General features: G+C 37.2%; 1 protein-coding gene across 2 annotated transcripts; it reads right to left on the bottom strand.

Annotated features, from left to right (window-relative positions):
* Positions 1 to 759: 759 nt before the first annotated feature.
* On the bottom strand, positions 760 to 55880 carry UBR2 (ubiquitin protein ligase E3 component n-recognin 2). Of its 2 annotated transcripts, none has more exons than XM_030944516.1 (47): positions 55702 to 55880; positions 50301 to 50560; positions 47855 to 47933; positions 46383 to 46496; positions 43450 to 43577; positions 43063 to 43201; positions 41249 to 41311; positions 39870 to 39990; positions 37255 to 37362; positions 35626 to 35714; positions 34861 to 34959; positions 32316 to 32479; positions 32125 to 32224; positions 31460 to 31588; positions 30521 to 30704; positions 29420 to 29481; positions 28533 to 28643; positions 26204 to 26269; positions 24784 to 24906; positions 24369 to 24432; positions 23953 to 24077; positions 22622 to 22674; positions 22258 to 22360; positions 21675 to 21723; positions 21088 to 21242; positions 19062 to 19164; positions 18266 to 18375; positions 17969 to 18049; positions 17021 to 17202; positions 16153 to 16352; positions 15192 to 15285; positions 13463 to 13624; positions 13030 to 13127; positions 12721 to 12793; positions 11771 to 11919; positions 11626 to 11681; positions 11099 to 11195; positions 9083 to 9150; positions 8430 to 8565; positions 7703 to 7793; positions 6781 to 6911; positions 6006 to 6114; positions 5709 to 5765; positions 4141 to 4218; positions 3697 to 3867; positions 2922 to 3023; positions 760 to 2134 (listed from the first exon to the last, which is right to left on the bottom strand). In XM_030944516.1, the coding sequence occupies exons 1-47, from the start codon at positions 55777 to 55779 to the stop codon at positions 1993 to 1995; spliced, it is 5256 nt and encodes a 1751-aa protein (XP_030800376.1). In that variant the 5' UTR covers positions 55780 to 55880; the 3' UTR covers positions 760 to 1992. The 2 variants fall into 2 exon arrangements, with proteins under 2 accessions (XP_030800376.1, XP_030800374.1); XM_030944514.1 differs by lacking the exon at positions 34861 to 34959 and adding an exon at positions 34688 to 34786.
* Between the last annotated feature and the right edge of the window lie 1783 nt (positions 55881 to 57663).

Below are 57663 nucleotides of genomic sequence, written 5' to 3'. Positions count from 1 at the left end.
CAAACTGCAAAAAAAAATCACAAATTGTGTACTTTGCAAGTGTTTGTGGCTGCAGCATCCAACTCTGATCCCAGAGGAAAAACAAAAAATCCTCTTGTCAGTATTTTGGTTTGCACAGAGAAATCTGTCAGAATCATTGATTATCTTTTTAATATTATGATTACAGGAAAAGAGCTTTTCAATGCAGTTACACATTATTTAAAATTGTGGCACACAGCTTAAAAAGCAAAGAATAGTAACATCACCAAAAAAGTGGGATTTCTAAGTACCATGCACAGAAAATTGTTGGTATGTCAACTACCTTAAGAAGGGAAGGGCAAAGATAAAGCATCAAATGTCATTTTCCCCTGCAACTTCTCCATGTTTCTTCCTAAAAAGTGATGGCAATATTTTAATGACCCAATCTATGACAGGTAACAGAGACAAAAGCAGTCTGTACTGATGGTAAGAAAAGGAAACCCACATTGGCCAAGTTTCTTTATTTGATACTTCACATCTTCACTCAATACTATTACTGAATGTTTGAAAAACTGTCCTGTACACCATGAATATACAAAATTTATCTGAAGCATTAAATCTGTAAAAATAGGAACAATTCAGTCAGACCAAGTGTAACTGAAGACCTGGCAGACAGTGAAGGGAATTGTTTATCCGGGCTGAGACGCAGTCAGAAATTAAGACTTAACTAAAAGAACCACAGACTATTAAGGGAACAGAACTATGTAAATTAAGATTTTACTAATTTGTCAGAAGATAGGAGAGGGAAAGGTAATGGATTTTATTTTAAATCAGTAAGCATAATGTGATTTTTAGAGACACCTTGGAGGTCTAATTACATACAACTAGAAAACTCACTGCCTTCAGGCACCCTCATATCAAGTGCAAATCTGTGCAGTTATAGAATATATTTATAAAATATACTATATGCAAACATCTTTACAGAGCTTTAAATCAAGCCAAAAAGTAAATATACTTGATGGGACAACAGGAAAAATGATCAAAAATCAAAAATGTGGGCAGTGTGACTGTGGCTCTGCAAAGCCAGAGGAAACCACTCAGGTTATCTGCAACAAAAAGAAGACAGGATTTGCACCTTAAAAGTTGACTGTTAAGAAAAATGAAGAAAATTATCTTCTGTGCTTCTGAAAATTAACATAAAATTAGCTTTCATGACTTTTACATATTCTTGTTATCTTAAAATAACTTCTAAAGTACAATGTCAATCCTTGAATACCAATAACCAATCACGTAATTGAAAGTGAAAGGGTTTCCCAGCTAAATTCAAATTTAAAAAGACATAATTCTAAGAAGTGCAATGCTCTGGAAAAAGCTTTAAATTAAATTATTTTACTTGTAAAGCTAGTGTTAGGTTTTTTTAGTTAGAAAACAACTGGAAGCAAGAAAGCTGCAAGAGTACAAATGACAAAATCCTTTTTAGATACACCACATGAAAGAGTGAATTACCCACTGATGCAGACAGAAACATCCATTTGCTACATTATTTGCTTCCTTACTTCATTCCATTGCATGTACACACAGCATAAGTATTAAAATGCAGAATAATAAATAAACCGGCTCAGATTACTAGCAAGGGGCAAAACACAATCCAGAATTGTGCTCTATCTAGTTTCTGTTTCAGCAGTCTTTTTCTCTTCAGTTCATGTGAAAAATCATAGTCAGACTTCCAAAAAGAGTCGTTCTTTTTTTTATCAGAAACTTAAGTTCATTTGCCCAGGTTCATAACCCAAGACATTTCTGTGAAGGAAGCACAGTGCAAATTATAGGACTAATAAAATTTGCTTACATAGAAAGAAGTTTACTTGATTAATGTTAATTGGTATCTTTATGAAATACATTGTAAAACAAGGATTAAATAACAGGACTGAGTTTGTTGGGGGTTTTTTCCTTAGACTTTTTTCCTCATCCCTCCTTTGAAAAGCTTACTGAATTACAAAAATCTTTAATAAAGTTCCAGTCTTCAGCAGATAATCATTATAAATGCTGCCAATCAATGCCAACTAGAGTTTGATTTGCTTCTTGTGCATGTCCAATTTCCTCTGTAATACTGTGCTGTTGCCAGAGTTTTTGAATCTTTTTAAATCGTTCTTTGCACAGATGTAAGGGATTCCCACGTCTGAAAAGGAGATAACACTTATCAGGAATGATAAAACACTGCAACTAAGCACAAACACTCATGCGTGACATACTAAGTATTAAATAACCCCATAAAATACTACAACATTTAGATAACCCTTTAACATTATTCTGTTATCAGAGCAAATCAATAGGCATTTGGATGAGTAACCTGCAGCACTACCTTGTCTGGTGCCCCTTCCGTACAGCTCAACAGTTCCCTCCAGCCTCTGGGAACCTCAAATCCAACCCACAGAACTCCAAATGCAGGGTTTTAGCAACCTCTCTGGGTTGAACCAGTTCATATTCTCTGATTTTGGCCAGTTTCAGAAATAGCAAGCATTAACAATATCAAGCCCCTAAATTATCCTCATATAGGAAGCAGAGATAGGAGTTACGACAAAGAACTACCACATTGAATAAAAAAATATCATAGTATTTCCACTTGGTATTAAATTAACATAGGTTATAAAATCAAATGCACTAGATACAAATGAAATTTTCAGCCTTAGTTTCTGGTCAACTTCATAGATGCTAGAAAGATTTAACTTTAGGCAGTTTTCAGGACAACTGTTTTTAATTTGGGGAAGATCATCCATGAAATATTTTTGACCTAAACCCACATATTAACATTAAAACATCTGAAGATACTAGTTGCAGCAGCAATGTCAAAAAATAATGTTACCTATATAATTAAAATGAAAAGATAACATTAAAAGTTATTTTTCCTAATTATAGATAGTTCTATAATTCCTGTCTTTAAAAGACACAGTTTTTAAAATATTTACCTGAGTCCCTGGTCTGTCTCTCCATAGTCATCAAGATAAGGAGGAGGATAAAAACAGCCCTTTGTTTTCCCAGCTAAAAATAGCACCTGACATTCTCGTACTCTGGAGAGAAACAGAGACAAGATTTTTAGGTATTGATTTTTAGGTGAATAATGTCTCATACTTTCATAGACACTGCTTTTCCAGTTCTCACCTACTTTCATTCTGTATAATCTGCACGTACAGATTTTCAAAGGCACATTTTTTTTAAACTACATCTCTCATTCTCTTCCTGTTATAACTCCTCAGTAGCAGTTAAAACAATGTCATTTCATGTCTTAATATGTGCAAGCGGTATAAAATACTCAAGAGAACCACACGAAAATAAAACAATTTTACTCCTCATTAATCTTTGCCAAAGTGAAAACAGACATTATATAACCTTTCCCTGTATGCAGGAAGACAACTAAAATGAATTTTTATGTTTTCACCAGCAAGAGCAGCAACAAAATCAAAGTATTTACCTTCATCATTTTGTAATACTTGAGTAGAAATAAATGCACAGGCAAAACAAATTCCCTTGAAAATGAAATCTGAACTTTCTTTGAAATTTTATCTTCAAAGAAGCAACCTCTGAACCATACACCAAAGCACAGGAAGAGGAACACACTTCAGTTTTTAGGCATCCCTGTTGTTAACAAAACACTGCCTGCAATCACATATATAGAACTCTTCATTTAATGACTGTACACACCATCTAACCTAGTAATGAGAGGAGAGGTGTTCAGCTCCTTACCTAAGGAATATGCCCACTCCAGAACCACAGGTGTACGTATGTGCAGTACAGGCTCCAACATCTTCCCCTTCAAGTTCAGTCTGACAGCAGTAACTCTGAGAACACAGCATGGTCCCACACACAAGGCACAATGTTGGGGCTCTGCTTTTGTCACCACCTGATTTCGGACACCTTTCGTTAGGAAAAAAGACAGAAAAAGAAACCCACTGTATGTGTAAACTCTAGATAGTAAAAAGATTCAGAACTACTTTTGAACATTTATACAGTTAACAGCCAAAATTTCTATTTCACTGTTTCACTGAAATACAGGGCAGTTTGGCTGATAAATGCCATGTGCCCTTTATGATTCCATACACAACTTTCTGAGACCTTCAGGTTAAAGGTTTCCCAGTTGATGAAAGGAGCAGCAGACTTTGGGGTGCTCTGTAATTGCACACAACTTACGAGAAATTGGATGCTTGGTTAATGAGGCAGCTGTAGTCGTCCGGAAGGTCTATTAATTTGTTGGATTCTCTTGCATAGCTAGAATAAAGCAATCAAATCAGCGCTCATATTTAAATGAATAATACACAAGCAGCTTCAAACTCATTCATGTTTTCCTCACTCATCTAAACAGCATCTGTGAGTAATTAATTTTTTAAAGTTTCCCTCTTTTCTGCCATTCTTTGAGTAAAATGGTAGCACATAAAAAGACGAACACACAGCATCTCTCAAATAAACCTCCTCCCCTTTTTTTAGTCTTATTTTCTATGAACCTGAGAAAATGCAGAGCTGGAAAGTACATGTCATTTGTATACTTTTAGCAAACCTAATTATGAGGTCACAACAGATTTAAAGAAATATTTTTTCTCTCCTGTATCAGTTTGTTTGTATTTTCTTTTTGTCACTGATATTGTATGGAAAATAGTCTGACTTTCAAGTTGTATCCTGAAGAGAATGAAATATGCATGCTATGTAAAGGACCTGTTTAATATCAAATACTTATATATTTGAAATATAGTTAAAAGGAACAGATACTATACACAAAATTCTAATAATCTTCAATTCTAGAAATAATACAAATTAGACTGTGAAATGCAAATGGAATTTTGTAACAGAAGCAATGTACAAGAACATGCTGAGAGGAAAAAGAAATCATCACTGTCAGGTTAGACATAAGCTTGGGAAGAGCAGGTGAGAATCAGCAAAACGAACACATAGAAAAGATCCCAACAATCACATGTAGCAGGAAATCAAATTACACAACCAAAATACTCTTACTGTGTAAGAAATTCTGTTAAATGGTCTGGTTTTCACAGATTGAGTGTTTAATTTCTATTTTTATCACAGCCTTATTGTATGCACAATGTTAAAAGATCGCCTTTATGTATTTAGCACAGGAGATTAAAAAGCAGGGATATGTTTTTAATGACAGCACTGTGAACTTCACATTCATTTCTAATTATTAGGATAATTGTTAACCACTATTTTTCACCCAGCCTTCAGAAAGAACAACACCCTAAATGCTTTTCTACACCCACTAAGTATTAAATGCATTCTGAATTCAAAGTAATTGTGCAGCAAGAACAAATGTATGAAAAGCTGATTTTCTTTTCAGCAATTGACTCAGTGCTGGCTTTACTGAAGGAATTGGATTCTTTAAAAAGACAATTTAAAAAGCTCTTCAATGCATGGTATATTTAAAGAAAGGTTATACACATCTTTTAGCAACATCATATTTTTTGCACCAGAAGGTACAAACTAATAGGAAACATCAGATGAAATTTTATGACAGAACATCACTCTAAATAAAACCCCAATAATAAACTTTGCCTTTAAAATCTGCTCATTAAAGCAATATTTCCTTTTCTTACAATATTAAAAAAAATCACTTCTTCCCTAATATATTTATTATTCAACAAAGCAGAACAGATATTATGTTATTATAAACACCCATTAGAAAAAGTACTTGGAGAAAGCTGCAACATTAAAGTTTTTCTCCCTGTCTCTGCTTAAAATCTTTTTATGTTTACCTGATAGCATGTCTCTTGCCTTCCAGGTATCTTTTTACTTCATTGTTATTGCACCAACTACAAGGAAAAAAAAATTGGCTTTTAACTTCAATAGATGATAGAAATACAAATGAGCAAAAGATCCAAAGTACATCTATTAAAACACCACTACAACCAAAATGGTTTCTCTCAAAACACTTCCTTCATAAACACTGTTCTATGATTCACTCCCATAGGTATTCCTGGGAGAATACTTACACTACTGTCTTGTGCAGGATTCTTTATTATACTAAAACTAAGCACAAAACTACAACTTACCTTTCTATTAACGTGTTCAGAATCTCACTGTTTTCTTGAAAAAGGCAAGTGAGGTTGTTTGGCAAGGAAAGATAGCTACATAAGTGTTCAAACTGGTTTGCTCCATTTACTGAAAAACAAAAATGGTGTAATTCTCACAACTTCATTTTTAAAATGTTTTTTATGACCACCTTCAGATTTACATTCTATCCCTACATATGCCATATGTGGAGGACAGTAAAGAATGTTACCAACATCGATTATCTGGGGTGTAACAGTGAATTTATAATATAAACAGAGATATAATAGTATATACTGGATATAATAATCCATGGTTTGGATTGGAGGGCACCTTAAAGACAATCTCATTCCAACCCCCCTGCCATGGGCAGGGACACCTTTCACTAGACCAGGCTGCCTAAAGTCCCATCCTACCTGGCCTTAATATTAATTATTAGCAGATGCTGATTGAATGAAATCAATGCAAGCAAAAGCAAGTCTCATTTGAAAACAACAATCCATAGGAGCTTTGAAACAATCAAAATTTCATTATTAAGAAGAAGAGAATAAATCTCTATGTTAAGTAATCTAGAATAGCATTTACCTCTATATTAAAAATACATTTTAAAAACAAGTAATTTTTTTTTCCTTTTTCATTATGCTGACATGATGCTACACTGGTAACAAGCCCATATCCATTCAATCAGCTTCTTCAGACAAGAGAGTTCAAATATGATTTATTTTGACCATTAATGTTTATGTCTTGAAAACTGATTTAATACAAAGCAGACAATACCTTGAATTTCTGAGGGTGCTGGGACTCCATTTAAGTAATGAAAAAACAAAGCAGAACATCTCAGGAAAGGCATGATTCCAGCTTTTAGATTCCTCCACAGGTGCCAGCCTGAGGAAATTTCTTTCAAGGCACTTCAGAGAATGAAAGAAAAAAAAGTTTGCTTTTATTTAATCATTTCAGTTTGAGAGCTATATTTAGTAAGTCAGCAGTCACACTGCATACTAAATTACTGACTTCAGCTGAAACAATCACTATGCAAAGTGCTTGTTTCAAAGCAATCTCCAAGAAAAACAACAAACCAGAGATTCATAAAAATGTAACCGAGACAGTAATATAAGGAGAATTCTGCATAAACATTTCAGATCACAGAATGGTTTTGATTGGAAGGGACTTTACAGACCATCTCATTCCAATCCCCCTGCCATGGGCAGGGACACCTTTCATAGACCAGGCTGCTCAAAGCCCCATCCTACCCAGCCTTGAACACTGCCAGGGATAGGGCATAAACAACTTCTCTGGGCAACCTGTGCCAGTGCTTCACCACCCTCACAGGAAACAACTTCTTCCTAATACCTAAATAAAGTTCTTCCTAATACCTAAAACCTACTTCCTTTCCATTCAAAGCCATTCTCATCCTAACTGTACTCAGACACTGCCGATTACAGATTCTGCAAACTGACTAAAAAAAATATTTCCAAACACAATCTTCATGAGCAGCTATCTTCCTGATCACAGGTGAATTTACAGGAATAGTTACTTAAGTGAATCTAGCAGTGCTGGATTAGAAACAAGATGTAAGAGTTGCCAAGTTAAAAGTATCACCTTTGACAGCACTGGTGTATAGAATTCAGTCAGTAGTTAATGCTCAGTTCAGGAGGGAGAAAAATAACATAAAATTCTAGCAAAAAAATCATGATTTTACCTTCCTGTACACTGGCAAAGAAATTTATACAGTGTAAGCACAGCTACTTCCTCTTCACTGTTAGTGTTTTCTTGGTCCATGCCATTCTCTTCTGAAGAAGAAATAAATAATTAACAAATTGTTTCCTATATACATGTTTACACAACAAAAATGTATTTTTTCCAGTTCTGATAAAAATGACAAAACTAAGTGAAGTACTCCATTGAGATAGAATATGAGGTACTGGACAGCAGTTTTCTGCTGCACATCTGATGTGTAAGTTTGTGCTATTGTCAGCTCCAGTGAGGTGCTGGTTCAGCTGTTCAGCTGGTTGGGTTTCTTGACATACTTGCTTGGAGTTCTTTGCTTTTGGCAAACTACACCTTATCCAGCTCCTCTTGCCAGGAGATACATTGATTCCTTACTGTGCTAACTGCATATCATTCATCATCCAATGCCTAAGCCAAGGCTGCAATAAACACTTCCAGGTACTGCTACAGTAGCTGGAAAGCCAAGATTCATTACTAGCTATGCTCCAAGAAACTCCTGGAGTAGAGCAATAAAGACAACTGACTGAACTTTGAGTCAGAGTACAATTTATCAGTACTCTTTGTGGGCTCAAAGACAGCACCAACAATTCTATTTTGTAACCGTGAAGTGCACACATTTACCAGCAGCACCATAGCTTTTTTCCTAAGTAAAGACTGGAGGAATTGTTTCAATAGAAGTTGAGGCAAAGTAGCATTACCTGTTGATGAGGTAATTAAAATTTGTATTATGTGTGCCATAGTAACAAGATGAAACAGGTGAAGATCTCCAGTGCCAAGACTAACCCCTGAAAAATCCTGACAATGTATGGCAGGGAAAGAGAGCACCAAGCTTACCTGTGAAAGAAAACAAGAAAGTTGGTACATTCCTTCTCCTTTTGAATCTTCTCCTTTTCTCTGCCCATGCTGCAACTACACCCCTTGGAGGCAGCATACTACATAAGGCTAATTTTAAAGCTAATTACACAGACATTATTTAAGAGAACAACAATTATCTATCAGGAGAGTTTTGAGTCTGTTTGTTTTTTGGGTTTATTGTTTTGTTTGGGGGGGGGGTTGGTTTTCATGTATTTTGGGGTTTTTAACAGACAAAGAGTATGCATTCTGTCTCATCTTGCCCTTTTTAATTTATAGAAAATAATACTTTTACTCAATACCTTTAATTTAATACTTTTATTAAGAATACTTTCATTAAATTTAAAAAGTCTTCAAAGTGTATTAAGTAGTGAAAAAGTACTAAAAACCTGAACATTTTGAAAGGCTCCTAACCCAGACTAAAGAGAAAGTTTTCGATAGGTTTTATGTAGTGCTTACTGGATCAAAACGTTATTAATATATATTAAGAAATACTTACCAATAAATGAAACATGTCAATATCAAGTATGCAAGGAAGATTCCCATTTTTTTCATTAGGCACCAGTGCTAAGTATTTTGGAGAGAAAAAAATGTTAATTGAACATCTATACATGAAAACATTTTAGTCTACTTCAGTTAAAAAATGAGAGCCATCTCCTTCATTTACATGCTTAAAGAACTTAAAATACAAATATACCTGTTTCTCCAGAGTCAATTCAAGAACTGTTCAACATTATTGGAAAAGAGTCTTGCCTATTTTATTGTATTAAAACAAAACAATAGTGACTAAACAGGAACACTGATGGTTGTCTCTTGGACAGCTGCTCAAATAAAACTTCTGCAATTTGCTTAGCTTCACAAGACTGCCTGAATGTGCCTCACATAAATCATTTGCCTTACAGACTCAAAAATTCTTCGCTACAGTCTCTTGAATTCATCACTTTAATTGAGGTAGAGCTAGGTGTTGGTCTCTACCTCTCTATAGTATTTACAGTAACCACAAAGTGTTAACCAAAGCACTCCAGCTGACAATAGAAATTCACACACTTAATGAATTCCAAGCACCTTCATTTAAAAGTAAACAGAAATTCAGTGTTTTAAAAAATGCTACAAGATATTTTAAGTAACAATCAAGGAACAGTTGCTTACTTCTTTACTCCAAGCAGTAAAATCTGATTTGTAATAAAGCTGCAGCTCTGGGTATATTTTACAATACAGCTATAAGTATTAAGCTGCCAAGTTTAAAAACACTACTAGATTAAAAAATAGTCTCATCATGACAACTTAAAAATACTTCAGTTGAAGACTGCTGCCTTGCTGGCCAAAAAAATTGAGAGCTGAAGACATGTGACAGTTGGAAGCTATTTCTATTAGCAAACATTTCACCACGACTCAGATTTCAAATGCTTTTCTTTTTGTCAGCATATAGCCACAGAACTCAACCCAAACGTGTGAAAAATTCTGTATCAAAAACATGACCAGACCAAGGAACTTTCAAAACCGAACTTATTTTCAATAAGTCATCTTTATGTATTGTTTACAGAATACAGACAGATCAAAGCTCATAATTTTCATTATCCCAAGCCTGAAAAAATAAAATAGCAGAAACTTTTCCTTCCATAAAAACAAAAGCAGTACAGTTGCTTCTGTCAGTTGGAAGGAAGGAGAGCTTTGAAGAAATATTGACTCAAGTTTCCAAGAAAACCCAAAACACTCAGAACACCATATATTGCAAAGTTCCTGTCCAACAGCCAGAAGCATTTTCTTTTCTGCTTCACATAGAAAACAGCTCAACCATCACTGTTACAAACTGATGTCAATTAAGTTTTTCCCCATAAAGCTGCCAACTGTTTGCTGAAGTAGCTGGTTTTCATCTATTAGTAATTTCACTATATCAATGCATTTTAAAAGTTTCTCTGCTCTACTGACTGGAGATATTAAAAGTTATCCCATTTTATAATACCCTTTCAGAACTGTCCTCTCATAGGCAATTACTTCATTAGGCTGAACTTCAGACCTTTCATCTGTATCTACTAATGCTTCAAGCTTGGAACATTTTGGCTGTGCTCATTAAAATTCTCAATTAACATATGACATTACATAGTAAGTCCTGTCTTATCAGAGATCCTACTTTTCAAAGAGAGAGAAGTTTGCAGATGTATTACAGACTTCTGCAAATATCCTTTCCACACTACATTAATTTATTCATGTTTAAAGCTCAAATAGATTATTTTTGTGAAGGACCACATCTCCTTCTTGTTTGGTCTAGGTATCTTTCTCTAATGAAGAATCAACAGAACTCCTCCACAGCAAAATATCCATGCTTCTCTTGGAGCTGCAGTCCAAAAGAATGTCTTTTTTCTTGACACAACACATATAGGTGGAAATAGCAGCTCTTGGTTTATTACTTAATACCACTACATAAAATAATCTTCTTCTAATCAGTACAAACAGTCATTCTGAAAGTACTCATATATATCTTCACAAAAAAAACAGCATAAGGTGTCAAACTTACATGCTAATAGAGTACAAAAGTGACCCTGTACTGCTGAAAGAGATGAAACTGTCCAGTGAGCTGCTGCAAATCTCGTTAACGACGTAAGGCAGTCATCCTGTAAAAGCAAAGAAAAAGAGACACTGCCACAGTTAATGAAGTTCCTCAACATGAAAAAGTCTTCTGACTTAACAGCATTTTTCTCAGGCCTCTCAACTGCAGTGTATGGGGGCAGTTTGATTGTGTAAGTCTATGACAGATACTTATGTTTATGCAAATATGCAAGTTCCTTTTGGCATTCTTATTTTGACTGTTACCACGAGAAACTGCAGCCTCAATAAATTATGTATTTATAAGAAAAAAAGTAACAGTTTTGCTAGATGAGGTTTTAAATAGTTTAATGATCAGACACAGATCAATTAAACAATAGGGTCCAACAAATAAAACTATCCAATAACCATAACTTAAAATGTAGACATTCCTCACTAATGAAGCAGAAGTCCTCTTTTTTCCACCAATTCAGAAAGGAATTGCTACTCGTTCCTTACCTGTCGACAAGGTAAATGACCAAATAATGGCTTATCTTCATCAGCTAAAATTCGTTCTGGAAAATAAAACAACAAAATTTATTGTTGTGAGTTAAACCAAATTCTGAAAATCTCCTATAAAGGTGCCAAATGAACAGATGAGTACCTATAGTCTGTATTGTGTAAGCACAGCTGCCCCAGCACATGATAGGTACACGTGGGTCTTCCTCATTTGGATGAACCTTCAAGCCTACTTTGTAAGTTGCCGTACCAAAAGTTGTCAGCATCTCTTTTATGCTCTCAGAATAAGGGTTCCTGAAACAAAGAAAATAATATTACTAATTCATTCTTTCCTCCACTGGCAGCATAGTACCTCTAATGATAAGCATTCACCCCACAGATGAACAACTGGAGTTTTAAAATTTAAGCGACAGCTCCAATATCCTTCTTTGGTATTCTGCAACCTCATTTTTTTGTGACAGATCCCCAGATGTTCTTTGATTTTTTGTTTAGAACCAATCTCAATTTTAGTGTTAAGAATATACAGTCTTCAAAGACAATAAAGTCAAGGCTAAATTGCAAGAAATGTGTGTGACTGAAAGCTAAACTTGTCATCAGCTGGGACAAGAGTCTTGCATTTTGTGTGCAGCTGGCAGACCAAGGTATGCACCATGTAACAAGTTTTGTTGCCTTCTCTTGAAGTGAAGAGAATGTGCAACCAAATACAAATACACCTTTACAGATGAAATCACATATTAACATTCTCTCCATTTCATAGTCTTCCTTCATGTTGTACATGTTCTGCTGCCTATAATGATGAATTCTTCATCCAGCTACAAGGAGTACAAAAACTTAATCTTCATGCTGTAATTTATATAACTGCAGCATGTTTCTGCACAACAACTTAGCACATTCATGTCTAAAATTCTACTGAATTACTTAGGACTTCTGGGATGGACTGCAATGTCATCATAATAATATTAACTTTTCTAATTAAAAAGAAATTCATATATTTGCCCTCATTATTGAGACCTTCTAGCACAGAAGTTACTCTCTATTCTCATGTTATGATTTAATGATAAATTTTTAATGATTTGTTAATATATAAATACATACTTCAGTTTGAAATCAGGTCTAAATCCTTCAGGTAACTGTAGCTGATCCATTTTTTCTGAATGACCAGAATGGCCTGTACAGACAAAAAGTAATAAATCACTGATTACTCACCCGTATGTAATTTCTACATTACAGAAACGTGCAGAAGCAGAATCTGAAATTCCATCACCAGAAACTGAAATCCCAAGCTCTTATTGCCACTTACACCATCATTTCTCTACTCTGTTGTGGCAGAACCAAAGTGCTTAGTCTATTCCACGAATATTATAACATTTTCACATACAAATATACAGATTTCCTCAGACTTACTTGCACAGTCTTCATTCCGAAGTAAATGCAGGGCTTTTACTTGCTGAGATACTGTTTTGATCCACTGAGTTAGGTTTGGTTGGCTTGAAAAGTCTAACCTGTCAAAAAAAAAACCCCAAAAGACTGTTAAAACAATCTGTAAGACAGAATTAGTATTTCATAGGCATTCCAACATCATTCATCTGTTTCTCAATGGGCTTTTTCTCTGCTGCCCATGCATTTTTCTACATTCAGTTCTTTTTCTGCAGGTCCTATGCTTTCCTAATATACAATAACAAAGTAAAATCCAAAAACCAAAAGAAGAAGACAGGCAATATGCTTGAGTTTATCAGAACAGAAGACAACAAACATTCAGAAAGGGGCTCTGGGGTGTTGGCTGGTTTGGCATCTTGGTTTTTTACATTTATTGAGGACATTTATAAACCAAACTGACCTGTTAAACAAAACTCTTGGTGGAGGAAGGAGAGGAATAACAGTGTTGCTCAAGCATTCACAAAGTGGGCAAAGGAATTCACCATTTTCTACATCATAACTTGTGTGTACTCGTAATCTTTGTTGTCTTCGCTGCTCTTTTGCTTGGACTGCATCAAAATACCTTTAGAAAAGAGAAGACGCTAGTGGCAAATTATTATTACTTGAACACAGAAACTAAAAAATTCTCAGGAAGACACAGTTTTGCCTTTCCTGAAATACAGGTAAGATTATTATCAGAAGGAAAAATCTCTACCCTCTGACTGATAAAGCATTAGTGCTTTTGGCTACCAAAATCTACCAAAGTGCTGAAGTTCACTGAGCTGTTAAAATCATGGTTAAGTCTGAACTGTACATTTAGGAAAAAAGTGGATGAGGCAGAGAGAAGCTGAAGCATTTTAAAAAACCAAACCAAACCAATAAACAAAAAAACCCAAACAAAACACCACATGCAAACAAAGGCCCCCAAACAAACAAAAGCCACTAAGAAACAAAACAAAACAAAACAAACAAACCAAACAAAAACAAAAACAAACAAACAAACAAACAAAAACATAACCCAAAAAAACCAAAAGCCCCCTGCAAACCAAACCAAAAAACCCAACTCGTTTTTACATAATTTTTTTTAGGAAGATGCAATGAGCATTATCCATGGGTGTTTTCTATTACAGGTCACAACCAAAAAGGCAGCAGCCAAAAAAAATCTGTTGGCTAAAGCCTCTATGGAAAAGGAACTGCATTCACTGGTTTGCTAAATGTAACTGCTATTCCAGAAGCCTCTGATGTGGTTTAAAGCATACCCAGTGATGACCCCAAAATGATCTGAATAGAGGCACCTAAGGGCATTTCCAGGAGGTTATGGCGACCACAAAGGACTGTACATGAGCTACACAAGAAGATTAAAAACCTATCTTCAGTGAGCAGTGACATCAAAGACCACAAATGAAACCTATGTGTGGTAATAGCCACAGAATCTCTTGGAGCTCCTAACACTCTTCATACACAAGGCAGGATCTGAAATTAGGCACTTCAGAAGCCATGCCAAGGAGCAAAGCAGGGCCTAATCACAGTCAGAGGCATCAATGGTTCGAATTTGTCACATGGCATTAGCACCACACAGCACTAAGCATGTTTATATGCCTCCAAAAATCAAAGAATAAAAAATAATTGCAAAAGGCTATATTAAAATGCTAGGAAACAAAGGATAAAATTGAGCTTATGTTGAAGATGAACTTGAACTAGGTCATCAATGTTTCTACTTCAAATTAAATCCATTGGAGGAATTCAGAGTGCAAGGAATGCACTGTCATTTAAAACCTCAGCAGAGAGCAGAAGAAGCAGCAAAAACATGTCTAGCAGTGAACTGCAAAAAAAACCCCAAAAAAATCTGAGTTCCAGGTATATGTGCACCACAGAGAATTATGCATCAGGATAAACAAGGAAAGGCAATGAAAGCTGCCATGTATGGCTTTGGACTCTTTTTTATCAAGATGACAGTAAATGAAAATTATTTTGAGTATGTTTACAGTATTTGATTTCTACTCCTTTTTATCCAACAGAAAGCTGTTTTAATCACTTCCTGAAATTCCTTTTCAAGTTTACTACATGGTAGGAATTTTGCCATTAAAATTAGTGCCACTGGCAAACTGATAACATAACATGTTATTTGAACTAAAAATATAGCCTTTTACCTTTGCCAACAATGAGCATGCATAATATGTCCACAGCTACCCGTGTGTGTTCCACAGGACAGATCTGGGTGCATGAATAAGGGGTCATACTTTTCTGTATTTAAAAGAAAGAAAAAAATGAACCACTTTGAAATAAACATTTATCAAAAGACTTGATGGCAGATTAATGTTGCCACCTTTGCACTATTATTTAACTTTATCACCGAAGTGTAGTTCATGTGAATAAGCATAAAACACATTAGTAATCCATAACAGCCTAAACTGTTTAAATTATTTATAAGTATCACTTTACTTTGGTTTGGGTGTATGTACTCTACGTAAAGGCTTCAAACCAAGCTTTCAGAGCTGTTGGGCCCTGGTACAAGTCCCCAGGATCAACCTGCAGTGTTGGTGGTTCAGCACCATCAAACAATGAGTTCAAGGACATTGATCTTCAGAGTGAGAGGGCAAAACAATTCATTGCAAAGATTTCTATCTGTTTACACACACAGAACCCAGAGAAACCTTTGTAACAATGTCCTTGCTCACCTATCTGTTTCACAAAGTACCTAAAGCCAAGATTTTTTTATTATCACTAAGAGGCATTTCAGATGATATAACTGAGAGGAAGAAAATGTACATCTTCTGCTTTTAAAGCACCGCATTAACACCTCCTCTCTCAGATGTTACAGGCATGGCTTAAGAACAAACACTTCTGATTTTCAGGGTTTTTTCAACAGTTATAAATAATTTGTCACAAATGAATGGCAGAACACTGAGCTCATGCCTCACAGTGATTTACATTATTCAGCACACACATTTCTACCTCGCCAAAAATATGGGAGTTTTGCCACTGATTACAATGAAGCCGTTCACAAACAGTTAATGTAAGAAGACTGTCACTGTCTCAGATGAAAAAATGTTGTTGTCACAGTAACCCCAACACTCTTTAATATTTAAGATTACTACAAACAGTACTTACCAGGGTCTGGAGTACTTTTGTTTCTATTTTTAGACAACACAGTTGATCGTTGAATAAATGCTGCCAAGACCATAGCCCTGCTATCCACTTTAACTTCTTGCTCCTCCTGGCACAATATACACATAACAACCTGTCTGGGTTCAGCTACTCTGGTTTGCTCTGGACCCAAGGCTGTGAGTTTTGCATCCGAAATTACAGGGCTAGAATATTTAAAGAATATTAGTGAGCAAATTATTTGAAAAACATTATAATTCAGATCATGATTTATGTGTGCTTAGTGAGTTTCTTAAATTTATGATAAATGCTCCCTGACAAAAAACAGCTTTGGCATTTATATAACAATTCCTATGTGCCCGGAAGTAGCATGTATTTTCTAGAAAAAATTCAAAACCCTCCCAATAGCATAATCCACTCCAGTTTAACACAGAAACTGAATCTGGAGCCCTCCATCATCACCATTCCTTAAGTGTCTGATATGAATTTTGAAAACACTCTCCACTTCCCCACAAAATCATTAGCATTCTCTAATTTGTATTTCCAACTACCAAACAGATTTTCTTCCAGATCTTCAACAGACACATAATCAACTATTTCCAATTTACTATGCTTAATAGCATAGTCTCTTCAGCATTATTAATAATTTATTGGGTGATTTTGTACAAAAAGCTATTTGCCTGTTTATATTTATCCCACAATTCTGACAGAGAGGGGGAGGGAAGCGTTCCATTTACTGTTGTTTTTTTGTCTCAGAAACTAATGAATATTTTTCCATCAAGATCCAAAAAAAAAAAGAGCTTTTTGAAGCAATAACAATAGGACAATCTGATGTAAACATTAATGAGAAAACATTTAAACAAGATGCCTTTACCTATTTTCATGGGCTCCGGAGGTTGAAGTATCCAGCTCCTCCAGAGTTTGCTGAAAGAGTTCTTTGTTTTCATTAATGAAGTGCCGTTGCATCTCAGACATCTGGGCCATGATCTTCTCCCTGCGCAGTCTGGCAATCTCAGCTTTTCGCTTCCTCTCCGCTTTGTCTTTATCACGTGAACTCTGAAATTGTATTGTTCACTCAGTCATTTCTGAAGCCTTGTTACAACAGATTATTTATTTTAGCTACTGCCACATGTAACTTCTGCTGACCTCAAAACAAAGAAAATCTCATAAAAGACAAAAGAAAAGTCTACCAGAGTTATTTTGTGCCCTCTTTTCTTTAGCTTGTGTTCAATGCCAGGGAGAACTGCAGATCTAGAAGGGGAACCTCTTCCCCACAAACTTTAACTGCATTTTGTATTTCTCTTCCCTTTAAGCACTCCTAGGACAGAGGGTAAGAGAGTGACATGTCTCATCTCTGGCGCTGCTCTCCCTCCCCAGCAGCTGCATTCCTCAATGGAGCCCTACAGTGTTCCAAGGTCTGTGTGCAGTACCTAGAATGTCATGTCCACCTACACACATCAGCAGAGCTTCTCTGGAATGACCTGCATGGTAAAAATATATGGACAACCATTTCTTTTAGCAACTTTCCATGGAGTCTGAAATTATGGGAGCAGCAGAAACATTTAATGCTGTGACTGTACTGCACACAATTCTATGGAGTAGAATTGTAAAATATGTGGAGGATGACAATATAAGAAACACAGCTTTGGGACCTTACCAATAGGTTCTTCAAACAAATGAGTTTGATCTATAAAATGTGAGACAGATTTTCAGAAGCCACTGATGTTTCCCATGTTTGATTTAGAGCTACAATTAGAAATATAGTCCTTTGCTAGTCACCACCCAGACCTGTTCCAGATCAGCTCTTACGGATTGCTTTTACCTCCTCCATAATATTTCCTTCTGTCTCAACCACGGGACTTGAAGAAGAGCTTTCTCTTAGCTTTTTAATAGTATTAAAGGTCTGTAAAAAAAAAAAAACTTTAATTTGTTTGGGTCATGAGAATACAACTATATATACTATAATCCTGACTATACAATGTGCAGTATTGGAATCCATAAGAGCAAAACTAGGTACAACAAATACACATGGAAAATAAGGAAATCATCCCAATGTAATTAGGAAAGTTTCAAAAAGCTAATTTCCATGATTTTCAGAGGTAATATAAAATACATTTACCTTCAATATCCATCTGATCATGTCCTTGTGCACTTCCAGATGAGGTGCATTTTGCAGTGTTTCTAGCATAGCTAGTATGCTAGGGGAGTTATTGGGTGCTTCTCCTGGTTCTGAGAGAAAAATTACGACGAGAATTGATTATACCATTACTGGCAAATTAATCACTCACTAACATTAAAAGCAAGAAACCCCAGTGCTTGTTCATCAACCGAAGAATTCCTTCAACAAAGACACAATATGTAATTTTTAGTTCTTCCCCATTGCAAACCTTTTCATTAATAACTTCTAAATCCTGAAAAGTTTTTGCTCACTGACTGTATTTTCTTACAAAAGAAATGCACTGTATGTGCTTCCTGGCTGTTTTCATTTTGGGAACCTCCAATATTTTATTTCCCACTACTTTAAATGCAACTTTCATGTGTTAGCAAAACCAGAGGCATTAGTCAGATGATACAAAGGAGTGACAAGATTAAAAGACTATTTAAGAATGCAACTATGATTTTTGCAATTGCATCTGATCACGTGCAGCAATCTTTACTGAGATGTCAAAGACATTAAGAATCAGATCAAGAGGGAATTATTCAAATTCTGGATTTCTCCTCTAGAAAATGCCTTTAGTATTGCACCATCACAGAATCTACACAAGTAAAGCATTTATCTATAGTCAACTTGATAACATTTTGATGCATAGACAAATATATTCTTCTGGTAAATACAGTTTCAAAAGAATAAAATATGAGATCCTGGCATTTTCAGTTATTTCAAATTTGCTGTACATTTGAAAAGAAAGGCATACTTGATATTTTCTGAGTGAAGGTAAATGTTACAACATTCTCCTCACTGAGATTCTCCAGGTGTTGTTTTTCTTCTTGTAGTGCCATTCCAATCAAATGCAAAACCTATGTAAAAATTACAAATTTTAGTTCTTTTCTTACATAATTCATATAATCTTGTTACATAGTTTAAGTAATTCATTAAGGAACAGGAAAGTCATACAATACAATTATATATTATGAATATATTTGAAGTTATTTCTGTATACAGAATTCCAAAGCTACATTACACAGGAGCAACAGTGTTTGTTTGAAACCATATAAAATCCATATTAAATACTTACCTCTTTCTGTTTGCTGTCCTGACCAGTGAGTGAGAAGTCAGTACCTCTCATCTTTCTCCCTACCCCCTGCATGTTACTATTACAAGTCTCTGGACTGAACAAGCACAAAGCAGACTTTAAGTCCTTTTTATACACAAAGTTTAGTGACAAAAAATTAAAATTTGTAAGTTAAATTTGTTCTCTCTAGAAACACATTTTAAAATAATGTTAATTTTCAGGTCAGTGAAGAGCTGTAATCTCCTTGAACTTAAAAAATGTAATTACTCTATTTAGGACTATGATAGTCTGAATGGCATTTTGAAGCTGAGATACTTCATTCTTGGTGACAAACTCTGTCATGCTGCATCTGCCATTTCACAACCCTATACAAATTGGCAGGATGCTCCAGACCCAAAGGTTTACTGATGCCTGGAATCAACACTGACACCCATGTAAACGAAGGATAATCACCAGAAAATTTGTAACACAACTAGTATGCAACAGGCCATGTATCTACAGAAAAAGTGGCAAAACCTGTTAAGAGTCTTGAAGTTTTTTTTAGTTTGTTTTAATAAACAACAGTTAATTTCTCCTCAGTCAGTCACATCTATTTAACAAGATCTCACTAGGTATGGGCCACCTCTTGCAGTTATCTCATATGCACCTTTGCAAGCGATTCCAAGACAAAAGTGGTCAACTTGGGAAAGTTGCAGTACTACTGCATGGCACCATCACAGAGAAATGCCAAAAGTCTCTGAGCAAGTGACAGGTCCCTAATGAATTTCACAGTTTTGAGAATGGCTGAATTTTAGTTCAGTCAAAAAAAAAACCCTAACCAACTTATTTTACTCAAAGTAACTCCAAAACCTAACATTCTTACATCACCTAAATGTACCTACATTGTTGTGATTTATAATACTAATATATCTTTCCATTTTCACCTTGTTTTGTGTTATACATAACTGCTTATGTTAATTTAAACTTAGCTGTAAAAGGTAATATACACTCAGTAAGACTGGATGTCAAAAAATTAATACTCAGTTTCAAAACTGGGGTTTCATTGCAAAATGTTATTTAAAAATGCATCAATATTTTTAACAAGTTTGGATTTGGACCTTAAACCAACAACTCTGCCCAATATAAACAGCCCCTGGATGGCAGTTTACTACTCATCTCTGCACATCCCAGAAAATGGTGATCATGACACCAAAATCTGCAATAACTATCCAGGTTTCTAAAGAACATTATAAATTGCAAGGAACAAACAGCTCAGTAAAGTTTTCAAAAGCAGATACATTTTCAAGTCAGAAAATTTTTTTGTGCACTTTCATGGTTTTTTCCTAAAGTGATTTTGCCTAAATGGAAAATAAGCAAAGGAGCATCAAGAAAAAAATCAATGGCTGCTTAATACGCAACAACTCAGATTAATGGGTTCTCTACCACAAAAAACATTACTGCCCCTGATTCAAGCAGAATTCTTCCCACTCATGTGCATCCCATTAGAAATTTACCTGGGTCTTCCATTCACTTAAAAAATAAATTGCATCAAGAGGCAGAGGGGTTTCCCTAGTTTTGCATATCAGGAAATACCACTTATTTCTCATTCATAGCATTCTGTATATTTCAGACATCAAGTAAACAACTCAACTCTATAAAATCATGTCAAAACACTCTAATGACCATTCCTCCATTAGCATAAGCATTAGTTTAAATAAAAAACCCATACCCTTTGCAGCATGGACTCTGACCAGGCATAGCCATTGTGCTCCACTGCCCACTGCAGTATAGTTCCCATAATGCAGAGCATGACATCAGACTGCAGGATGTTCACCAGGCTGGCAAAAAGTGGGCAGAAAGGAGGAAGAGCTGGTGGTGGAAGCGCTGAAAGGGAAATTGTGTGTTTGACATTTCTCACGTGTTGAAATTTGCAACACCCAATTAAAATGTCTGATTTAACCGAGCAACCCATGGCACAGTGGTGGAACCAGATGACCTTTATGCTTTCTTTCAACCCAAACCCTTCCATGGTCCTAAGGCAGAACACAGCTCTTTGATAAACAGTGCTACCAATACAAGCTGCACCATTCAGCATGGCTTGTAACAGAACAGTCAAAGGAATAAGCTCTTCAGAAGGCTGGTTCCATGATAAATCAGATCCCTGACTATAGCCAGGGAGATATAAGGGAAATTCCTTCATTTCTAAACAACTTCTACTCTAGCCCTGAATAGGCTGTTAGTTGGTATAAATGTCAGGGCAATACACAGCTTGATATGTGATTCCCTCTTCTCCCATCTCCTCTCAAAAATAAATACCTGTATCTTCTCTGTTCTGTCTTCTCAGCTTTCTCTGTGCTTCCTCTGCCTGAAATAGAAGAACATTGCCAGCATTACTCAAAATCTGTACCAATACAAAACCAATAAAAAAAAGCATTCATGCTTTACTACATTGTTACTGTTTTTTCCTAGCCTTAAATAAACATGAAAGCCTTCATATCTTTGCAGTTTGTCTTATGTTCTACTTGTAAAGTAGGGCATGCAACTTCAAAATCATCTTTCCTCTAGAGCCAGCCTGGATTCTTTTCCTAGCATAAAACTGTAAGGCAAGTTCGAGCTAAAATGGCAATTTCCATAAAGGTAAGGGAAAATACAGATTGTTTTAAATACTTTCAGTAAAATAAGATGCAAGGGAACCCATAGACAAGCTCCTGAATGCCCACTGATTTCAACAGCTCTGTATAGGGCATAGGATCCAGTGGCACAGAAATCACTGGAAAATCTTGGGAAAATCCTCTAATATCCAGCTGGTAATACTTCTTCACAGAAGTAAGCTTTGGAAAAAGACAAACAAAAAAAAAAAGACAGAAAATAAGCCCCAGGAAGTTAAACTACTAGTTACCTTTGATTGCTCTGCCCTTGAAAAGTGATAGAAATACAGATTGAAGTTCTTGGCACATTCTGGTTTCAATTCATACAGCCCTCTGCCTGTTAATCCAGGTTTCCTACAAAAAAAAAAATGAAGCAAACAAAATGCTTTATGTCCACTGGTTCTTAACATCTGAGAATAAATCGTTAACTAGAACAGCTAACAAACACTGCCTAACAGGCACTGTAGAAATTAAGTAACAGTATTAAGAATTCTGCACATGATTAAAGCCATGGGAAATCACCATGACTCAGCCTTCTTTGTTTCATTCTCTCATTTTCACTAATTGAGACATTCCATTTCTAAAGCTGAATCATTAGAATAACGGGAAACGTACTTGAAACATGCCACTTCTTCGATCACACTTTCCATCCCTGTCTCTCTGTTCTCCTACATGGAGTGAAAAGGCAAGACAGAGTGTTACTGGAGTTCTTGGAATAAACACATTCAATTATACAATACCAGAGAAAGCATGCAAAATGAATGTAGTACAAAGTCATTTTACTGGCACGCAAGAGAACACTGAACCACATAACATGAAAATACATTCAGGAACACCATCTCTGCAAAAGGTTCTTTGAAAAAGTCATGCCATTCTAAGTGGTGCATTTGTACTGCTTTTCCCTGTCATAATGAACTCGGATGTAACAGTAGCGGAAAAAAACTCTTAAGTTAGCTTGCTCAGCACAATATACAGCCAGCATTTCTGATTTCTAGGCCTTTAAATTGAAATAAATACTGAATAGCTAAAAAGACTAGTTACTGAAAAATGCTGAAACAACCACAAAAGGCAGCATGAGACATCAGCTCAAATATGTAACAATACTTCACACACAATTTTCTTTCAATATTTCCATCCCCTTCCACCACTGCATATTTCATTGCAGTTACCAGGCCAGGGAAAAAGTATTTAGGACTGACAATATAATTTAGAACTCCAGCTTAAATCAAATTTTCTCTTTCATGCAACCCTAAATTATTCTTAAATAATTTTGAAATATTATTTTCCAAATTGTTTCAGTTTAAAGTATTTAGAAAAAATAAAAATATTTCATAATTTATTATTAAAATTATTACCAGCACAGTAAAACATTAACTTTGAAATTTTGACTGTCTTTAAAAATAATTCTTAAAAGATTGCTTCAAAAATACTAAAAGGAGAAAGGAAAGCAAGCTTTGCTGTCCTACAGGAGCACTTATAATAGAATTAAGATGAATTTTTATGTTCATGTAAATGAAGCATTTATGTTACACAAGTCATAATACAGTGTCTGATTCCATGTCTTTTCACTTATTGTTAGGCTTTAAAATATAACAGCTTATATTTCTGGATAGTTCTAACAACCCACTTCCATACATCTAATTCAGGGTGTACGAGCAGCCTGCAGAGGCTGCTGGCCAGATGGCCTGATTAGAAACAGTATTAAAAAGAGAAAGGAGCTGAAGAAGCCCTCAGATTCCTGCCTCTTTCATATGTTGTTCCTTCCTTGCGCCTCTTTCCTACCCTTGCCATGAGAACTATTAACCTGTACTCTTGCAACCTTGCTCTGAGCATAATCAGGCTGCTCCCATTCCACATTAAGTGACAGGAACTTGCATAAGGCAATTTTTCAGCAATCAGCCTTATAAAGTGGAAGCTGGTTCCCCCCACCACAGCCAGTGACTTACATCTTCAGGGAGTGCCTTCACCAATTCACTGTGAGCCATTGGCCTGATGCTCAGCTGATGGATGATCTCTCGCTTGATTTCATCTGTTGCATTTACCTGCCCTATTCCAGGGCTGAACCTTTCGCCTGCAGAAATAAAATACTCTCTTTTTTTTTGGTTTTTAAACATTTTTTTATCTTTTCCTCTAAATGAAAGGCTGGAAAATAGGGTGCCTTCTGTGAAATCTCGTGTCTACCCACCAGTGTTCAAAAATTCATTACTTTGATCTAAGCAAGTTCCAAGATTTTTCTACTAGGAAAGAAGTCAGAGCTACAGGACGTTCACAACAGAACTGAACCTGAGATAGCAATAAAAAATTGCCCAGACCATTAAGGAGCCTAAATTAAAAAAATTAATTAAGTATGTTTTGAACTTACCAACAATCATTATAATGAGGTATAGCATCTCTTCTATAAGAGTGTTATTTTGTTGAACAACATCCTGAAGTAAAACAATAAACAAAAACCGCATTTTTTCAATAATTATTCCATATGCTGAAAATACTTTTTCAGTGACTCAAAACATTGCCTGTTTTCACCCTTAGTACTCCCAAACTGAGCTATGCCGAAACATACTGAAACATAGATAAGTGCAAAAATAATGCAGCATTTTCTGACATTTACCAGTTTGACAGGTAAAAACATTATGCATACTTCAAACAGGCCAAATGAAATTGAAATAGGATAAGTTTTGCTTTTTTATCAAGAAATACCTCTGTCTCAGTACAACACCATCGGATACACTTTAAAAAACAAAACTGAAGCTTTTCTATTGCAGTAGAGCATAAAATACCTTGTTAGTATTTTCTGAGCTAAATCTTTTGCCATAGTCTGGAGTACTAAAGATCTGATAAAGTTCAAAGCGACTCAGCATTATCATCAGGAAGTGATTTGGATCCATCATAGACACACCTGTCTATTAAAGAAAAAAAGATTATAAAGAGAAAACAGATTGGGTGTTATCATACCATGTTTGTATATTTATATATGATGTTCACTGTATATTCTTTATAAAATTAATTCTCTCTTAATCCTATGAATGAAGACTTAACATTTAAGTTTACTGTGTTAGGACACTAAGAACAGAAGTTTAAGCCCATTTGACAAGCATAATACTATGCTTTATCAATAATTTCTGATGCCCTTTTAAGGGTATCATGCAAAATATTCAGGGTTCCTCCTTCTATCTTAAGCAGTCTAAACAAACTTCAGTGAAAGACTTTTGTTCGGTTGTTTTTATCTCTAAAATTTTGTTCCTGCTAGCTTGTCTTCTAGCAGGCATAATATATCTTAGTATATACCACTGAAGATTTTAACAACAAATTCCAATTCTCTAAAGAAAGGCTGAAGATCGCAGAGCAAAGCTTTCAAAACCTTCTTGGAAAGAAAAATACTCAAGTTTCAATGCAGAACAAACATTGACCTTCAGAAATTTCCATTTCTGAAAACTACCGGCTGAAGTTTTCTCTGTTTATTAAACAAGGTTTGCCAATTACAAATATTTTTTGTTAGTTTACTATTGCTAATGGGACCATATTTAAAACAGAATAAATTTCCGAGAAAGCTCAAGGATATCTACCCAAATTGGGCAGCTGAAAACGATCATTAAAAATCAGTGGCAGATCAAGCCTCAGGGAACTGTGTCTGAAAGCAGAAGTATCTTGGGGCATATTTATGCTGTTGGGTATTGCTAACTCCAGTTAAGATTTGAGGGACTTCCCAAGAAAATATTTTGCTGTCCAGGTGAACTATGCACCCTGAGCTGCAAATTTTAGATTGTATTGCTCTCAATGTAGAAACATTGCATCTGTCATAGAGCTAAACAGACTGCCACATTTGCAAATTATGTTCTGAAGGGGAAAATCAAAAAAATCAACACATACACTGACTGCATTTCTGATAACATGCAGACTCATGCAACTGCCAGTACAACACCACCCATTAGTTAAAACATTACATTCTTGAAGATATGGCTTATATACACTAAACAGAAAATTCTGCACTTTTCAAATTGTAGTTTAAAAATAAGTATTACAACAATAGTTATTTCCTTTCAAAATTATTCTATAATTATGTAGATAAAATAAGAAAATTGAAGTCCTTCCACAAAAAAATAGACATTTTTTCTTTTAAAAGGTTGTGATGAAGATAAACATAAACACAAAGACATCCTGAAAACACTTGAAAAAATGCAAATTGGTATACATGGTTACCTGAAGCATTACTATGTCCTTGTCAAACATCTCCCTCCTGCATTTCACATTATGATAGTAATAAATCTGAAAAAAATACCACACCACAATCATTAACACAGATAATATTTCATCTAAAATTATTTTACTTCTGTAAAAAAATAAACTTTGCTATACTGTGTTCATAAGCAAAAATGAATCTGTAATTTGAAAAAATTATACAATTTTATCTGTATGCAAAAAGCTTTTTTATAAAGCACAAGACAATCATAGTTGCTGACTGGGTTATAGTGATGCAATGTCTGAATTGCATAAACTTACAAGCAAAAATCTTTTTGACTTCTTTAGCTTATGTATTAATATATTTGTTTAGCAATTAACTGTTTGAAATTCCCAGGAGAAAGCCCTTGCAGTTGGAGAAATGTTTTTTCTTCGCTCCATGAATTCCTCTTTAATCATTTGAGATACCATCTTTCAGGAATTGCCAGTGTCAGCAAAATGTTAATATTGTGACAGAACTATACTTAACCCAAACCATCCCAGGAAAAACTCAATAGGACTGAGCCAGGCAGCAGCAACACCACAATCACTGCATGGCACTGAAAGGTGGGGAAGTTTGGTTCTACCACCAGAGAAGAAAAATAAATAGGACTGATAAGTTTCTGTATAGGCCTGGAAACAAACTTCAGCATGCTAAAGTCTCCTCTAGACACACGCCATTTCCACCAGAATTACATGAAGACAGCTAGGCATGTCTTCCCTTTCTTCTCTATCCTAATAATCCACACATATAGATGCCCATTCCTATTATCTGGGAAAGATCCAAAATAGCTGGCTGAACATGAGCTCTCCCCATAGGCAAAGTAAAGAGAAAGGACTTGCAGACTGTGGGAGTTATGTTATCTCAACTAAATGAAGCTCTTAACTTCAAGATCCTGACAACCAGGGGAAATTAACACAGAGACTTATATCACCACCAAAAGCTATGCTGAAATTCCAGATTTGATGTGTGTCTACAGCACTGCGGGCACTGCTATAATTGTACATAACTAGAGTTCTTTTTGCTGTAATGACAACAAGGACACCACCTTATGAAGATCCTTCAAGGGTCAAGAAGTGTCAGAATATAATATATTTGAGCAGCTTAATTCAGTCTCCTAGTAAACAGACATTGCAATTATCTAATAGAGATGAGGGCTGACAGGACTGAAGGAATTTTCTTGCAAATAAATCAAGTTAACACCTCGCAGAATTACACCCTATTCCTGTTGTAATCTAAGTCTTGCTGAGAAAATCACTTGAGACAATCACCCTGGTGGGTGGTACTGACACCACAGTACCCATTTTATAGCTGCTATGCTTGAAACACCTAATTTATACAAACATTGAGAACATAAGTTTAGAAATTAAAGTCTCCAGAAGTATTATAGCTAAAAGCCAAGAAACACTTCCTTCTAACTGCTTCTAATGCTTCTGTGGGGTCTTTGGATTTCAACTACATTATAAATATAAATAGCCATAATACCATAATGCTGCATATTTTTATATCTGAGACACTTTTATGTGGAGGTGATAAATGCATTACCACGGATGCACAGATCTAATTCTGCACTTCCAAATGCTGCTGCACAGTACACAGTAAAAAAGCCAGGAGTCATTAACTGCAGTAATTAAAACTATACACACTGAGCATGTGTGTGTATAGAAGTTCAGTGGCTACTGCAGCAGTCCTGAAATAAAGAAGCAACTTCTGACTAAAAAAAATCCAAGACTAATTTAAAAGCAAAAATACTCAAATGATGCCAGTGCTGATAAAAACACCTACCTCACTCACACTGCCTTCCATAAGACTGACATAAGTAAAATTCCAAATCAGTACAGAAACAGAAGGTTTTGGGGTCTGAAAGACCAAGAGCTCCCTCCCTCTGAAAGACCAAGACCACTTCGCACTGGTGAGGTTCCACCTCGAGTGCTGTCTCCAGTTGTGAGCCCTTCACTTCAAGAAATACAGTGAGGTTCTTCCAGGCAACCAGCGACAGGACAAGAGAACACAGCCTCAGGTTCTGCCGGAGGAGGTTCAGGTTGGACATTGGGAAGAATTTCTTCATGGAAAGGGTTGTTAACAATTGAAAAGGACTGTCCAAAGAGGTGGTGGAGTCACTGCCCCCCGAGGTGTTGAAGAAGTGACTGGACATGGCCCTTGTGGTCTAGTTCACAAGGTGGTGTTTGGCCAAGGGTTGGACTCAATAATCTCAGAGGTCTTGTTCAACCCAATTGATTCTGTGATTCTGTGAAATTATCCTGAGAGAGCTATCAGAAAAGAGTGATTCTACAGCTGCTGTGCACTTACCTGATTAACAAGAGAGAAGCCATTCCTTCTCCACATCCCTGCATGCACTTGGGCACATAGGACTAGGCATCGTAGAGGATGTTCTATTAACATGGGTGGGCTAAGTTCACTCTGCATTAAGAAAATGCAATATTTTGATGAATACAGAGAAAATAATAGAAAATGGGACTGAAATGAAGGAGGATGATATTTGAGATCATTGAAATATTTGGGCACTACAAAAGGAAAGCAAATCCAACAAACAAGTTAGATGAGCCTATTCACAATCTTTCAAATCATTGTTAATCACCCTTACATTCTGTCTTTGCTCCACACAGCTACTGCATGAGGGCTTTAGTTTATTCCTAAAGACAGTAGCTTTCATATTTTAAAACATCAACACCAGCAATCTAATAACACTGTAGTTTCATGTATTTCATTCAAAGTTTAAGTACTATTTCTTTCCAAAGACATTGAAATGTCTTCTCCCAGTTAGGTTTTATGCTCTTTCATTTCACCTTCTTTGACTACCCCTTAAAGGAATAGCATATCAATAAGAACAGGCAGCAGGCAAGAAACAGCTGGGGAAGAAAATTAGAACCCAGCCCAAGGAGAAGGAATCAGATCCGGCCTGGGGTTCCTAAAAACAGTTTCTATTACAAAAAGGAGGTTATGCAACCTGAGCCTTAGCTATTTTAAAGAGCAATACTGCCTGTCTATGCTCTAGTCATGAATATCTAGATATTAATCTTTTAAGAGGTAATTTTATGTACTAAAGATATTCTCTCTGAGCAGAATTTACAGTACAAAGACCCTTTATTTTATTTAATATCATCCTACATTTACATTACCAATTTCATGTTCTGCATGAATTATATTTAATTAATATACAGCATTTAATTACATACCAGTGGAAGCAGCTCTGGAAACTTATATGCCACTTCAGTTTTACTCAGCAAAACATGCAAGCCTACAAAAAGACATGAAAAAACCATACAGAATATTACATAGAACATTTTATGTAATTAAAACAGGACAAAAGCGGTCATCTGATTTACTCGCAGACCATTTTTCTGGACACAGAGACAAGTCTCCAAATTTATCACCTTGGAGTTACACAGTTATTTCCTGAAGAAACATATAACAAAGAAACATATACATTTTAAGAGAACTGAAGTTTTCCCTTTGTATCTGTATAAGCCTTGCAGTATAAGTGAGATTTTTGCCTTTTTTGACTCTGTCATGTCCCCACAGTGAGAGCCAGGAGTCCTTGGTCTGGCAGGACAAACAATCAACAGCAGATACCTCATCCTTTTTATCAGTCCTTGGGGGGTTTATAAAATACCTCAGGAACTAGAATAAGGCCCCTACAAAACACATGAAGACTTTCTGGTTTGCTTTCTTCTGAAGTTACAAGGACTTTACTCAAAGGTTCAAATATTCAAAGTCATTTGACACTGAGCTGCATGGCACTTTACCTAAGAATTACCTTTTTCACTTCATTATTTGTGAATTTATTTTTATCTCATTCTTTCTGATTCTGTAAACTAAAATTCACAAAACTTTTTTCAACTGCTGAAGAAGATAGGCACAATATGAAGAGAAAGACATAGCTCAATTTTCTGGTGACACATCTGTTTGATAAATCTGTTCTCTAGCAGAATGTTGATTAGTCTATTCAAGCTGACAGCTAAACATATTCCCAAGCAGTCAACCACAGCCCACATTTTGTCGCAGCTCTTTTGCGTCACTCAAGTGGCAAAAGCAGCAGGAGCTGCCTATAATACAAATCCAGAGGCATGAGACAATCTCCCCCAGACTGAATGATAACAAGTTTTCTGGTGATTGAGAACATCTGGCCTAGAAGTTACCAAACAGCTAGAAAATGGCCAAAATTCATCCTATTCAGGCCTTAAACAATGCTTGTGTGTGTCTTCATGTATACACAAACACCAATCACACCTACAGAACATTTTTCATTTCCTGAAATATTTTTCAACTGTTCATACCTGCAAGTAAACGAGAAACTGGGAGGTGAATGCTAACTTTTTCCTGAGAAACGCAGTATCTGATGGTCTCAACTGAATGTCCACACATACTGAGGACAATAGGCTGCTCTCCATCAGTAAACCCACTATGACACTGCATCAACACAGTCAGGCATTTCTTGTAAGCTTCAATCAATACTTTTTCCTAAAAGAAAGATTGCACTTTAACGAGATTATGAAAAAACCACAGCTCTGAAAAATAATACAGACAACATAATAAAGACCTTAAAGTGTTTGCAATTTTTACCTTTAACAACAGTCCTGCAAAATTAAGATAAGGAATCCAACAAAAGAGTCAAATTAACGAGGGCACAAACTGCAAAACTCGTACTGGTATGTCTGATTAGAAAAGTACACACTAGGATGTTGTTTGGGTTTGGGGTTTTTTTGTGACTGGCATTATGGTAACTCTCCGAGGAATGATCATGCTAGGCTATTAAAAACTGCACATTAACTACCAGTAACTGATTAAAGCTAGCCTGAATGTTCAGGTATTCCAGGATCACTTATTCCACAGCCATATTTTACCATGCTCAAGTTCCGAAATCATGAAACACTCAGGGAGCAGAAACATGATTTATAATCAAGCAGTATTTGGTAGATCCAGGGCCTACTCCTCCATTCCTTTCTCTTTGAAAATTGTAACCTGACAGATTTGTGATAATCACAATCTTCAGATCTGTGACAAAACTCCCTGCAGAATTTGCAAAACGCTTAACCATGTTCTTATGAACTGGTCAGTACAAACCACACTTGTGTTTAAATACAGTAAAGATTTGCATTTCCTCCTAGGAGATGCCCTTGGCTTATGGTGAAGTTGTGTTTAGGTCAATTTTCACATGTATTAATATTTGGGCTCTATTCCTGTTCACACAGAAAAACAATTCCGAAGGAACTTACATCTAACGCACACCAGTCCTGCATCATTGAAATAACAAGTGTTAATTTCATCTGCAGTGTAAATGCTGCTTCCCACTCTGGTTCCATTTCAATGTGCTGTCCTACTTGACGAGTTATTGGATCCATACCCTAGAACAAGAAGAGATTACACATTTCAACAATGTATCACTGAAATACAGTGACACAGCAAATACAGCACTAGCAGAGGCGTGAGACAGTGGCTAGCTATCCTTATAAACATATTGTTGCTGCAGCAGGTAAAAAGAACCTTGGGGGAATGAAAGGGAATGAAACCACAAGTGAAGAGGTCTATTTGTGTGTCAGGAACTATTTATTCCTCAATACAAGGAGCAACTCTGCTGACATTAAAGATGAACCAGATTTTGCTCACAGAATTAATTGTCTTATCTGCCTCTACAAGTGCAAAATATGCCCCAAATTACACTTCTCGTTTTGAAGTGCTCTTCCTTTCTACTGTCCTCTACAACAACATTTTAAGAAGAGACGCAAGATGTTATGTTTCAGAAAAATGGAATGGCTCCAAAAGTGATACAGCAATGAAGTTATAAAAGGAAGAGTAGATCAAATTTATTCTATTTTGACATCACAATAGCTAACTTCCTCCTTAAATTTTGCCAAATTTTCTAATTCACAGATTTACCTACCTGCATACATTTGAGTAATTCTAAGAAGGCATCAAAACCCTCGAGGAACTTGCGTCTCAAGTCATCTGACCACTCCGTCGGCTTACTTATCAGCACATACCTGGGGAGTTTAGAAACATGCAGGTGTTCATTTTTGATTTTTTTTTTTAACTCCTCAATTTCTCAAATTGGCACATAGTTAGTATACTTACTTGAGATCCAAAATAAGGCTCTGGACACGTCTGAATTTGAAAGCCTGCAGAGCAGTGTAACGTTCAAACTGAAACCTGCCTTGGATGTCACGGTGCCTTAAGTGGTCCATGAAAGTTTTGATGATAGTGGTCATAAGATTCTCTTCTGTTATTAGCATTCGAGCCTATGCCAAAGTACATTGAAATTTGCTGTAATTAACAGACACAGCTAACAAGATTTTCACACTGCACCATGAAGTTTATAAAATACATTATTTTTTAAAATCCAAAATAATTACATCAATAATTAGAACAGAACACAGAAAAGCACTCTTTTCACAGAATCACAGAAGACAAAAAAAAGGAATCTAGTAAAAAATTATCATAAGCCAGATTTCTTTTTTCAGATCCTTTCTGTACAGAAGTCTCTCTATGGTAAAGCCCCTGCTAACCTATATAATTATGGCACGTTATATAAGACATGTTATTATGTGTCTTATAATTAACTTGAACCTCCCCTTAAGTATGTGCTGTCTCCTCTCATAGTTTGAGCCCTTTAGAGGAGTGACAGCTCTTCTGTTTTCTGTTTACAAATTGTCAAGAGCTGTGGTGAGCAGAGCCTCTTTGGAGCCAATAAGGAACTGCACACACAATTTCCACATGGAAATTTCATGAAATAACCCCTAATCTTCCTCAAGGTCTACTGCATTTATCCATGTGTTGTATGAAACAAATCAGCAAAGTCTGACAAAGATTGTCTTCATCATCCAGCCTAACCTAAGCCAACTTCACAAGAGAGGAGGGGGCACTAAGTTACTGCCAGCTCCTACTCATGAACACTTCCACAATTCCCCCACTCTGTTGGTTAAATTGGATGAGCCTTGCAATCCTTGGATCTGGCTAGCAGACTCAACAATATTGGCCACTCTGATCTACCACAATGACATTGTGGCTCTTGACTAGAGCTTCCAGGTTCTGGAGCTGCTAATGATATTCAAGATAGCTTCTAAAATGCTACTGCAGTGGGAGAAAAGAATCTAATGATTAACATTTTCCTCCCAAAAAATCATCACTAACAGAGCTGTCCATCCACCCTCAAACCAAAAAACTGCAGTTCCTTGAGAGCTCAAACTCTTAAATTACTAAGATCAGTTTGAAAATGTTACTGGAGGATGGTGGGGTGGTTTAAACTCTTCAACTTACTCACTTAGTTAAGAGTGAGTGACTATAAATATATTAAAAAATAATACTTAGTTCGTGTGATAGAAGCTTATCACAATTACTTTCATGTGGTCAATCTATTCTATCACTCTGCACAACAGTCAAAATGCATTTGCTTTGCTTTTTTTGCATGTTTTTAAAATAGAACACGTACAAAAGGGACACTGTAATTACTCTGCCCTGGGAAATGTTTGAAATTACTTTTTCAAAAAGTAATATTGTTCCACCCCATCTGCCAAAGGCAAAAATACCATAACCATCTGAATCCATTAGTTGGTTAAGTCTAACTGCAAATCTGAATACTGGCAACATTCTTACTGAAAGCATCATAATTAAAAGAGGCAATACAATATTGTCCTGAATCATGGGAACAAAATCCTGAGCTCCTGCTGAATTCCCATGAATATCAAACATCCCTAAAAACTGAAGAAGTTTGCTCAGTATTGTGATTGCCATGCCACTATTGAATTTAAGAGCTCAATGAAACTTATTAAATTTGGGAGGATTCAGAAGCATTTATTTTTTTAAACAATTCTGGGTATGAAAATCAGACTTTTATTATTCCAGTACAGCTTCAAATTTTAATTTGTCAGCTGGTGAAGGACCAGCAAATTTAGTGAGCTGGGAGAAGTCACAGTGCTTGTAGCACTGAAACAAAAGTTAACTGGAAATCTAAAAGAAGGCACTGTCTTGAGACTCAAAGTACCAAAGGAAATAGGGAGTATCATGAGACAATTCTTGCCTGCACTTGTGTTGATTGGAAAATGAACATAAAGTGGATCATTTATAAAAATGCACCAGAATGGTGCTCTGTAACCATGACATGCAAACCATAATATAGACTTCTACAAACAGTAAATGTGGCTCAGTATGATGAGGAATTTAAATGTTATGTGTATGTATCTCTAACTAAATATGAAAGCACCTTTCTAAAAAAAAGTAAAAGAAAAATGTAAAAATTAAAACCAGAAACACCCAGCCCACTCTAGGAAGCCAGTCTGGAACTTCCCAATGTTGAATGCTTTAACTTCTAAACCCATAGCAATGTATGCAAACAGTCTGACTGCTCTGCATTTCCACAGTAATGTTAAAGAAATCTGCAGCCTTGATTTATGAACCTTGAGAGGCTTTTAACAAATAAAGATTTCCTTTTTTGGTCTTTTAGTACTTACAAGAGAAGGCACTGTGAATATCTGTATCGAGAGGTCAGCAATTGAGAACTCTCTGTCGTGGTCATCTTTCATAAAATCACTCTGCAATCGCTCATAGTTCTATTAAGAAGGAGGCAAAAAAAGGCAAGGAGTGCCAACTATCAGTTTTTAAAAGAAAGACAGGCACTACTCACCAGAGTAGGTACAGTGAAGAGTTGGACAGACAGAGCAGCCACCGATACTGCCCGTTCGTGATCATCCTCCATATAATCTCTCTGCAACTGCCGGTAATTCTAAACAACAAGGGGAAATTCACCTCTAATCCACACTGACCTGATTTTTTAACTTAAATGTCTGCTCTGGGAAACTTTAATGCCATGAAAAACGGAAGAGTAGCTCTAATAGATTATTATTACGGTATTTTGTACAAAGAATATGACAACTTAATCTGCTCACATGTGAGATCTACTCACTCTCATTTTCAAAATAAAGGCTACTATTTTATTTTCTACTCAAGAGTCTGCAGCAGAGTGAGCAGAATTTTGCAGTGCTGATTTAAAGCATTTCGAATACCAGTTACTGCAGAAATACTAATCAGCGTGACTGAATTTCAGCGCTATTTCTAAGCAGTGCTATAACAGCTTACACCTCAACAATGAGCAGTGATTAGCTCTTAAGAAGTGATAGCCTGCATAGCTGATGGTGAAGACAAAAACATCTGAACTGCTTTAGTTCTGGGGTGTCTGAAAGGCCATTTCCTTCCCAAGAGATGAGATGCCATTATAACTAATATATCTGAAGAGCAAAATAAGATTTCCAGCATTTAATTTCAAGTTTTCACTTCCATAAAAAGGAAAAAAAAAATGAGTAACAGTTCATTTAAATCACTGTATGCTAACTAGACTCTCTTCACCAGACATTTTTAGCATTTAATGGCTCTTTGTAAGAAAGATACTTACCCTCGCAAAGCGGATAGCAAAAAGTTTCTTGTATTTCAAATCCATAAGAAGACTGCTCATGAATAACTGGTGATACACATTTCTAGCTCCTGTCAACAAAAATGAATGAAATATTGCATGTCACTATTTTCTATCAACATATTATGGAAACATTTAGAAAAGTAAAGTTCTACAGAATGAGGTAAATGTGAGCTTCAGAGTAGAAGCTGCTTTGATTAAGTCTGTAAGGTGGTAGCAAAGGATAAAGAAGAATAACAAATCAAAATTCTTCAAGAGGCATTATTTATTACTCCTGTATAAGATAACGCCGTTGAATGTCATCAAATATAAGGGAAGTCAGCAAAACAAGAACAGACCTCTGCTCCTTCACAGGATCAACAGGGGATTTAGATGGGAAAAGAAGAGAAACACTATTATGAGAAGTCTTGGGAACTGCAACAAATTTTTCTAGTTGTGAACATCTCCATAAAATAATCAGCTAAGCTATCTCTGAATTTCTAGTCTGTCTGGACAACCTCCCAGAGATATTACCAATATAAATTGACAATACTCCCAGAGAGTATTATCAATATAAATTATATTCATCTCTACGTAGCTTGGAAACAAATGCACATATGCATAATTTCTTCTGTAGGTCACTTTTAAGTCAAAAGCCATGACACTATTTCCTTAATGCAGAGAACTATGAAATATGACAAAAAGCAGAGAAATACTGATGTTGAAATAGAAATGCAAAAGTTACTCCTCGCTTACATGAAAGACATTATCCCAACAAAACCTGTATTAAAAACGTTGAAATGCTCCACAAACACAGCATCTTTCAGATTATAAAATTTGCAGTGCCAGGAATACATTCTCAAGATCAAGGTATTAGATAAACAAAACCTGAAAATAATAATTTTCTCTATCCACTTTCCACCTTACTTCTTACTTATTTATTGGTACTCCAAGAAGTTCCCCCGGCAGTCATATTGCATCATTCCCTGCCTGTTCTTTGTGCTTCTTTTTCTTACACCTGGCCTTACACACCCTTTAAGGATATCAAATCAGACAGAGAATCAATGATAGAATAGAAATTAATTACCTCACCTTCCTCAAAATTACAACTTTTTTAGCTTATCCCACTGTATCAAACAGCCTCTCAAAGTTTCAAGAGCTCTAAAACAACAGAACAGTAACAGAACTGAATGTTCTCAGAACACTTAAGAATACCTCATGAACAGAAACACAAGTCAAAGCAGAAAGACTCTGCCTTATCCCTTAAAAATAGGCATTTTGGTAGATATTAAACGGATGCTGAGATCCTATAATGCAGACAAACCCCCAATTTCTCTATAATTTACTCTATTTCCATTAACTATCACTAGAATTTGCATTTATCAAGTCAGTTTTAATTTCAGACCACTTTGAAAAATTAGACCTAAAACAAGCCCCATGTCCAAATGGTCTCTGTATGTTCTTGTCTTAAATACACTTGGGAGTGTATCATGAAGGGAGAGATTGTAACAAATTAGGCAAAATTATCCATAATACACCACAGTAAAAATGATCAAACATTAGCAGATACAATAAAAGGAAAACTTAGGCACAGCATACTCTAGCATTTTCCAGAGCTCTGAGAAAACTCACCTTTCCACAGTTTAGAATCATACAGCATCAGCTTATCTACAAGAGAAGAATTTTCACCATCTGGCCCTTCTTGCAAACCAACCTGACACAATATCCGGCGAAGGCCATCTTAATGAAGAGAAATGGTACAAGTTAGTTACAGCTCAAACACAAACATGTTATTTTGACATCCTGAAATTTTCATACATCACAGAAGCCCTCACACTGCCCCCTTTTTCACGACAACTGAATAACAGCACTTACATTTTGCTGATACAAACACAAATATTTCACACCTTGCAAGTTTCACACTAGCCTTATGGAACATAGTGAAAATCACCAAACGCAATGATTTGGTTTAAAGTTATCAAACCAAAATGTGCTTCCTTAAAAATGGCTAACTAAAATAAGAAACAGCCTAATTTCCCAGGGTTTAGTTTTCCTGATTAGACTCCTATGAAAAGGAAAATATAATTAATATATTAAATGACTCGTATATTCATGCTATCATTTTAAGGCTTCTCTGCATCTTTTTTCCTAATGGAAAGAAGCAACAACTGTAATCATATGAACATGTAAGTCATATGGCTGCAGACAAGCCTGCATCTGAAACACAGCACAGGCCAGACATGCTCCTGTTAAGAATGTTCAACCTGGCATTGCACGGCAGGCAATGCATATTCACATAGAACTACGGGACTTACAGAGCCCTTACTTCCACACCCTGCTTGGCATCTCAGCTCCTCAGGCAGAGTGGGCAGTGGCTGAGTGCTGTGTACACTGCACCATGTGCTGCATGGTGCAGTAATATCCACTCTGAGAACCCTACAGCAGTTTGGGGTTATTCCTTTTTGCCTTGCAGAGTTCAATCCCAACTACTGTTATGAAGGACAACAAATTAATGGAAACTACTGCATTGTTCAGCAATTGTCAAATAGACACTTATTCCAGAAGAAGGGATATTTGCTAGGAAGGATGTAGTAGTGGTCAAACTTCTGACTAAGCAAGGTCAGAAACCTTCCATAGCAAGGTTTTTTTCTGCTGGTTTTTTTTAATGACAAGAATTTGTCATTGCTTTGACAGCAATCATCCAGCCCAACTCTGGCACAGCAGAAGATCCTTCTACCTGTCCCTCAGCCATTGTTCAGGGACATTTCAGCATAACCACTGAAAAGCAGGAACTCAATCCCCTCATGTCACAGATGAAGGGTAACAGACTGTTTAAAAGATTGACCAGAATTTAGATGTTTGGGTGTGTTTGTTAAAAAGCTAAGGGAAATCAACTCTTTCAGAAGTGCATTTCACAAAACCAGACTCAGAGTACAAGATTGCATCCCAAGACATGGAAGGTAGTTCAAGTAAATGAGCACATTGGTCACAGACAAAATGTATCTGTGCTGTTCACAAACAAACATGCCTTTTGCCCTTCTGAATCATAAAGAACTCAGCATTTAATGAGCTGAACTCTTCAGAACTTCACAAACACTACATACACAACTCAAAATTCAGTACTTTCTTCTGCAATGTGAGACAAATGACATATTCAAATTACCTTTTTGCAACTGTCATGTAGTGCTGAAAATTATTGACTGTGGCACCTGGCACAAATGATGCGGCACAACACTGGGCTTAAAATGAGAAAGACAGTGCCTGCCTACATGTTTCACTGAAAGGAAAATTTCCCACAGAAGGAAACTTTCTTCATCACTCCGATCCACTACCTACTGTTCAGAAGTTTTATTTACTTATCTTTAAAATTTAAACATAAACGACTTATGTTTCAAAAACAAAAACATGTTATAAGGACCCTGTGCATGAAATCTTGGTTTTCCAACTATCAGTCTAATAAAACATACAGTCTCTGAAGAAATGATGCAGCCATGCAGAACATATGTGCAACAGGAAAGCATGCTTTGCTAATACTTCTTGCTAGCATTTCCAGAGTAAAAAAACACAAATTGCAAGGGCGTCTGTATCTATATTTCTCCACATCAGCAGTTTGTCACTTTTCTTTTTATTTCCTCCCATATCCTACATCTTTACAATCTTATGATTTACCAGGAGCAAGGGGGAACGAAGTCAAAACAAAAACTGAGCATTCCCATAAAATCTGATACTGCACATCTTGATTCCTTTGAAGAAACCTCTTTTAAAAAATCTGATTAAGACTTTGTCAGCTTTTATACTTACCAAAACCCTCCACAATTCCTTGCATTTTCTCTGTTCTACTTAGCAAAAAATCTGAAGCAATCGCTTTCATCTACATTCATCAAATTACTTCTGAATAATTTTGTTTTATCTAATCAGACAGGTTATTTTCAGCTTACTGCATTCATTTAAAAAGAAGTAGGGACTGAAAAAATAGCTTTTTGGCATACTGCATTTGACAGTGAGTCTCAGCTTCTGTTCAACAGCAACTAAACAGAAAAGACTATGTAAGACTGGTAGCACTTTCACATGGAAGTTAGAATTCAGAACAGCACTTCAGTAAGAGAAAATAGAATGAAGTCTGACAAGTTATTAATAGCTTTGCCTTATACATTACATATCTCAAATAAGTAGACAAAAGTGCTTCAGAAAATCAGCTCCTCTCACAAATATTCTCTGTCTTATCTCAAGAGATAAATTTTGCCCACCTGAATATCCAATAACACTGCCAAGCCAAGTTAGGAGCTTCAGACCAAAGCTCTGATGGGCAACAATAGATGAATGCATAACTTGCACTTTCAATGGCTTTGTCTGACGACTGGTATTTCTCTTAAAAAGAAAAGGAGAAAGGAGGCAATGCATATTTAAGTGAGGACTGGTATATACTTCTATACAGAAATGCAGCATTCCTGTGATTAATTTTGATAATTTGTAATATTAATATATATTCTAATTACTAACACCTACACAGCAAACCCAAAAAAAGTGCATTTTGTTTATCCTATTAATATTTGAAGGACCTTATTATGCAATATCAGAATATTTAGGTCAAACCATTTTCCACTCTTGGCCTGTTATCAATTCTCACACTGATCTGCTGCATTTTACTGATAAGCAATCCCACGTTCAACCCAAGACAGCCATGTGTGTTTGTCCCTCTCAACATGACAGGCAAGTCACACTGCAGCCCATCATGGAAACTGACTGAGCACAGACTATTTTCAAACATACAAATTAAATACACAGAGTTAAAACAAAAAAGAAATTACCCTCATCTATGTGTTAGAAAGCATAATAGTCAGATGTTACACATAAAAGCCATTTGTTCTTTGCCTGCATGGCCAGCAAGTTAAAAATATTGCACAACATAATCTTTAAAAATATACTAATGCTTTCAAAATATCTTCAACAGTTAAAGAACAGCAACTCTAGTTGCAGCATTTGTTTTTCAAAGGTTGCAGTATCATACATAAACTATTTATTTCATGTGATTAAGTACTGCACTGCAGCAGTTAACACAAAATGAAAAGAAAACATTATTCTCACATTTTCACATGGAAGAATCTTGCAGTATATAGATATTAATATATATACATATATAAATGCTTAGATGCAAAATGAAAGTATTTGCAGTTTCACACTTGGATTCAATCAGTAATAATTTCCATAACTGTTGCTGTTAAAGACATAAGCAACTTCACACTACAGAAGAAAAACTGTAATCATTTAACTTCACTGATCTGAACTAGCGTGTAATTCTAAAAGATACATTAGAAGTTCCTGGCACCATCTGTTTTACGAAGGAAAAAAACTGTCTACAAATTTTTTAAAGAAAATTATTTTGGTGTCAGGTAGGCCATAGTAGGAAAAAAATCCCAACAAAAGATCATCAACAACAACAACAACAAAAACCCCATAAACCAATATTTTGATACCTCTACTGTATTGTAATATAATCTCCAACACTTTGAATCATTAAAATATAATGAGTCATTATGATAACAGTATCACAAACTGGGTAGCAAAGCCTCCTTCTGCTTAAGATGAGGCAGGTAAGGAGACAGCATCCCTTACCCCCACTACTTACCACTATTACTGATTTTGCCTGATCACAGTATTGGAAGTCTCCGTATCGAACAGACCTACGGCCCTGCAAATTCAGAAAGATCTAACATTACCATCAGCTCCTGAACAGGGAGTCCCAATTCTGTGTTCTACATTTGTATAAAAAACACAGTAAAAGCTTCAGATACATGCTAACTACTCTGCCTTTCATGCTATTTTCACTTGTAAGTACTGTATATAGTAAGATACTTGGATTTCCCAAATGCACTCTGTACTTTTAAAAAGAAGATACAATTGTATCATGTATTCATTTACCTGTTACCTTAAGTTCTCGGTGTATAACACTGTTCTTAAGATAAACAATGAAAATAACTACACTTCTTTTATTGAAATACAGCAAACATTAGTTAAGATTGATTAGTGCAATAGAACAATTAGTACAAAGGCATTATTCATTGGTTTTGCTATAACTTGAAGATATTTCAGATATTTCAGTACCTTTTAAAAAGCAGATATTAAAGTTAACTGGTCTTTTAAAAATACAATTGAAGCACTGGTTTTATTCCAAAAGAAGGTTTTCAGTCTTTCTCTACTGTCAATCAACACATCAAAATGGATAATTGATTGAATTTATAGTGTATTGCAGACTGGAAAACTCACTGGCATTTTAGATCTGATGCCAAATCACTGCTTCAGGCATAGCATTCTCATTTCTTCCACATACATGTTCATGTATATATGCATTCATGTATGCATTTAGAAGTAGAAGGCATCAACAGTAGGAAAATCTGAGTGTATCCCACAACACACAGCACATGCTCAGGTCAGCTCATATTCAGGGATCAGATGTGAATCCTTTGGTTACCAGTATCACAAAAGATAGATCAGCGCTAACACAAAACCAAAATCTAGTTCAGTGTTAAGTAATATGAAGTGGTTATATTTCCTGCTCCACTGACATCCCTGAAGTACTTTAACCACACTAAGTGACATTCCCATAGCCATTAGGGAAAAGATTTCCTCCCCACACCAAAATCCCAAAAATACGCACAAGCCAGTAAGCCCACTAAAAAAGACACTTCTTTCATGTCAACCTGTGCTTACAAATCTGTAAGCACAGGTTCATTGCAAAAATAACAAGTGATACCTAATGAAGTATCACTCTCCTTAAAAAAATGAACATCAGCCACACTACAAACACAGTTGACAGAGTACTTCTGAAACTAAAATGCTAGTTACAATTATATTCAGCATATAGTGATTCTGAAATCACTGTTCCTCCTAAAAACTGCGTTAAATGCTTTTACCTCTTCCTGCCACTGTAATCTGACAATTATGAAAAAGAAAATTAAATTAAATTTAAAAAAGAAACCACAAATCATGAACAGTTCCACAAGCACCAGAAAAAACCCAATCAGTTATGGGTTTTATCCCTCACACTTAACTGGTGTTATTCTGAGAAGCATTTCCTATGTTTGGAGCATATTTAGGGGTTCTTTCAATGTCAGCTCTATGGTTCAGTAAGGGAAGGGCCAAAGCTGCTGCTCATTTTTGACAGAGGAGTGAGAAACACCTTGGTATTTACACTTGAAAGACCTACTAGAATACATTTACATTGAAACATATTCAGTATCAGGTCTGGTTTGGACTGGCCAAATAGTATTTAGGCACTGAGACATTTAGTATTTAGTATTAAGGCATTTATAGTGCTATGACACACAGGACTCACAGAATCATGTTAACCACACGCTTTGGGAAAACAGACTAAAGTAAGTATAATCATAAAACAAACATTAGGCCAAGGTAATTAAAAGTTCTACCAATTAATTCACTTACATCTCTATCTACTGTTGTTGCAAAACCAATGGCTTCCTTCTGTGTGCAGTTGACAGCCTTCTGAAGAGTATAAATAACTTGTTCATAGGTATGGACTTCATCATTAAACAGCATGCAGTAGTAAGTGTCACTCTTCTCACTTCAAAGCAAAGATTGAACTTATGTCACTCAAAGCAAGGATTGAATTTATGTCATTTAAAGCAATGTTAAAAGTAAAAGCAAGAGCAAAGGAAAAATATGAGAAATACAAATCTACTACAATTATTTATACAAAATACTTCTGACAACTTCAGGAAAGGCAGAAAAGATTCTTAAAATCAGAACCTGCATTTTCAACTGTAAATATCTGTAAGCCTTTAAAAGGCAGAAGACAAATATTATACTTACATCATTTCTAGTCCAGGCAATTCATTTTCCTTTTCCCATGTTAATATATCTACTGCATATCTAAATGTAATGGCAAAAATATTATAAGCTCTTGCTACCATATCTTCTGGTAAGTGCACAAGGGGATCCTGGAAAGTAAATATAAACAGCAAATGAGAAATTAAATGACATTCAAAGCAAACTGTCAAACTTGCACCTCTCTTTATCAAAGATGATGTAAGCATCTTTAATGATGTCTTTCTTTAAATGACTTTTCAGCTGAAAGGAACAGAGTCAATAATCATCCTGTTTTCTTCTTCCAGTTCTACACTGACAGTCACCAAAGCTCTAATCTAGCATTCAGTACCTGAATGTTAACTTGCCTCTGATCACCCATTTACATTTTCGCACATTATTCCATTCTCAGTCTCCTTGTTCTCACTCCTGCACACCTTTTAAGATCGTTCTTTGGAAGAACTTTAACCTCAACTGCATTAAAATGTGCTGCTTCTGCTATGCCTTCAAAACCATAATTTCAGATCCCTGTATCTTTTGTTCCACTTATCAATATTAGTAAACCTCAGAACACAAAGGACCATGCATCTCTTGTCCTGTTTTATATGCAGCATGCATTAAAAGGCATAAGTCTTATCTATCCAGGCTTACACAACATGCAGCACACTGGCATCATGATTTATGATGCACGTCTCTTATATGCTGTGGTATATAAATAATTAACTGCTGAAATGTAAATAGGTGTTTCATAATGATCTGTCCACGTCTCAGTCTTGCTCACAGAGAGCTGCTCCCCTTTTGTCTGTGGACCATGCACCCATTTGTGCCCACTCTGTGCCCTCCATTTGACAACTGCAGCAGCCCCCACAAACTCGTCCTGCTCTCTGTGCCAGAGCAGAATGGAGGCTGCTGCAGGTGGGGGAATGGGAATGTGGAGGGGGAGGAAAAGGAGAGCTGCCTCAGTCTGCCAAATCAAATGGACCACTTTTTGGAACAGCACATGAATAAGAATAGGCAACTCTGAACAAGATAGTGCAAACCATTTCACTCCAGTCCATTTCAAGGATGGTGAACAGAAAACATTATAAACCTCTTCTCTTAAGGAAATTGTCTTTTACTGTATGAAAATTTTGAGAACAGCTGGCTCCTCTTCTACAAACCTGGAAAGGGAACACTGCATGGCCTGCAGGTCACCTGGATATACATTATACACTGGGTCACTGACTTGATTAATCATTTGATATTTTGACATATGTGTTATTGCTAGACAATTAAAATATTTAACAGTGGCCCAATTTCTGGTTTAGGATTACCTAATACTAAATCCTCTGCTTCACTACAGCTTAGGTTGTAAAAAAATGGTCACAATAAAAATTTCTCAACTTAAGTCTGCATCATCTAAAGGAGGCTCTTGACAGTCAGCAATTCACATGTACTAATAAAGTTTACCCCCTCCACCCCAAGACTCTTTGGGAATATTTGAAAGCTTTACAAGAGTGGTAAGGACAACCATTTCTCTTTCTTTTTTTCCCCCTTCATTAAAAAATTATCCAGGGTATGAGGAATTACCAGCCACCAAACACAAAGGCAAGCCATAAGCAGCAGCTCTCCCTCCACTCCCAGCACTTTCAACAAAGGTACATATCTGGGCAAGGCAGAAAACAGGCTCCAATAAAGCTCAACAAACCATCCTTAATCTACCTCAAACACAACACTGCATAAGAGATCTCAATCTCCTTGGTTTATGGGGAAGAAACACAAAGCCTGCCCAGAACCTTGATTTTTCTGTCAGGCACACTCACTGTGTGAGTATTTTTGGGCACAGAAGTAGCAGTCCACCCAAGATTTCATAACAAGAGTTTCCTAAGGCTGCTGACTAATGTAAACTAGCATCTAGACCAAGTGGTGAGTCCAGCAACACTGCTAGAGTTTTAGGGCTGAGAGAGTGGGAACAGATTTCAGAAAGACCACTGTCACTGAAAATACAATTACAGTTGCATCACTTAAACCATCAGATCAGCAAAATTACTACCAATGCTTGCCTTAGATGTTCCCATTAAAAAAATCTCACAGAAATTATACTATGTAAGAACAGATGTGAGCGGCTAGGTCAGAAGCCCAATTAGCCACACTCATTCCTGAGATGTAATAACAGATAAGAAGATTATAAGCAGAAGACAGAATGCTTCTCTAGTCTCCAGTAACTTAAGACACTAGCACTTCCAACACCAAAGATGGTACCTACAATTTTAAATGGCCATTGGTACTCTTTCCTTCCACAACCATGTTAAAACTTCCTTTCAAACATATATAAACTTTAAACAATAGTGTTCTGCAGTGGTTAGTCCAACAGCTTGAGTTCTTCCTGTAAGATGTGGCATGTCCTTTTGCATTTAATAGGTCCAAGTTGTTATGCTCTGATTCTGTGGTGAAGATGTGTTCTCTATTTACCTTCTCCATACCAAACAAGCTCTTTTAGAGACTTCTGCCTTACATCTCCATTATGACTTTCCTGTGACAGCAAGATATATTGATTTTTAAAAATCTGTGCACTTTGCTTTGGTAAGAATCAGAATATTTGTTGCACAGACAGCTCAACTTGGCTTCTTGGTGCACATGAATACTTACAGATTTTTTTTTTTTTAATTGCATGTGGCAAAATGCCTTGACTTCTGAGAATATACAGAAAAACAAAGAAACAGAACTAAAACTGCAGAGGTGACCCAGAACATACAAAATGAAGCCTTTAAGTAGTAAACATTTTAAGGAATTTCTTAAGATATATAATTTTTGTCTAACAATGTGGTTCAATTATTACTATTAAAGTTCCTACACCCTCTCATGCAGACTAAAAATAACTTCAAGCGAACAATTTTTATATACACACATATATACACAGTTAATAATGTTTTAAAACATGATGCCTCAATTATAATTACCTCTTCTTCTGCAGTTTCTGAAGAGTTAAGTTCATGCTTTTGACAGTAAGGACCTTCCTTCCAAGCTTCTGTATCACCACAGTCACAGAAACCTCCTCCACCTGATGTTGTCATCTAAAATTATTTAAAAACAAAGCAGTTCATGTGAATATGCACATACATCGTATATGCACATTAAGAAATGAGCAGTCACAGCTGTACTACAGAAACAGTATCACAACACACGACAGCTGAAAGCTTGTCTACCTCATCAGTGTGCCTATGTCAAAAGAAAAATCCTGAACACAAAACACCTTCAAACACCTTCATTCTGCCCCACCTGAAGTCTTCAGATTTTCTGAATCTATTAATTGCCATGGCATCTATACTATTACAAATTCTCACCGTTTTAATCTACAAAGTTACATCAATTCACATGGCACTATTATACAGTGAGTGAAGGATATGCTTTATGACAAAAGGAATTGAGAGACTTAAACTTTTCACATATGTAAGCACAGAAAAAAAGCATTGGAAATTTTTAATGGTATATTTACACTGTTTTAATAAAACTTATTTTAAAGACTACCTCAAGTTAATAAGCATAATAATACTTTTTTGAATCACACCTATTAACTGAGGCATAGAAGAATTCTTTCACCTATTTCTGGCATACTTTATATACTCTATACATACAGGCACATCTTACAGTATCAACAGAACTAGATGGTCATTTGAAAGAACATTTGCTTACACTTTTGGATGTTACCTAGACTTGTTAATTCAATAGTCTCAAAAAGTAAAAACCTATGTACAGGAAGTAAGCTGATATCAGCAAATTTGGCAGGGTTTCTTGATAAAAGTGCTTGGAGTGTTTTCCTGAATCCTAGTGCTCAATGTACCCATACAGTGGTTTACATCAGCAGCAGTGCAGTATTGTAAAAAACAGATTTACAGAAAGGCTGCACTGGTAGTTTTCATGTAACTTCTTATTTAAAAACACACCAACGTTTTCTTGGCTTTGTTTGCAGGGTTTTTTTAAACTAATCTGTACTACTAATAACAGTATATTACTAAAATAAACAGCATTTACAGTTTTCGTTCTCTATGTTAACTTTATGTTTAAGCTTTGCATAGAAGTGGCTTCCTAATAAAGGTTTTTCAACAGCTTTTAAAAAAAGTCAAACACAAAAGTCAGAACAATTCAAAACCCAAGCCTAAACCTGTAAAATTCACTAAAGGGCATGTGTTAAAAATAACATACATTTGTAAACTGTTGCACATAAAATTTAACTGCTCAATATTTTAAAAGTTAACTTCCAGAAGTTACACTCAGATCAAAACACTCAAGTTCACATAGGATTACTGCAGACATTCAGAACTTTGTGCTCATTCAGCATCTGGAAATTCTGGATATATTCGCAAACTTGAAACTGTTTCACACACACACAAAATCACTAATAACTATGTCATTATCCCACGGGATCACTGACCCTGTATCGGTGCTCTCTGTGAATGCTTCCAAGAAAGCATTCCATGCACAACACACAAGTTGGGTCAACTGCGCAGTCTCTGAGAACAGCAACAACAGAAAGGAAAAAAAAAGCATTAAACACTTGCTTTTGCCTTAACACATTTTACAACAGATAATTTTCAAATATCACCAATATCAACCTTCTAACTAATGTATATATTACTCTGAAAGAGAAAAGGGATGGCTTTAAAGAGGGTAAACAAATTAAATAGAAAAATAGTCTGTTCTCACAACAGAAGAGCCTTTAAAATATTGTGTGGGTAGTATGTCTAGTTTGGGTAATACAGACATTGCCTTCAAGAGGTGAGACAAGTATACAGGCAAGTAAACAGATGAATTACATAACCCAGAATAAACCCAAGTAAGTTCTCTCAAGTACAGAGTAGCAGCATTAATGATCTCCAGCAATCAGAGAAGACATTTTTCACTCAACTGGGAAGAAAGATTGCACACAACAGACTAAATCAAACCTCTGCTTCCAAGTTCAGCCCTACAAGCTCACTGATGAGCTGCAAGAACACAATTTTCTCAACCAGGAGATCAGAGACCATAATGAGGTCTTGTCCACAAACACTCCTGTATTAGACAGAAGGAATATTTCAAGTAAAATGGGCTAAACCAAATGAGAAAATTAAGCATTATATTTAACTGTCTCCCTGAAAAACACTGAAAATGCATGAACTCATGAAATGCAGCCAACTTCCAGGCACCTCAAGATTAAGGCAGGTGGGTTTTGCAATGTAAAAATAAATAGCAAGAGAATGTCTGTCTTATGATGATGGTTATTAGAGAAACAACTTATTTTGTTTAAAAGAAAATACTAGAGATCACACGAAATTTCATTATCAAAAATTCCCCTAATTTCATGTAACCAAAATAAATGATGGCAAGCATGACTTACTATACACATGCATTTTCTCCAGAGGAGCCACTAAAGGTGAAAATGTCAAAGCAAAATTACACAATACTCTTCTCTTTTAGAATAATTTATGTCCATGGCATTATTTTTTTTAGATTTAAAAAAACCAAACAAACTACCATTTGATGCAACAATGTGCATGCAGGATTTGGTAAATCAGTTCCACAATACAGAATGTTGATTCCTCAGAGCTCTAAACTTGTGGCAGTATACTTAAAAATTCAGTACCATTTGTCAAGTAATTTCTCAGACAAGTAACTGTGCCTATATCTAAAGCAGAAGCAAACCTGAAGCTGTAAACTGCACAGAAAATCCACTGCATTTTAATGTGGACTTGGAAAATAATTCTTTGCTGCATTCCACAAAAGCTTAATTTAAACTCTCATTATTCTTCATTATCAGCTGTAAGTTAAAGAAAATTAGCACACGGCAGGAAGCAAATGTTTCCTGATCAACAAAAAAAAAGAGAAGGACTCTATACTCAGTGTGTTAATGATCAAACACTGTTCATATGGAGCAATGAAAATGTTGGGAAATCTGTAATTTTCTTCTAAACACACTTGCTTTTTCAAGACCAACAACTCAGTATGTATCTGAAGTACCCACCAGTTTAATATTATCTCTCTCATTATAAAGAGGTCTCAAAGTATTTACAAACCCAAAGGCAGTAAGGTATTATGCTTCTAGAAGAGGAGAGCACTAGAACGAAAAATTCTTCCACTATTCTCTCCTTGTAAACGAAGGAAATGGAAACCCAGACAAATAAACCCTTGAAATTAGAGAGACATTTCGTCCCCACATCACCTCACCAAGTGTTCAAGTGTCCCAGTGAGTGGTAGAAACCACAGAAAATGACAGGAATTTGTGACACAAACAAAACTTTAAACTCCAAACAGTTCAGAAAATAGAAGATGAAAATGAACCTACAGCTAGTAATACAATGGCTTAAAACTGAAGATTCTTTTAAATACTTGTAATTGGTTAGGAACTTCCTGTTCTCTTTCAAGTAAAAGTATTTTTAGAGAGATCTAGAGACAGAGGTAGGGAAGGAGCTAGAAGCTGATACACTTGTTTTAAGCATCTGATAGATTGGTTTAGCAGGTCATGGAAGGAGGTCTAAAAGACAAGATCAACGCTAACAGCTGATATTAAACACCCAAAATACACACACACATACACTTTCCCACTTACTTCTGATTAATGCCCTTAAATCACCCTGAAAGGTCACTTTCTCAAATTCTTTCTCAATCTTGCATTTCTTTTGTACAGAAAACACTCTACATTATACCAATTAATATTTTTCCATTTACATATCTGTAGTGTTCATTTTCCCCGATCCCACTTGCCATGAAAGACTGCAAGGTTCCTTTAAAAATATATTTTGGTGATTAACTTTTCATTAGGACAGTATATTCTTATTGCAAAATGTTCCATGACTCCACAAATCATAAATACTTCACAATGTCACAATGTCAAGTTAAACTACCTGCAAGAATACGTAGGCTCTCCCACTTTAAAGACGCGGCCACACAGATGGGAAGGTTTGTTTGCTTGCTCAAGCTTTGGAAAACCAAATGCAGGATCTTCACCACAAAGATACCATTCCATTGGTCCCAGCAAAACGTGTTGTGCCAGCATGTCTTCTCTCTGAGGGGCAGGGTTGGGACCCCTGCAGTAAATTTTTGGTACATAATAGGCCAGATGCTGGTATACTTCTTTTTGAAGGTCATTTGCTTGCAGCCATTTCTTTTATATTAGAAAAAAATGAGAACACAAATTCTTCATTAATAAACACATCATAGTTCTAGCCATATTAGGTTATTTTATTTCTACATGAAATATCTAAAATGTCATTGCAAAACTAGAAAGCCATGCTTCCTTTAAGTGTTAAATCTAAATGATCACAAAAGACAGACATTAAGAAAGGAAGAATTTGTTTCCTTGCTGACACATTTTATCCTTTTGACATACAGAAGATTTAAGAGAAAAATTCACTAAAATTTTCCTCCAGGATGAATGACCAGTAAAATGTTGGCAGTGATTTTTAGGATACAGCCTAGACTGTGTTGGTCACATTTCTCTGGAGTGCAGACAGATGCTGCCAGCTTGGGACAGAGAGGATCAGCGGGAGCCTGGAGTTGGCAAGGAACAGAGACAAAAAGTACATGGAGAAAAGCAAACACAGCATTAGGTAACAGTCCCTTTCTCATTTAATTTCAACAAATCACCTGTGAAAATGAAGGAGTTTTGGTTTCTCCTTCAACCAAAATAACTCATCTGAATTACTATTTCAAGTGTGGTGTTAGATCCATGAATTCTTGCACTGGGTTTGTGAGGCAATGTTTTGGTAGCAAGGGGGCTACAGGCTGGCTTCTATTAAAGCTGCCAGAAGCTTCTCCATGTCCGAGAGAGCCAATACCAGATGGCTCCAAGATGGACCCACAGCTGGCCAAAGCTGAGCCCATCAGAGAGAGCAGCAGAACTTCTGGGATAACGGATTTAACAGGGAATAGCATATTTAAAGGGACAAAAAGAGCAGCTGGGAGATGTAAGAAAGAATATGGGAGAATAACAGCTCTGCAGACTCCAAAATCAATGCAGAAGGTGCGGCAGGAGGTGCTCCTGACACCAGAGCAGAGATCCCCCTGCAGCCCATGGAGATCCAGCAGGGAACAGAGATCCACCGGCAGCCCATGGGGGATCCCACGCTAGACAGAGCAGCTGGATGCTGCTAAGAGGCTGTGACTCCACAGTAGGAAGCCAAGGCTGGAGCTGGCTCCTGGCAGGACCTGTGAACCCAGGAGAGAGGAGCCCAAGCTGGAGCAGGTTTGCTGGCAGAACTGGTGACACCACAGGGAGCCCACACAGGGCAGCCTGTTTCTCAAGGACTGCACTCCCTGTGAGAGACCTAGGCTGAAGCAGTTCATGAGGAACTGCAGCCCATGGGAAGGACTGACACTGGAAAAGTTCATGGAGGACTGTCCCCCATGGGAGTGACTGCACACTGGAGCAAAGGAATGATGTGAGGAGTCCTCCCCTTGAGGAGGAAGGAGTGCAGGGACAACATGAGGAACTGACCACATCCCCCATTCTGCATCCACCTGTGCTTCTCAGGGGAGGAGGTAGGGAAAACACGAGTGAACTTGATCCAGGGAAGAAGGATGGGGGGAAGGTGTTTTTAAGATTTGATTTTGTCTCTCATTACCCTACTCTGATTTGATTGGTGAGAAACAAAATTAATTTTTCCCCTAGTCGAGTCTGTTTTGCCAATGGCAGTAACTGGTGAGTGACCTTTCCTGCTCCTTATCTCTACCACAAGCCTTGTGTTGTATTTTCTCCCCTCTCCAGCTGGGGAGGGGAGTGAGAGAGCAGCTTTGGTGGGTATTTGGCACCCAGACAAGGTCAATTCACTACAATTCTCCTAGTCACTCAATTGTAAAAAACAATGTTGGCTGTTTTTAAAAGGCATCAAACCACTGAGCTGCCCTAAACCACTTAAAAACTCAAAGCATTTCCTAGGTTTGATTTTTTTTCCCCCCGATATATACACACAGAATAAAAAAATATTTGAGGACAACATTTGTTTTATTTCTGCCTTGGGGATAACAAATTTAGAAAGGTTTAACCTGTAAGTTAAGACTGCAAGGTTTTTGTAAGGAACAAATGGGAGCAAGCAGATACTGCAAGTGTCCACTGAATAAATCTTGTGTTACATAAACAGCCTCAGCATGCCATTTCTCATTGTAAATGTGACAACCAGATACCCCCTGGCAGCTCCCAAAAAAAAAAGAGTTCAAAATCAACCTAAAACTGTACATGAAAATGCAGAATTAATTATGCCAAAATAAATGGGTTTGGTGATCAAATATTAGAGCCTGATTTACTCTGAATTATTTATAACTTACTCTAAAGAACTTATGTTTGAGATAACACGGTTGTAGTAAGTTCCTCGGGATACAGACATTCAGAGTCAGCAGAGCATCTGTGCAGACTGGATGCATTTTTGCCTTTTTTAAAAATATATTGAAGTAGTTTCATTTATTAGACATGTTTTTCTGAAGTAGAACTTGGTATTTCAAAAAACCCCAATTCGTCAGGGTGCTTTCTTCACTTCTCTTTTCCTAAGTTTGACTAAATCTTTCTATATTCATCTAGCTTTGATGGTAAAAGCCCAGTTTTTTCCCAAGGAAGTCCATGGGAAGAAGCTGCCAAAAAGCCATAGCCAAGAATCTAGAAATCTACAGATTATCTCACCATTCCCATCACAATTCAGAGAATACTATAGGAAAAAAAAAAGATTAAAAAGTAAAGTTTTAAACAAGAATTTAACTTTTCCCACCAGTTCATTCATCTCTTCCTCTTCTTTCTCAGTTTTGCCAAATTGCTACTACTGCCAGGAATGAACTCAATCACAGTGGCAGTAACTTCATCTTTGCCATGATTTCCATTTAATAAGCTTATTTTTGCATTATTTTCTATAGCATATGGTAGTTATTAAATTGCAGGAATTTTTCAGCAAAATATCTTTAACATCAGTCTTTTAATTCAGCAGTATATTACTAACTTCTACCTAGAAAACACACAGTGCATACTAGCTGCACTACAAGCTCAGACAAATACCTAAGCAGAGAGAATTCTCGTTCCTCGAGTAAATGGCTTTCCCATCCCAAAAATCCTGGGAGTAGCTGTCTGAGAGTTAGGTGTGGCAATGATGAACGTCATCACACTTAAATCTGTTTGTGGAGCCAGTTCTATACACATAACTGCACATGCAGTTTTGAAAATCAGGTCCTGGATGAAATAATATCAGAAGGAAATCCAGGCTACTAGGACAAGGAAACAGATGTGACTCTAAAAGCTGCCAGGAAGGCAGCTCACAGGTCTGTTGTGCAAGTTAGACTGTTAATAGAAATATATACATAGGTATACACAGGTTGCATTGCCTCTCTAAATAGCTACCTGGGGAGCACTGAACTCCAGAAAAACAACTCAAAACTTTGGAATTTGTTCTTTCATAAAAGCATTCTGCATTTAGGCAAGGTTTCAATTAGTATTTGTCTTTCTTCTAACCTGAAATCACACGCAAGACAAGCTAATATTCTACTCTCCCAAGAGAGGTTTTTTTATTAAAAAGGGAAGTGTATTCCTCTTCACTTCCTCCCTCTTCACACTTACTCTCCTGCAACAACTTTAACTGCCCTGGAGGGAAAAAAAAGTGCAAAGTATTGATCAAACAACACCTTACAAAAGTAAATACCTAATGGTTCATCAGGGTTTATATGAAATTCCCATCTAAGTAAGAGATACCAGGAGAACAAAATGTAGAATACTAACAAGCCATAAAATAATTCACATGTCTGTTTCAAAAGCTAAAAGGTACAATTTATGGGGTTTTTAGCTACACAAAAAAAATACTTGCATGTAGGCTCATGTTATGTTAAAGAGAAATTATTTTTATTATTTTTGTTCTTGGGAAGTTTATCATTAAATTGACAAACTGAAGCCTTAAGTGCAGCAACTATTGCCTTGGGGTAGTATTTGTTTTGTTAATACTGGGCTATCAGTAAAGTAATACTATCAGCAAAGGAGGCAGAAAAAATACACTAGATTTGAATGACAGATTTCTGAATTGAAGCTTGTGCAGATGATGACAAATAAAAATGAGAAAGAATTGACTACATTTAAGCTGGCACTGCTATCTACAGCAAACTCCTAAATGTATTCCCCTGGGTGCATGATTGTCTTGAGTTTACCTACAGTGTGACCCAAAAAAACCAGCTGCTATTCACACAGACAAGGTAATTTGGGCTCAATTTGGACTATTTTATAAATGTTTGATGGAATTATTTGGTTTGCTGTAGAGAAGAAGCAAGACTAATCCTGGAGCTAAACTAGCTAGCATATAGCTAACTGTGCACATTTGCCCATCTAATCATACCTTTGTCTGCACTGAAGATACACAAGCATAATCTGAGGATAATCTGAACTATAACAGTCTGTTATTTTCATTTGTAAACAGCCAATGTAATTCCCATTGAGACACACACAGACAGCTCTTCAAGGTTTTATCCTACCAATATGCACATGAGCAGTCTCAAAAATTTAACACACACACACCCAGTTCCTCAAATGCCCAAGCATCTAAATGGACAAACATGTCAGAAACAAAACTTCCTCCTAAGACTTTACCCTCGAAACTACATTCCTCTTTCAACTACTCTTTGTAAGAAAAGAAAAAGTATATAAACAGAAGTAGACTTCTTCAAATGCCACACCGATTCTACTAATATTTCCTCTAGAAACACCACATTCTAATAATCCTAAAATTAACTCCTGCAAGCTTTTCCAGAACCGCATCTTAAATAGTGGGGAGGAAGGAAGAATCCTGTAATAGCACTTTAACACTGTAAAGCGTATTTGGGGTCAGACAACCACCTAAATAAATAGGGAGGGGGGATCTCCTCAGGTCTAGGCGTGACTGCCGGCAGAGAGAGGCGAAGGGGCAGCAGAGGCGGAGGAAATTAACTTCAGGAAGCACTTAAGGAAGGGGCGAGAGGCCCGGCCGCCCCCGGCAGGGGATGGCCACGTCCAGGCGGCTTCCAGGAGCCACCTGCGCCAGCCGGCACAACAGGAAAAGCTGGCTGATCGCTGTCATGGACCTCGGCGGCTGCAACAGCGACGCTGGCGACAACAGCGCGCTGAGGCCACGGCGGGACAGCGCTGTCGGCCCTTAGAGCCAGCCCCGGCAGGGACACCCCCTCCCGGAGAGCTCGCTCGCCCCGCGGAGCGGCCTCGCCCCGGCCTCGGAACGGCTCCCCAGGCCGGTGCCTGCCGCGGCCTCCGAGCCCCCACTCCACTCCCTCCCCGCGCCGGGCCCGCCGCCTCACCACGGCGATCTCCTCGGCGGAGCACTCCAGCAGGCTCTTGTCAATGGCCTGCACCTCCGCCTCCAGGTCCGCCGCCATCTTCTGTCTCCTCCTGCCCCCTGCCCCGCGCCGCCGAGACCGAGGCCGGGACAGCCGGAACGGGGCCCGGGCGGCCGCCCAGCCCGGGGAACACACACTTCCGCCCCGCCTCCCGCACGTCACCGCCCGCCGCGCCGCGTTCTGGGGGCTGCAGTCCTTCCGCGCCGCCGCTCGGCCGACACACGGCGGTCCGTGCCGTGTACACGGTCCTGGGGGAGGACCGGGAGCCGCGGGAGCTGCGGGGCCAGGCCGGCAGTCGGTACCCGCCCCCGGCCGCCTCCGCGGGCCGCCTGCCCTTCTCGCGGAAGGGAATCCCAGGATCACGGGATGGGTCAGGCTGGAAGGGACCACATCTGGTCCATCGTCCCTGCTCAAGCAGGGTCATCCCAGAGCACACGGCACATGTTTTCTTTCAGACGGTTCTGGAGTATCTCCAGTGAGAGAGACTCCACAGCCTCTCTGAGCAATCTGTTCCAGTGCTCCGTCACTGCACTGTAAAGAAGTTCTCTCTCAAGTTCAGGTGGAAGTTCCGTACATCAGTTTCTACCCCTTGCCTCTTGTCCTATTGCTCAGCAGCACTGAGAAGAGCCCAGCTCCATCCTCTTGACACCCTCCCTTCACATCCTGGCAGACATCGATGAGGTCACCTCTCAGTCATCTCTCCTTGAGGCTGAACAGGCCCAGCTCCCGCAGCCTTTCCTCCTAAGAGAGATCCCCCAATCTCTCAGTTACCCTCACTGCCCTCCGCTGGACCTGCTGCAGAAGCTCTGCATCTCTTTTGTACTGAGGAGCCCAGAACTGGACACAGCGCTCCAGATGAGGCTTCACCAGAGCTGAATAGAGGGCAGGATCACCTGCCCTGACCTGCTGGCAATGCTCTTCCTAATCACTCCAGGATTTTGTTGGCTGCCTTGGCCACAAGGACGCTGCTGGCTCATGGACAGCTTGTTGAACAGCAGCACCACCAGCTTGTTCACCAGTCTTCCCCAGTGCCAAGCAATGTCTGGGACTGGGAACATCTCCAGTGCGGCTGGCAGAGCTGGGTGACCCCCTCAGCTGAAATGCCCTTGTCAGCGCTGCCAGTGGGCAGCGAGGGCTCCCTGAAGCCTCCACCATTCCATGCAGGTGGAAAGAAAATAAACTGGTAAATTATATGAATGCGGCATCTATGGCTTTAAGTATTACTAAATAGCAGAAACTATAAATTCTGTTGCTCAGCTTCCAGGGGGCGACACTAACTGAGGCATGGCTTGCTCACTCAAGTGGGGAGGCCAGTCTGCCTCTCAAAAAACAAGTCACCACCACGAAACCCAGCAAACAATCATCCTCCATAACCCCTTTTCAGCACATACTGAAGGCTCAGCATCTTGTGAGGCCTTTCTGAAAACCTGTTGTACCACTGCTGTACCCATGGGCTTGCCTTGCACCTCTGTAATCACAGCTGGGCCCAAACCAAGCAGACGTGTCTGACCATGCGGGCAGCCACGGGGCACCTGAGCGTGCTGAGGTTTAAAAACACACCTTCCTTCACTTGCTGGCAACTTCTGCATGGACAAAAGCATCATGCACAAACTGAGTATTATTTCTACCTCACGCCTCCTATGGCTTCATGGCTCAGATAAAGACCCCCCTCCCAGCAGGACCCTAACCTAGCAAATCCTGCTGAGGAAATCTGTGCTCTGGAGAATTTACACTTCCAAGTCTAGACAATGCATGGGAGGGGAATAAACAGGTAGGAAAGGCAGACCAAGTCATAACTGCCTGCAGTGCTAGCTGAGGGCACCTTAAAAGGTTGCCTTTGCCAAACAGTGCGAAGTTACAGCAAATCTGTGCATTGAGAGTGAGTCCTGCTTCATATCTTATATTCCTTAAAACTTTGTAACC

Source organism: Camarhynchus parvulus, chromosome 3, assembly GCF_901933205.1.
Source record: "Camarhynchus parvulus chromosome 3, STF_HiC, whole genome shotgun sequence".
In the NCBI taxonomy this organism is placed as follows: Eukaryota; Metazoa; Chordata; class Aves; order Passeriformes; family Thraupidae; genus Camarhynchus; species Camarhynchus parvulus.
This window is presented reverse-complemented; position numbering and strand designations above follow the sequence as displayed.

Coding starts and splice junctions, on each gene's coding strand:
- UBR2 (XM_030944516.1), bottom strand. CDS start 55,779: ATGGCGGCGGACCTGGAGGCGGAGGTGCAGGCCATTGACAAGAGCCTG. Junction 28,644..29,419: donor TTCCAGAGCTGCTTCCACTG/GTATGTAATTAA, acceptor TTCTTAATGCAG/AGTGAACTTAGCCCACCCAT. Junction 11,682..11,770: donor TTACACAATACAGACTATAG/GTACTCATCTGT, acceptor TTTATTTTCCAG/AACGAATTTTAGCTGATGAA.